Source organism: Sphaeramia orbicularis, chromosome 1 (assembly GCF_902148855.1).
Source record: "Sphaeramia orbicularis chromosome 1, fSphaOr1.1, whole genome shotgun sequence".
In the NCBI taxonomy this organism is placed as follows: Eukaryota; Metazoa; Chordata; class Actinopteri; order Kurtiformes; family Apogonidae; genus Sphaeramia; species Sphaeramia orbicularis.
This window is the reverse complement of record NC_043957.1, coordinates 15362929-15424536: the sequence shown is the minus strand read 5'-3', so window position 1 is coordinate 15424536 and position 61608 is coordinate 15362929. Positions and strand designations below refer to the sequence as shown.

The 61608-nt window shown below is 38.3% G+C and overlaps 1 pseudogene; it reads left to right on the top strand.

Moving 5' to 3' along the window:
• Positions 1-36188: 36188 nt before the first annotated feature.
• LOC115435713 (heterogeneous nuclear ribonucleoprotein L-like) lies at positions 36189-60851 on the top strand (annotated as a pseudogene).
• The last annotated feature ends 757 nt before the right edge of the window (positions 60852-61608 follow it).

Sequence of the window (61608 nt, the reverse complement as noted above, 5' to 3'; positions counted from 1 at the left end):
AAATACATAGAAATAATATGACATGTTCATTCATTCCTGATTAATAAATACAGAAACATTAATAAATGTTTACCTCAACAAAGCATCATGAAATGAAAAGAAGAGGCATCAACTGTAAAAAGACAAAAACGATGTAGTGACAGAAATGACGTTAAAGATGAAACAGGACAAAAATTATGGAAAAGAGTTAAAAACAGATTTTCAGAGACAGTTTTACAGTAGAAGTTTCACTGAAGATAAATGCAGATCTATTGGAATTTATGATGTATTTTTGTGAGTTTGGATCCAGAGGAGAGAACAGATGTATCTTTCGACACTCATTTAGGACAAACACAAAACAGAAAAGGAAACAGAGGGTATTCTGTCGGAAAACAGAGCCTGGTGGTCATCTACATATAACTCTAGGACATGGAGGTTATTCATCAAGATTCTTGTATCCTATTAGAATTCAAACTGTGCAATGGAAAAGTGACATTAGTGTAAGTGAACAGCATCAGAAGTCGACATCTTTGGTTATTTTGCTGTTTTTTTGTAGTCAGAAAGTCAGAAAACAGTTTAATTTATGTCTCAACGCTGCATCTGGATGGATTTTTTTAATTTCATCGGATTTCTTATAAAACTCTGTTCTGGATGAATTTGGTGAATGTGTATAAGTTCTTTTGCTTTTTTGGGGCAAATATGCAGAGTTCTGTGTAGAATGTGTCTGTACATAATCCTTGAATCACTGTGTATATTTGATTAATTTAATGGAAGATTTTCCTTCTTTTATTTATACGTTCAGAGCTGAATTTGGCACCTCCGTGAACTTCTCCTTGGAGATAAGGTTCAAGTTTTCTTGAAGGAATGGTTTACTTTTAGCCTTTTGGATTTGGGCATTTTTGTGCCTCAGTGAAATGTTTTGTACATTTTGGCTGTTGGATTATTTTTTGTACTTTATGTAAATGAAGGCTCTTTTTATATGTTGTGTTTCTGATGTAAAGTGTTAAAACCTGCACACGTTTGTAATAATTCCCTACTTGAAGACATTATGATGACAGGTCAGGTGACATGTTTCCTGTAGATGATTGGGCGATAAAACCATGTTTGATTTGAGTCGTTTTAGAGCAGAATTAGGAAATGATTTAATTGTTTATTTCTCGTTAGTATTTTTTTTTTTTGGACCTTGAGAAATAAAAGTCTGTTATGTCTTGGACTGGCGCAATTTCCTTTTTGGAACATTTCATATTTTCTTCACAAAATAAACAGGGGAACAAAACCAAAAACCAAATCATGGAATACAATGGTCAGTCCTTTCAGTGAAATCTGCGACAATTCTTGGACATTTTATCGACTTCAGCCTGATTAAACTAATCTTAAATGGCGTCTCTGCTGAAGCTAAAGTCGTCTTTGTTAATATTGATCATTATCGGCTGCAGACAGAAGCGTCTTTGTTGCAGATCTTCTATCACACCGTTTTGTGCAGACATGTGAGATCGTTCTCAACACCACAAATAAACAACACAAGACAATCTGCAGAAATGCTTTTCCTCAGTGTGGTTCCATCACAGGGAACTCTGTATTTATGTGCATTCTTGCGCAGTTACTCAAGCAGGCTGAGGGGAATCCACCAGAGGCCAATATGCCAACTGAGAAACCCTCTGTGGGAAACAGCAGGGGATTATGGGACGCCAACTCCAAGTTACTACAACAATGCCAAGTTTCAGTAACCCTCCAGTTACATAAGAAGATGAAAATACCTTTAGCTTTACTCAGTTCAGCATAAACTAACAGGGCCCAGCAGCTGCAGCTCTTCAGAAAGCTGATAAACTAATCAACAAAATAAACAAAGACAAATGAAATTAAAGCTGCAAGCAGCATTGGGCGGGACCTCTCACCGAGCGTTCCGCCTCCCCCGCGATCTGCCTCCCGTGACCGTCCACACCTCAGCTCCACTCACACCTCTCCGTCCCCATACCAGTTCCTACCCTTTAGTGTCCGTTCTCCTTACATCTGTACAGAACACCAGCGACTTTCTGCTGAAACCACCATCACCTTTAAATCAGACTTTTATTTGGAAACCCTACTGTGTGTATGTGCATTTGTTTTGTATGTGAGAGAAAGAATCAGTTTGAAAAATGAATTGAAATTGTATGAATAAGTGAGTATAAAAGTGATGATTTATCAGACTTAAGGCTATTATTTTGGAAAAACCCTATTGTGTGAGTATGTGTGTCTGTGAGAAAGAGTACTTTTGAATGAAGAAACATTGTACAAACAGTTGAGCGTTTGGTCATAAAAATGAAAAGAAGTTATGTAACAGACAGTATGTATGATTTTTAATAAGGGTTTTTTTTTTTTAAATGTACTGTGTGTACTTTGTACACTCAAAAAAACAGAACATTGGATTTAAATAATAAGATAACGTCAACCGGTCCCACAAAACTTTTTTATTTAAATTTAAAAAATACTAGATTACTAAATTTCAGCAAACCGTCTTAATTAAGTGCTACATCACACAGTTAGGTTGAATTTATTAAACATGTTGAATTTACTCAATATTGTTACGTTTAATTTAGTATACATCATTACATTGAATCAATTAAACACATTGAATTTACTATATATCATTTCATTGAATTTAATAAACATGTTGAATTTACTAAATGTCGTAATGTTAAATTTACTAAACATCATTATGTTGAATTTATTAAACACACTTGAGTTACTAAATATTGTTATGTTTAATTTATTAAATACCATTATGTCGCATTTATTAAACACACTTAAGTTACTAAATATTATTATGTTTAATTTACTAAATACCATTATGTCGAATTTATTAAGCACGCAGAATTTACTACATGCTGTTATGTTTAATTGCCTTCACATCATTATTGTAGGGTAGATGGTAATTTGACAGGAAATTATCTCGGTGTCAAATTTGAGCACAAGTTATGCTTTTTATTTGACAGGCAGGAAGACCCAAACTGAGGTGATGACAACAGGATAGCCATTGCTCTGCCAGTGGCTCTCACTCAGGGTGCAACTTTAAAAATTACAAAAATACAGAAAAAATAAACAAAAAGTCCAATAAGCATTGCCATACACATATTAAGTCAAAACTAGTACTAACACAACAACCCCGCTGAATTCTTGAGCATAAAAATAACACATTTACAACATAGTACCCACTACCCATAATGCACTGCGGCAAACATGCCAAACTTCATTTTTTAAGTGACTGCGTTGACTAAATTGTATTAAACAGTATTGAATATTCCCAAGACTTGTGTTATTATTTAAATGTAATGTAACTCTCTTGTTTTTTTCACTAAAAATGAATTTATTAAATATTTTCAACATAAATACATTGCATAAGGATTACTACATGGGTTTTCCATTTCTTTGAGTGTAATGTGTGCAAAATGTCCAATATCCACAATATTATGCAGTGAAAACATGTTTTAAAATGTGATGAAGGGAAGAAAAACAAAACAAAACCCATAAAAAAAACAAAAAAAAAAAAAAACAAAAAAAAAAAACAGCTATTTCCCTGTCTGGGGTTTGAACCCAGGACTCCTGTATAATAGAACACTGCTCTAACCCCTAGTAAATTGTCAGACAGCCACAAGATGGCAGTAGTGTGCTTTAAATAGGGATTTTGTCATTGTGAAAAGTGAAAGTACACATACTCTTCAAAAAATTGTGATTATTCCATAACCGTAGGTCGTTTCTGAAAAATTCTTTCACTTTTGGATTTTGCAGACTTGTGGGAATTTAATGAGGTATAACTTTTTTGTCCAAAGTCTGAAATGAATAAGCAGTAATTGCAGAAACGTAGAGTAACATTCAAAGGCAGATTGCCAACTTCCTGTTGGAGTTAGCTCATGAGTGTCAGTGTATGATTTGTCGGGCTCAATCAGACCAACATTTTGGCATTTGTTTCATGTTTCTGCGACTTTTCTACTGGCTGCTAGGGCAGATTTTGTGTGTTTTTTAGTAATTAGGTGGCACTATAGAGTCCATTTTGGTACCCAAAGGGTTAATTTTGATATTGAATCAAAGTGTTCACCAGCCATGACATACATGGTAAATTTGGTGAGTTTTGGAGCATGTTAAGGGGGTCAAATGGCAGTCTAAAGTGGAAAAAGTCTGAAAATAAACAAATTGTTATAAATCAATAACCATAAATCCTATCTCCAAAATTTTTGCATGTGAACGTTGTGGTGAGTCCCATGAACGCGTAGATATGTCACATGTGGGAAAAAACTGCAAAGTGAAAAATGACTTCCAAACATCGCAAATTTGCAGGCTTGTAAAAAAAAAAACTAAGACAGTTAAGACTAAGCTACGAGATCACTTTTGTGCGGAGGGTTCACTCTATCTTTTGGTGCTATTTAGAAGTCAACAGGACAAACGGTGTCATCTGAGTTAGTTTTGAAAATTTTATTTTGAAAGGCATATTGCGAACTTCCTGTTGGAGTTAGGTCATCACTGTCAGTGTATCATTTTTAGTGCTTCATCCAGCAAACATTTTGGCACTGGTTCCATGTCTCTATGACATTCCTACTGGCCACTAGGGCAGTTACCGTTTTTTTTTCACATAGGTGGCCCTAGAGAGCCCATTTTGGCACCTATGGGGTTTCTTTTTTCATTTTATAAAATTTTTCACCAGGCCTGACATGTGTGCCAAATTTGGTGAGTTTTGGAGCATGTTTAGGGGGTCAAAATCCAGTTTAAAGTGACGATAGTATAATAATAATAATTAAAGCTGCAAGCAGCATTGGGCGGGACCTCGCACCGGGCGATCCGCCTCCCCCACGATCCGCCACCCGTGACTGTCGACGCCTCAGCTCCACTCACACCTGTCCGTCCCCATACCAGTTCCCATCCTTTAGTGTCTGTCCTCCTTACATCTGTAAAGAACACCAGTGACCCTCTGCTGAAACCCCCATCACCTTTAAAATGAGACTTTTATTTTGGAAACCCTACTGTGTGTATGTGCATTTGTTTTTAATGTGAGAGAAAGAATCAGTTTGAAAAATGAATTGAAATTGTATGAATAAGTGAGTATAAAAGTGATGATTTACCACATTTAAGGCTTTTATTTTGGAAAAACCCTATTGTGTGAGGATGTGTGTCTGTGAGAAAGAGTACTTTTGAATGAAGAAACATTGTACAAACAGTTGAGTGTTTGGTCATAAAAATGAAAAGAAGTTATGTAATAGACATTTTGTATTATTCTTAATTTTGGTTTTATTTTGAAAAAATGTACTCCGTGTACTTTTGAATGTGTGCAAAATTTCCAATATCCACAATACAATGCAGTAAAACCTTTTTTAAAATAAAATAAAATAAAAAAAAAATTTTTGGATTACCTGGAACTTGAACCAGAGTCCTTCAGCTCTATAGGCAGCTACATGAACCACTGTACTACAGAGAGACATGTGAAAATGTGCACCAGCAAGATTTTTATAGGGATTTTGCCATTTGGAAAAGTGAAACTAAACATAGTCTTCAAAAAATCGCTATAATTCCATAACCGTAGGTCGTATCTGAAAAATTCTTTCACTTTTGGATTCTGCAGACTTGTGGGAATTCAATGAGGTCTAACTTTTATGTCAAAACTCTGAAATGAATAAGCAGTAATTGCAGAAACGTAGAGTAACTTTCAAAGGCAGATTGCCAACTTCCTGTTGGAGTTAGCTCATGAGTGTCAGTGTATGATTTGTCGGGCTCAATCAGACCAACATTTTGGCATTTGTTTCATGTTTCTGTGACATTCCTACTGGCTGCTAGGGCAGATTTTGTGTGTTTTTTAGTACATAGGTGGCGCTACAGAGTCCATTTTGGCACCCAAGGGGTTAATTTTTGATATTGTATGAAAGTGTTCACCAGCCATGACATACATGGCAAATTTGGTGAGTTTTGGAGCATGTTAAGGGGGTCAAATGGCAGTCTAAAGTGGAAAAAGTATGAAAATAAAAGAATTGTTATAAATCAACAACCGTACATCCTATCTCAAAAATTTTTGCATGTGAGCATTGTGCTGAGTCCCATGAACGTGTAGATATGTCACATGTCAGGAAAAACTGCAAAGTGAAAAATGAGTTCCAAACATCACAACTTTGCGGGCTTGTAAAAAAAAAACTAAGACAGTTCCGGAAAAAGTGAGAGATCACTTTTTTGAGGAGGTTTCACTCTATCTTTTGATGCTATTTAGAAGTCAATATGACAAACGGTGTCATCGGAGTTAGTTTTAGAAATTTTATTTTGAAAGGCATATTGCGAACTTCCTGTTGGAGTTAGGTCATAAGTGTCAGTAGATGATTTGTAGTGCTTCATCCAACAAGAATTTTGGCACTGGTTTCATGTCTGTACGACATTCCTAGTGGCCACTAGGGCTTTTCCCATTTTTTTCACATAGGTGGCGCTAGAGAGGCCATTTTGGCACCTATGGGGTTAATTTTTACATTTTATCAAATTTTTCGCCAGGCCTGAAATGTGTGCCAAATTTGGTGAGTTTTTGAGCATGTTTAGGGGGGCAAATTCCAGTTTAAAGCGTCACGGAAAAATAATAATAATAATAATAATAATAATAATATAAAAACGAACGAAAAACAATAGGGCCTTGCTTGCAGGCAAGGCCTCTCACTGTGTGAGAGGGCCTTACCTTTCGGCTCGGTCCCTAATAATAATATAAAAACGAACGAAAAACAATAGGGCCTTGCTTGCAGGCAAGGCCTCTCACTGTGTGAGAGGGCCTTACCTTTCGGCTCGGTCCCTAATAATAAAAAACGAACGAATAACAATAGGGCCTTGCTTGCAGGCAAGGCCTCTCACTGTGTGAGAGGGCCTTACCTTTCGGCTCGGTCCCTAATAATAAAAAACGAACGAATAACAATAGGGCCTTGCTTGCAGGCAAGGCCTCTCACTGTGTGAGAGGGCCTTACCTTTCGGCTCGGTCCCTAATAAAAAACGAACGAATAACAATAGGGCCTTGCTTGCAGGCAAGGCCTCTCACTGTGTGAGAGGGCCTTACCTTTCGGCTCGGTCCCTAATAAAAAACGAACGAATAACAATAGGGCCTTGCTTGCAGGCAAGGCCTCTCACTGTGTGAGAGGGCCTTACCTTTCGGCTCGGTCCCTAATAATAAAAAACGAACGAATAACAATAGGGCCTTTCTTGCAGGCAAGGCCTCTCACTGTGTGAGAGGGCCTTACCTGTCGGCTCGGTCCCTAATAAAAACGAACGAATAACAATAGGGCCTTGCTTGCAGGCAAGGCCTCTCACTGTGTGAGAGGGCCTTACCTTTCGGCTCGGTCCCTAATAATAAAAAACGAACGAATAACAATAGGGCCTTGCTTGCAGGCAAGGCCTCTCACTGTGTGAGAGGGCCTTACCTTTCGGCTCGGTCCCTAATAAAAACGAATGAAAAACAATAGGGCCTTCCTTGCAGGCAAGGCCTCTCACTGTGTGAGAGGGCCTTACCTTTCGGCTCGGTCCCTAATAATAAAAAACGAACGAATAACAATAGGGCCTTGCTTGCAGGCAAGGCCTCTCACTGTGTGAGAGGGCCTTACCTTTCGGCTCGGTCCCTAATAAAAACGAACGAAAAACAATAGGGCCTTGCTTGCAGGCAAGGCCTCTCACTGTGTGAGAGGGCCTTACCTTTCGGCTCGGTCCCTAATAATAAAAAACGAACGAATAACAATAGGGCCTTGCTTGCAGGCAAGGCCTCTCACTGTGTGAGAGGGCCTTACCTTTCGGCTCGGTCCCTAATAAAAAACGAACGAATAACAATAGGGCCTTGCTTGCAGGCAAGGCCTCTCACTGTGTGAGAGGGCCTTACCTTTCGGCTCGGTCCCTAATAATAAAAACGAACGAATAACAATAGGGCCTTGCTTGCAGGCAAGGCCTCTCACTGTGTGAGAGGGCCTTACCTTTCGGCTCGGTCCCTAATAAAAACGAACGAATAACAATAGGGCCTTGCTTGCAGGCAAGGCCTCTCACTGTGTGAGAGGGCCTTACCTTTCGGCTCGGTCCCTAATAATAAAAAACGAACGAATAACAATAGGGCCTTGCTTGCAGGCAAGGCCTCTCACTGTGTGAGAGGGCCTTACCTTTCGGCTCGGTCCCTAATAATAAAAAACAAACGAATAACAATAGGGCCTTGCTTGCAGGCAAGGCCTCTCACTGTGTGAGAGGGCCTTACCTTTCGGCTCGGTCCCTAATAAAAACGAACGAAAAACAATAGGGCCTTGCTTGCAGGCAAGGCCTCTCACTGTGTGAGAGGGCCTTACCTTTCGGCTCGGTCCCTAATAATATAAAAACAAACGAAAAACAATAGGGCCTTGCTTGCAGGCAAGGCCTCTCACTGTGTGAGAGGGCCTTACCTTTCGGCTCGGTCCCTAATAATATAAAAACAAACGAAAAACAATAGGGCCTTTGCCCTTCGGGCAAAGGCCCTCTCCCTCACTGTGTGAGAGAGAGGGCCTCTCCCCGTGGGCTCGGTCCCTAAAAACGAACGAAAAACAATAGCCCTGACGGGCAAAGGCCCTCTCCCTCACTGTGTGAGAGAGAGGGCCTCTCCCTGTCAGGGCTCGGTCCCTAATAATAAAAAACGAACGAAAAACAATAGGGCCTTCGGGCAAAGGCCCTCTCCCTCACTGTGTGAGAGAGAGGGCCTCTCCCCGTGGGCTCGGTCCATAATAATAATAACAAAACGAACGAAAAACAATAGCCTCTCCCTCACTGTGTGAGAGAGAGGGCCTCTCCCCGTGGGCTCGGTCCCTAAAAACGAACGAATAACAATAGGGCCTTGCTTGCAGGCAAGGCCTCTCACTGTGTGAGAGGGCCTTACCTTTCGGCTCGGTCCCTAATAATTAACAAAATGAACAAAACTAATCAACAAATTGAACAAAAATGACCAAAATAATCAACATAATGAAAAAAAAAAATTACAAAATAATCCACACAATTAACAAAAATTAGCAAATAATCCACAAAATAAACAAAATATTCCACAAAATGAACAAAAACCAAGAAATAATCAACAAAATGAACAAAAATGATCAAAATAATCAATATAATGAACAAAATTAACCAGATAATCCACAAAATTCACAAAAAAAATGCAAAATTATCTGTAAAATAAACAAAATATTCCATAAAATGAACAAAAAAAAAAATCAACAAACTGAACAAAAACAAGCAAAAATAACAAACAAAATGAACAAATTAAACACATGAATAAAATAATCAACAAAATGAGTAAAAATGACCAAAATAATCAACAAAATGATGACAAAGCTCATGAACGTCAGCTGATTCCACTGGATTGATAGAAATACAACAAAACAAAACAAAACAAATGACTTGTGTTTTATCTGCTGTGGAAGATGCTGACTGAACACATGTCTTTTATTCCCTGTTTGCGGTTAAATCTATGTAAAATTGAGTCCAGGTGTTGGACTGTGCATGGAGACGGGGACTAAAACACTAAACAGTGACAGTCAGTCAGTGTTGTGTCATTTACCGTCTGTGGATCCTTAGGGACAATCGGTTGCTGTTTCCATTCAGGAATTCAAAAAAAAAACAGACTGACTCAACCCAAGGCATCTGAACCCATCCAGTTCTGCTTCTGATCAGAACCAAAGATCTGCTCCAACTTCTTTAGTGTGAATGTTATGAGTTTGTCTCTAAAACTCAGGAGCATGTCTGTGTTCCCCAGTGCCTATGTAGCCCTGTGTAACCCCTAACCCTAACCACAACCCTAACCCTAAAACTCAGGAGCATATCTGTGTTCCCCAGTGCCTTTGTAGCCCTGTGTAACCCCTAACCCTAACCACAACCCTAACCCTAAAACTCAGGAGCATATCTGTGTTCCCCAGTGCCTTTGTAGCCCTGTGTAACCCCTAACCCTAACCACAACCCTAACCCTAAAACTCAGGAGCATATCTGTGTTCCCCAGTGCCTTTGTAGCCCTGTGTAACCCCTAACCCTAACCGTAACCCTAACCCTAATCTTAACCCTAACCCCAAGCCCTAACTGTAACCCTAACCCCAACCCTAACCCTAACTCTATGTAATCCCTAACCGTAACCCTAACCCCAAGCCCTAACCGTAACCCTAACCCTGACCCCAACCCTAACTCCAAGGCCTAGCCCCAGCCCCAACCCCAACCGCAACCCTAACCCTCAACCCCAGTTCTAACCCTAACCCCAGCTCTAACCCTAACCCTAACCTTAACCAAAGCTCTAACTCTAACCCTAGCCCTAACCCTAACCCTAACCCTAAACCCAAGCCCTAACCCTAGCCCTGGCCCTAACCCTAACTCTAACCCCAAGCCCTAACCCTAGCCCCAGTCTTTGGTCAAACTAGTGAAACACCACTGCATGCAATTGTTGTTTGTAGGCCTTCGTTCCTACATATGAAACTACATTCTGTCATGTATATTGGACTAGGGAACATAAGACTGACTCCTAAAACACAAAAAGGATGATCGTACTGAACATCCAAGAAACACAAAACATTTTTAACAAGAGGCACGTACAAAAATAAGACACATCTATGCAAAATGACGAGAAAGCAGTGACTTCAGCCACAAATCTCATGAACTGAAAACATAACACACACATAGACTTATTATAAAAGACTAAAAAAATCAGATGAATGAAGCCAAAAATATAATTAAACAATACAAAAATGTATAAAAGTGGCAATGCAATCCACTACAATCCTTTTCCAGACCATGAAAACCCCCAATGTCCACAGATTTGACTTCATAATGAGGGTCGCTTTCACTCATTGATCCAGAATAAACAAAGGAAATTTAAAAAACACAAGATCAATACTTACCTGGGACCAGCATTAGCCTGGTTAGAGTACGATGATGGAGATCAATGACTGTAACGGCCTCAGACAATGCCTGGAAATGAGAAAAACCACATCAGACCTGAGTCAGCCACAAAACCCAGGAGTTAATGAGAAATAAATTACTTACAAACCAACAGCTTTAAAAGCTCGTCATGTGGTGTGAATAATGGTGGCGTCTGCTCATTGGTCCACCAATAACGACTGACACGTTCAATCACAACATCTTAAAGGATCAAAGTTATTGTACTTTATTTACTGTGAGTGGGTCGTCCATTGTACTATGACTCCACCCTAATCCAGACTACTAACTCTATGCTTATTAATCTGTAGAGGTTGACATTACAGGGGAAGAAAAATGTGGGTGTAGGGTCAGAAACACTGGAGGTCAAAGGTAAACATTAGTTTAATAAAATATAAATAAAAACTATAATGAATACTACAAATATTAAAACACCCTTTAATCTTTTGTTTGTTAAGCAAAGTAACAGACATTGGAATGAACGAACGAACAAATAAATGAATGAACGAATGAGTGTATTTCTTCTGTGTTTAGCAGCATGGTAGTGCCCCCTGGATGGAAGGCACTCAAAATCAGGAAACAGGATGTGTAAAATGTAGTTTAACATACATAGAAACAATTTTTTTGCACATTTTTTAACCAAAGCAAAAGGAAAATTTTTTATTTTTTTACATTTCAATGATAGATAAAAAATTTGTGACTTCTGTTTTGAAATCTTGACTCAATTTTGGCAAATTATACTTAAACTACTATGTGACCCACTGGGAACCACAGGTTCTAGATGTGGTACTTTTCATGCTGGGGAGAGCTGACTTTTGGGAAAAGTTAGTCTGTATACGTTAGTCTATCTTATAAGTACTGACATAAAAATCATTTGGTAAATCACTCTTTAAAATTTGAATGACTATTAATATACACTCCTGATCAAAATTTTAAGACCAGTTAAAAAATTGCAGGAATTTACATTTTGCACTGTTGGATCTTAAGAAGGTTCTAAGTAAAGTTTCAAAATGCAATTTTTCAACTGGTCTTTAAATTTTGATCAGGTGTGTATTGATACCGATATCTAGGGACTGAAGTTAGTAGATGCTTTTAACTTCATTTCCCATCATGCACTTCAGGTACTGCACTTCGTGTCAGGTACTGCACTTCAGGTACTGCACTTCGTGTCAACTGTCATGGGCATAGTAATGTGATTGTAAGGCTGTTTTATTCCAAAATTCCAAAATTCCTAAAATCTCCCAAAGTCTGTTCTCTGCACATCCATCACCATCTGGTTTGGTTAATTCACCAAACAGGACAGGAACGGACTGAAACAGACAATCAGCACTGCAGAGAAAATCACTAGTGCTAAACTGCCCACCATTCAGGACTTATACATTTACGCATTTGGCAGATGCTTTTCTCCAAAGCGACTTACAGGGGAAAAACCAAAAATGAAAGAAAAATACAAGAATAGATTAAAAACATAAAACAGCTGTACAATTAAAACAGTGTCGTACAGAAGAATAAACAGCAAAATAATAGACTAAAATACAAAAATAGATTAAAAAGACATAAAAGTGGCTGTACACTTAAAAACAGTGAAATAAAAATACCAAGTAAAAACAACAGAATAGACATGATAATACATTTAAAATGAAATGTTTGAAAGTGCTAGGACACGAGGTGCCCTCTGAGGAGCTGGGTCTTCAAGAGCTTCTTGAAGACTCATTCAGAATCAGGAAACAGACAGGAAACATCTCTGCAGACCAGCCAGACATAAGAACAGTTTTTTCCCCCAGGCCATCAGTCTGATGAAAACTTCATCAGCCATCCAGTGTCAGTATCCCCTTGACTCCAATTCACCCACTCACAAAATTATATGTGCACTCTGTATAGAACTCTGACTAACTTGCACAATAATAATATATATATAAACATATATTTTTAATAGACCGGATCCCTGTACACATCTCTGTACATATTACAATATAAATCCACCATAAATCTCAACCCATTGCTGTCCTTGTCTCTAGTCAAATGTTTGTTCATATTAGGTCTAGGTTTAAGTGTGTTTGGGTTTATGTTGAAATGGTCCGTCATGAGCAAAGAAAACCTGAAGCCAAATTCCTTGTATGTGTTCACATACTTGGCCAATGAAGCTGATTGATTCTGAAAATACTGGTCCTATCAACTTGCCAAGATATTTAATGTGGAGAAGAGACTATTCCTCGACTGTAGGTACCAAATTGGCCAGTTAAAAACATCTGAATTTCTCAGAACTGTGCAGAAACACACACAGACACTCTGAGCCCTTCCAGTATTATGATATAGATAATTAAATATGGATATTTGCCTTTAATATCATTAGTTTGTTCTACATAGACATATTCTAACCTATTTACTTAGTTGACAGTCACTTTTTCTTCAATTTTCTCTGCTCTGATATAACAACCTTTGGTCTTTAATGAAGATTTACATAACCATTAAATTAAATATACAAAAATGCATGAGTTACATTGAAAAATGAAAAATACAGATGATAATATTCTACTAAATTGTGATGAATCACTTGGAAGAGGTTAAATGTAGAGAAAAATCCTTTAGAAGTTGCCACAAAAATAGTTCTAGGTCTTTAAGGGTTAAAGCTATACTGTACGATCTGGTCTTTTTACACTTTTCTTCTGTAATCTTAAAATACTCTGTGTGGCAAACTAAAATGTAAAAAAAATCCACCAGGTTTTGAAACTCAAAAATGTTTAATTCTCATATATTTCTGATAAAAGTCTGACCAATCATTTTATTCGATCCAAATAAAATGATTGGCTGAGCTTCCTGTATGTCATTTATCATCTGTTGCCGAGTCCTGCGTCAGTTACCGGTGCCTCTGACTCCACTGACCCGTTTCACTTGCGCTGCTCCTCCTGTTAAAGGGTGTGAATGGATAGGCCTCAAATGCACGGTGCTGAAGGGAAAAAACGGATTTATTAACAGAAACAACAACCGAAGGGGAACAAACAGAAAAACTTGATTGCAGCAGTCAGAGTCCAGTGAACGAAGGATGGTGATGAAATCCAGGGGCCTCATGTATAAAGTCTTGCGTGGATTTCACACTGAAACCTGGCGTGCGCCCAAATCCAGAAAATTCCCTACGCACAAAAAAAATCCAGATGAACAAAACTGAGCGTACGCCCAAATCCAAGCACATTTCCTTTGTACATCCCAGTCAGCATGGAATTGACTGCATAAGTTGGAGTACCAGACTCCTCCCTCTCTACGCCCCTATTTAAATATCCAAATTAGTATAAACAGGGCCTGCAGGTGGGATTCCCTCTGGGATTACAGTCTCTGCGAGATCAGATGATGTCAAGGTGCACACGAAGCTGAGGACGAAACAGGCGGAAGGAAAGAAGAGGATGAACTCGGCTCATTTGAGCAGAGTTGCTGCTATTTTGGATGAGACTGCTTTCACAGGGATGGTGGGAGCACATGTGGGTGACTTGGATCACCCCCAAGAAAAATATATATATAGTATTTGTGTAACTCACATATTTGTTCATTCTACAGGTCATACAATAGTCTGATCACAGCCAAACAAGATAAAGGTTTATGCATAATCATGTCAGGATATCAAAGAGGAAATCAAGGACTTTGACTCATATTTAATCACCCAATTTATTATTTCCTAAAGGACAATAAGACAGAAGATAGTGAGACGCCACGTTTTTATGCGTACGCAACCTTTGTACGAGGCCCCTGGTTAATGTAGGTGATGTGGTGCAGTGAAGAGAACGACCCAGCGCTGCACAACCACAGACAAGACCCTTAAATACCGCTCCTAATGAAACAGGAGCACAACAGGTGGACGACAGTCTGTCTGATTGCTGAGGGAGGGGTCCGCAGCCACGCTAGAGCAGACCGTGACACCTCCGCCTCTGCCTCCACATGCGTCAGGAGAGGAGGGGAGTGTCAGCAGTCAGGCAGGGGAAGCAGGCGGGACTTTGGAGGGAGGCGGGTTGTTCGTCTTCAAATTTTTCCTCAGTGCTGTGCAACATGCCAGATCTGTAGGTATAGCTTTAAGTGGGAAACTGATGATGTGAAAACCACATTAAAGCTCAGTGTTCAACCTGAAAATGAAGGAATATGATTGAAGGAATACATTATCATAAAACACTGCAAAAACTAGATTCCACAGGCACTGGATCATAAAGAGTTAAATGTACTGAACAATATCTGCACAAGAAAAAAGCAAATTTGTCAATAAATGTTCATTTGTTTATTGATCTGATCACATTTCCTCTGACCACAGCAGAGGTCATGTCCATCTGAAGGTTGACGTTCAGTGAATGAATTAATGTCAAACAGAGAAAACATGAGACACGTTACTGCAGGAAAGTGATTGATGGTTTATCGACGGATGGATTTCAATCAGTCTCGACTTGGGCCATTTTCCATCCATCTAATCGGTCAACAACGCCTGTTCAGAGAAGTTCAGTCCAGTCTTTCCTCCGTGGTTTTCTGTTTGAGCGCCGTCTCAGATCGAACGGCGGTCTTCATGGCCCTCTGCATCAGCCACGTGGTCAGGTGAATGGTGACAAAGGCACCGCCCGCCGCCCACAGCCAGTTCTTTCTGATCCAGCTCTGAGGCTTCATCCTGCAGCAGAACCAGAACCTGCATCAGAACGCAGGGCATGAACGCCGGGAACAATCCAACACCAGTCAGAACCCCACAGAATGGGGCCATCGAATTAAAGAATAAAGGACAAAATTTAAAAAAAATACAGATTTTGAACCAAACTAAGAAATAGTTTAAAACAGACTCAACATTTGTAAAATCAGTACAAAAGCCAGTAAAACTGAACTCAAAGATAATAAAGCCAAACTCAAAGATGCTGAATCCAACAGCAGGAGATTAAACCAGAGTAAAAGACACTAAAACAAACTAGAAGTTGATAAAATGAGTCTGAAACATTGTAAAACTAAACTATTTATGGTTAAACCAGACTTCAGAATGACTTAACTAGACTACTGTATATTAAAACCAACTATGTGATGATTTAAACAGACTAAAAGTTGGTAAAACTAGCATTAAAGACAGTAAAAGTTGTAATGCACATGTATAAATGATAATTTGAGACATAATATTGTTAAAATTGCGCTTATTTTTCTTAAGAAATTTCAGGTTGTTCATGTTATTCACATTTTTAAGGATAGTTTGTAAATGTAAACATTTTCATTAAGTAATGTTATGTTTTCACTCTATTACATAGTGAAAAATTTGTAGTTTTCATCATTTATTGAGTAATCATTTTTCTGGTCCAACCCATTTGAGATCATATCGGACTGAATGCGGCCCCTGAACTAAAATGAGTTAGACATCCTGGATCTATTCCAGCTGATTTTATTTTAATTTCTGCTCAAACACCTCCCTCTGGTGGTCATTAGGGGGACTGCAGACAGTGCTTTTCCTTGTACCTTGGTCTGTTTCACTTGCTCTTCGCAGGAGGAAGAGGAGGAGGAGCGACGTAAGCGACAATGCCTGGCTCAGGGATGTAGTCGTCCTGTCGGGTTTTGTGCTGTGGCAGGTTTGCCTTCAGGTTGTACCAGCCCCAGTGGATCAGACCCAGACTCGTTCCCATCACAATCAGGACTTTGTATTTATGCCAGATGCTCCCCAGACCCATGACTGAAGGTCTGAGACAAAAGGGACACATTCACACCCAGAAAGACAATCAAGGAAAAAGACACAACAACAACAACTTAATAAAACTATTCAATAATATTTCACCTGAAATTAGTGTCAGGTTTCATACCAAACTGGACATTCCATCAATAAATTCAGTTATTTTATTTATTTATTATTCCATCGGGTGTCACATGAATCATATCAGTAGATGCTCTGATCAGTTTCAGAAAACAGAAGAAGCTAAAGGTTAAATGTGAGGCTTCGTTTCTGTTTGACAGCTTTGTCTCAGATGTTTTCATTGACCTATTCCTCACAGGTTTTGGCTCCTGATCATGACTTTTATCATGAATTTAAAGGCTTTATTCATTTATTTATTTGTTAATGTTGATGTTTAATGTGGTGGTGAGTCAAATGGACCAGCATCACTAAGAGGTGATATAATATTTCAGCATAAATAAAGTCTAAAACCAGTTAAATCATCATCACATAACATGGAACGACTGAAGGTAAAGCTGGTTTTAATATAACACTAAACTCAACCTGGAGTCACATGACGTGGACAAATGGGGCCTAAAATAAAATACACAAAGTCTGATGGATAATGTGTAATTGGTCTTGTCATATAATCACTACACCAAACACATACATCCTTTACATCAATATTTTCAGAAGCTTCTAGAGACTGAACAATGGTGGAAGATAATAATAATGATAATAATAATAATAATAATAATAATAATAATAATAATAACTTAGAATAAATTCAAGCTGATTAATAAGCCAATATTACCCAATTATGAAATTCTATGTAGTTGAAAATGTACTTTTTTTTTTTTTTTTTAACTTTATTAAAAATTAAAAAACTGAACAAGTTCAGCTACTGATTTAACTTGAGACATGTGATTACACTGGTCTACAAGGAAAATGCTTCCAGAATAAAAGTAATGAAATTTTACCACATGAGAGTCACTGATAAAGAAAAATCAAGTCAAAAATGCTGGTTGGCTGAACTTTCCAAGATACAGCCTTGGGTCAAAATGTGAAATTCAAGAATTAACGAGAGAATGGATGTTACATGCCTGAGGGCATGTATATGGATAGGTGTGTGTGTGTTTCTCCTCCCCTTTTGTTTTCAGGTCAGGGATGGCCTGGTTGTCGGGGTGTGACCATAACTCTGGGTCCTCCTCCAGGGCTGCACCTGAAGGGGGCCGGCACAGGTGGAGGAAGGAGGAGCAGACCAATCCTGATCAGCCACAGCACCTATAAATTCACCCCTGCCTCTCTGTCTGGGGCTGCTCTTGTCTGGCCATGCTTGGTCAGAGCCATTTTGCTTTTGTGTTCTACCTGTGTTCTCCTTTGGTGAGTTGAGTTGAGTTGGGTTTAGTTAGGATGGGGTACCCTATACACTGCATTAAGTCTTGTTTTATGTTATATACACTAGATTAGTTGGTTGGTGCCACCCTCTGTATTTTTATTTTGGGACTAGTGAGGAGGTAGATGTTTTTTTTGTCCCACCAGTTTCTTTTGGTAGTGCAGGGGTCACCAGTTAGTTTGGTTTTGTTTTACTGAGTTTTTTGATTTACTTTGGTACCACCTTGTCCAACTGCACTCACCTGGAATACTTTGTTTCATTTTTTGTAAAAACTTTGTTAAAAGAAAGCAGCCGTGAATAAACTGGCTTTATTTTAAACTTTTTTTCGTTGTATGCTTTTGGAGACTGAAGAGGTGTGTGACACCCCTCCCTCTCCTGGACACCTTTATATTGGGGGGGGTGTAACAATGGATTTGACTCAAAAGGAATATTTGTCTCAGAGCTACAAGATCTACTTCAAAACACTGTCTGCACATTAGAATACATTCACTTTACAGGTTCTATTTAGTGGAAGATTTATAAAACTATTATATAAATGTACATAAACCAATATATATGTGTAATAACACTTAATCATATACCTTGAAAACATCAGCAAACCGGCACTTTTGTCATTTATTTTCCAATTAATCTTATTAAAATATGTAACATTTAGCACATTTAATCTCTGAAGCAAATCATTTCTGAAAAATTGTAGACCAGTGTTATTAAAACATGTGGTTTTAATAATCGTGATACTGAAGATTCTGCCTCTAGGTTTGTGTTCATCCTGTTTAAAACCACCAAGGATCATGTTTTATGTCAGATTTGTCTAATAAATAAGAACTAATTTTGCACTTGTTTCATTTGGACACTGTGGAAACCTGTGTTACATCAAAATAAAGACCAAAATCACAGACTACAGATGTTTTCATCTTCTAGGAATATTTGCCTGGTTTCTTCAAATTTCAAGTGGGACCAAAAATCAGCCGTTAAAATGTACAAAAGAAAGATTTTTTTATTAAACTTAAATGTAGTGGAGTTGTTGCAGATCTTTGATTATTGAGCAGGATTGAAGTTCATTTTGTTCAGAAACTATGGCAATAACTACATTAGAAATAGAAAATGCTCATCTGTTTGTCATTTCTAACTTGAATTATAAATTATTTTGAAGGTCTTTTTTTTTGTCTCTATATTTGATTATAAATTCATCAACACGGAGCTTCAGTATCAAGAATAAAACCTCTGAAACCTTGATGGTGTCAGATTTAGACTGTGTGTGATCTGTAAAGTGTCTCCCCCTACTTCTCCCCTTCTCCCCCAATCTCTCTCTATCACTCTCTCTTTAACCCCACTGGTCAAGGCAGACGGCCATCTTCCAGGAGTCTGGGTCTGCTCGAGGTTTCTGCCTGTTAAAGGGAAGTTTTTCCTCGCCACTGTCACCAGTCACACGCGTTTGCTCCTGGAGGATTCTACTGGGTTTCTGTAATTTGGCTTAGAGTCTGGTTTTGACCAACTCAATATGTAAAGTGTCATGAGGTAACTATTGTTATGATTTGGCGCTATATAAATAAAATTTGATTGATTGATTGATTGATTGATTGATAAAATGTCTGGTAAAAACACAAGAGGGTTCAAGAGGTTAATCTGAGTTAAATCAGATGCTTCAATTGTGAGTTTCCAACTTTTTAAAAACCATGTGAAGACAATCAGAACAAGCCAGATGAATTAGGACTTTTCCAGGAGCCTTGACGTTTTGAGGGGTGTCAATTTTTTCATGATCTGCCTTTGGCTCACTGTTGTTTTGCTTTATTTCATTAATATGTTCAGAACAATGTTTTCTCTTTTTTTCATGGCTTACTCAATAATAATGAATGAGCTGAGTACACGTTTGTGTTTGAAAGTTGATGGGTTTATGTTAAAATGACACCGCTATGGCGTGTTTTTCTCCTGTTTGTTTTATCATTATTTTTTTCTTTCTGTCCTGTTTATTTTGAAAAAACTAAACCCAGTGTGTAGAAATTATAATAAAGAAAAACTCTGTGCGAATTAAGAACTGACTTAACTCTCTTCCTCTCTCAATTTGTCTTGATTTGATCTTAATCAGAATTACTGGAAACAACTGACAAATAAAACCAAACTCAGTTTTACTGCTCCTTTTACTAGATGGGAGGAAAAAAAAAAAACAAAAAAAGAAAAAAAAAAAACCTGACTGTCTTTTCAGCCCAGGCCCCGTTACGTAACAACACATAAGAACTAAACGTACATTTCAGGATACGAGCCTGAAATATTACGCGATAAAGTTTCTGTTTTTGTCTTTAATTGACGTAAAATTCTCTTCTGTTTGATTAAACACCTCTGACAGTGAGAAGATAAAGGACCATAAACACTGACAGAAACACTGAGTTTGTCCATGTCAAACATATACCATATACACGAAACTCAGAAGAACGCGACGACAAAGTGAAAATTACAAAACTACATCTGAACAACTTGTGTTTTAAATGTTAATGAATCATTCTCACCTTCAGAAATCAGCTGTTTTCGCCGCTGCGGCCATATTGTTCCGGGGTCCTTCGGTCCAATAGGCGGCTGAACAGACGCCTGAAGCAGGTCTGGAATATCTTCAGGTTCACAATAAATCCGTTCAAAAACAAATAAATAAATAAATAAAACCCTTCCTTACATAGGTAACCATTAAACACGCTTGTGGAAGATAAATTTGCAATGCACAAAACGTGTTTTTTTCAGCCAGGCGATGCGTTCAAACCTGTCATTTACGTAAAGTGAGGAGAATGTCGCCCTCTGCTTTGTCTTTCAGGTGACGTCCTGAAACTACAGGAAAGCTATTTCGTAATCATTTGATAATGTGTATAATGAGTGCATATATATATATATATATATATATATATATATTTACAGGGTGGGGAAGCAAAATTTACAATATTTTGAGGCAGGGATTGAAAGACAGTGTATGACCAATTAGTTTATTGAAAGTCATGAGAATTTAAATCTTCAAATCATATTTTACTGCATTTCTAACGGTCTTGTTGTCTACCTCAAGTTCAATTGCCATGTTTCTCATGGATTTGGTTGGATCCTTTAGGATTTTGGATTTGAGAGCTTTAATAAAGGCTTTGGTACGTTTTTTGTTGCTTCCTCCACTTCCAGACTTTCTCGTAATAGTTTTGCTCATAGTCATTCTCTTCTTTACATTATAAACAGTCTTTATGGACCCTCCAACTATTTTTGAAACCTCCTTTGGTGTGACGAGTGCATTCAGCAAATCACACACTCTTTGACGTTTTCTTTCCTGATTACTCATATGGGCAAAAGTTTCTGAAAAGGTATGGATAATAGTGTTAGGTATGATTATGACATCAATATATGTTTGGTTTCAAAACAATTGACGTAGTGCCTGCTGAGAAAAAACAACTAAATGTTCATTGTAAATTTTGCTTCCCCACCCTATATATATATATATATATATATATATATATATATATATATATATATATATATATATACATACACACACACATATATATATACACACACACACATATATATACATATATATGTATATTTATATTAATAAAAATAATCAATCAACCAAAAAAATCTGTCAATTTAAATATTCTTCCTATAGATTTATAAAATATTAAATTTGCTGCTTGCCACGTTTTGACCTTATAGGGTTTAAAACCACAAGTAACCCTCCTTTTCTTTTTGTCGTGTTGAATAACTCAGATTGCACTCATTTAATTTTGTGGCTTTATCATGAAATCAGAATAAACAATATATTGAATCTGAGTTTACAATTTAACTTTACAGTAAATAAACCACCACTCTATGTAAATGATCCTTGTCAAAAATCCAACTAACTATTTAATATAGGAATGTGTTTATTCATCACTGTAGGCAATGTAATAAACAAGTCAGTGTACACATAAAGCAACTACCATTCTGATAAATTAAGAATCATTTATCAGTCTCAAAATAGAAATGTTTTATTTTGGCAGAATAAGCGATAACAAAAACTAAAGCAGCACTAAGTAAAATTTCAAATGAAATAGAAAGGTGAGTTAAAAAAAAAAAAAAAAAAAAAAAGGCCAGACATGAGCAATGGAATACCAGAAACTATTTCAGGCTAAGACCCAAAAGTCAAATATGGTCTTTCCTTCAGACACAAACTGGAATAGATAAACTGGCAGTGAACGACTTGTTAAATGGAGTGTCGTATAGATGGTTTGGCTAATATGTAGTGGAATACATGTATATATTATATAGTGTATTTCTATAAACTAATATAGTTGTGAGTTGTATAAAAAAAAAAAACATGAGATAATCATATATAATATAAGTCATAAGAAAAATTGTGTATAATTATGAATTATAGCCAATTGTATTTATATGTGTTTAAATTTAACACATATGTAATGGATTATGATGAATTATATATATATGATCATTATTATATTGCTTTATATAATTATATATACATGTTGTATTAATATAGATTCATAGTTTGTGTTTTGCATTGAAATAAAGGAGTGGATTAAATTAAGTTTACTTCTTCCCGCCTCTTCTCATGTGTAAATAACACTTAAATTGTATTAAGTATTATTTTCATATAATAGTATACATTTCTTTTTAGGTTTTATGTTGTTAATTTCCTTTCATTGATGATCGTATTAGTCTTTTAAGTCTGAAATAAAACATTGACTGATTGATTTAAACACCTTAAAAGACCATATAAAAGAACATATGAAAAAACAGAATTAAAACTGTGTTGAATGTATGAAGAATGTAATGTTTTGTCAATGAACAGACCAATAATAACCAGTTCCAACAAACACAGAAATGAACAGTTTTAAGTGATGACACAGATTTAACCTCAGAAACAAAAGCTTTAAAGACCTAAAAAGAAAAAAGAAAAAAAAAAAGGCTTTTCAGACCTGGTACCTTTACAGTGTATGAGGCTGTTGGACTTATCTGCCATTTGTTGAAAACGGGTTGAAAATTAATGAAACGTCACAAGTTGTAAAACCTCTAAATGTGTGATTTGTTAAATTGTCTCACAGTTGAAGAGAGATGATAGTAAATGGGAGTCTCATCCTCCTTTTTGAATCCTTTTGGTTAAGAAGCTTTACTGTCTGAAGCTGTGTTTCTGTTGTTCCTTTTGTCTGGTTCTTCCCAGAATGTTCATCATGTTTCGTCCAGTGGTTAAAGTCTCAGATTATTTTCCTTCAAAACGGGGACATTTTTAAAAAAAATATCACACAGCCAACCCCACTAAACCCACTGTAAACCTTCTGTGAAGTTCAGCAACAGAGGATAAGATAAGATAAGATAAGATAAGATAAGATAAGATAAGATAAGATAAGATAAGATAAGATAAGATAAGATAAGATAAGATAAGATAAGATAAGATAAGATAAGATATACTTTTTTGTCCCCGTGGGGAAATTTGCTGTGGACAATAGCGCAAGGGGGTTGCAACACCACACAGAAAACACAGTACAAACAAGAAGACATCTCAGTGCAGACACATAACAATAAATAACACTGCAGACACATGACAGCAGAAAATAACACCAACCACATACAAACATACGGTCTGGTCACAGTACAGGGAGGGTGGGACTTATTGTTAATTGCTGGGCCATTCCATCCTTGGCTCTTTCTTACCTTTGTTGGTAGGTGCTTGTTGTTGTTTACCATGTTGGTATGTGTCACTTCCATTACTACTGTTGGTGTGTAATTATTGCTGAAATATATTTTATTATAAGTTATGCAGACTATCAGTTAGATAGTTACTAAATGTAATATACATTAGCTTTCCTAATCTGTTTGCTATCAGATATTTACATTATTAGGACTCTAAATAGATGTTGCTATATCATTAAGGAACCAAAAGTAATTTGTTTTGTTGTATAAATGTGAAATGGGGGTGGGATTTAATAAATTTTCTTCTTCCCACTCCTTTTTGAGCAATACATATTGAATTTGTTTTGTTATTACTAGTGTACATTGCAATTGCTATATTGTCTTGATCACCTTTATTTATTAATGTATTTGCTCTGATATTAGTTCCTTGTACACATAAAAAAGTTTGTTTTTTCTTCTGCTCAAATCAAATGAATGAATGAATGAATACTATGACATGGTATACTGAGGCATGGGACAGTATACAGCACCAATAGATAAATAAATAAAAGTATTGTACAACCCTAAACCCATACCAAAATATGAAACATCCCAAGAATTTAAAGCCAGTGTGATTAAAGATGTTATCAATAAAAGATGAGACACTAATATCATTAAATAGGGATAAAATGTGATAAAATAAATAAATAGAAACCAGCCATTTTCACTGGTGGATCAATGTTGCAGAAGATGAAGGTGTTTCTACATTCACTGTGGAGCTTCTGAATGCCCAAATGGGTCATATTTGACGACCATGAAAAGATGACAAACTACATTTTATGCCAATTATTGACATGTATTGACAGGATTAGTGGATCAACAGGTATTAAATATTCTACATCAGTAGGTGGTTGCGGTCAGCAGTGGATGTTTAGCTCTCCAAGGGTGAAAGGTATTAAAGTCCTCTCAAAAAATCACTAAAAGAGTCTTGCCGTGTCATACAATTTCTGATTCCCCTTCTTTTGGAGGTCTATAGGAAAATGGTACTTTAGGTTCCTCTGACACTGGAAACACCCAAAATATCCCAAACTGACCCATCCGAACTGCTAGAAATGTGCCATTAGACTAGTATTTTTCAAACTTGGGGTTGGGACCCCATGTGGTATCTGGAATTTTAATAGGGTCACCTGAAATTTCTAGTAAGTGATAAAAATAAAAATAAAAACAAAAACTTACTAATAAAAAATATATGGTGACATGACAAACTGAAGTTGAAACTGAAGCTCTGTGGTACTGTTTATCTTCCAAATGTTCATTGTGGTTGGTTTTAGATGCTGCAGCTCTTTCATAATTTGAGTTATTGTTTTTTCAGTATTAATTGTCAGCCTTGTAAATCCAAGCTGGACAGACTGTACATATCCTGACCAAGGAAAATAAAATTCTCACTTTGTGCAGTAATCTACTCCTGGCTTTTCTGCCTCCGTCCATAATAATGTATATTATATGGAGTAAATGTCATCTAAAATTAATGTTTATTTGCAACATAGTATAGCAAACTTTTACATCATCAAAAACAAATTAATTTTAGTGAAAACAATGTCTTTGTTTTGAATGTCTGAGGTCGCCAGAAATTTGTGATGTTAAAATGGGGTCACGAGCCAAAAAAAGGTTGGAAACCACTGCTCTAGAGAAAAGTTCAGTATAATTGTACGGGCAGCCTACTGTTTGCAGCAGCATTTAGTGGCCATCAGTGGTGTTACACTACTGTGCTTGTTGAATTTATTAGCACAATGCAGTAACTTCAGCAGAACGAACCAGAGCTTCACACTAATAAACGACCAGGTTTAAACCCAGAAGAGTCATCGTTGTCCTTATTGGTCATTAATTAACTCTGTCATCCGACCTAGCCCAACATAGCCTTGATCTCGGTGTGTTTTTCTTATCAGGCAGCCGCCGGTCTTCCCACCTCTGATGCAGCAGATGACGCCTTCCCATCAACGACAACACGAACACAAATCTGTAATGAGGAAATAGAAGCTTTGTTCACAAATGATCATGATGAAACCACAGGATTGGAACACCGTAGGTTACAATGTTAAAACCTTTGAACAAAAACCAACAAATTACCAGAAGTAGATGGACTTTATCTGTTGTATTCTGTAATTTTTACCTCTGCCAAGGAGGTTATGTTTTTGCCAGGGTTTGTTTGTTTGTCTGTCCGTTAGTGTGCAACATAACTCAAAAAGTTATGGACAGATTTTGATGAAATTTTCAGGGTTTGTTGGAAATGGGATAAGGAAGAAATGATTAAATTTTGGTGGTGATCGGGGGTGGGGGGCCCACGGGGGGGGCCACTGATCAGCCTAGGCGGAGGTCTGCGCTCTCCGAGTGCTTCTAGTTCTTTCACTGTGTTTTCCTGAATGTTTAATCACTAACAGTGATTTTTTAAATAGAAAAATGTGAACAGCAGTGAAATCTGCTATTAGCCTCATTTTGTTCTGTTTTTATCATGAATGTTTAGTTCATTGTGTAAATAATATTTAATGTCATTCATTCTTTTATTTTACTCTTTTCAGCTTCAATAAATCAACACATTGAGTCATAAAACCTTAAAAACTAGAAGTATAAGTAATCAGGTTAGATTTGGTATTTACATTTATATTTTAATTTAGTTTGTTCATGTATTTGTGTGCATTTGGTTTTGTTTGTGTTTTTTTGCATTTGTTTGTGTTTGTTTGTATTTGTGTTTTTGTTGATGTATGTGTCTGTACAAGGGTTCTTGTAATCTGTTATTGATATACATCTGTATTTGTGTGTTAGTTTTGTTTGAATTTGTAACTACACTAAACCACAGAACTATTAGGATCCACCAATAGTCGACAAATCATTAATTTACTGGTTACTTCATCAGTAAAATAGATTATTAACAAAATTAAAGAATCTACAGTTGTGTGTAGAAGTCCAACATTGTGTTTCTTGTTTTAGCAAAGTTCTAATATCCACATGTATGCATTTGTCAGTGTGTGTATCAGATTCAAGTACAGCAGTAAAAACTAAAGTTTAAGAAAAAACTGCTTCTGCTGCTACTGATGTTTTATATTGGTAACAAACTGATCAAAAATAAGAAAAAAAAAAAGAACAATAAAACAACAACAAAATGAACATTATATTCAACATAATGAGAAAAATCACCCCCCCCCCCCAAACAAACAAACAAACAAACAAACAAACAAAATAATCAAGAAAATGAATTAAATAATCAACAAAATGGACAAAAGAGACAAACAAAATGAACAAAATAATCAAGAAAATGAACAAAACAAACTGAATAATCAAGAAACAAAAATGAACAAACAATCAACAAAATGAACAAAAATGAACCAAATGCTCAGGCTTGATTCAACATGTATCAGATCTTTCTAATTGTTTGTGCTGCTTCTTGTCACACTAAATAGCCACTTTAATATTTACAGCCCATTTAGTTCAGTTTTTTGTGTGTGTTTCAAGGCTGTGCTCACATTTCCTGTATTTTCTTGTTGAATGTGAAGAAAAGAGAATGAGAAATAAATATGATCTTTTTAACCTGAAAAACAACAAAAATAAAGGTGGATTAAGACTTTCACACAGCACTGTTGGACAGGAGGTGTGTGTTGAAGTTGGTGTGTAATGTGTGTGTCACTGTGTGTGTAATGTGTGTGTTATGTGTGTGTGTTACCACACGGGGGTCAGAGTGAGTCCTTGTCCAGACTCAGTCTCGTCTCAGACCTTCAGTCTTCACGTGTCTTCAACAAGGTAAGAACACGTCTTTTAATCCAATGAACATCACGTTAACAAGTCTGTGTCTGTGTGTCTATTTGTGTGTCTCTGTGTGTCTCTGTTTGTTTTGTGTTTCTGATGATTAACTCTGAGGGTGAACTGATTAAAGCCACATTCACTTGTTGGATTTTGCAGATCCATATTTGTCACACGTGGCCACATGTCCTCAACATGTTGGATTATGTAATATTTAATCTAAAAAATTACTGTTAGTTTGATTTATTGAAGCAGAATTACCAACAGCTTTATTGGCCAAGTTTGTTCAAACAAATAAGGAATTTAACTCTAACCTGACACTCAAACTTTAGCTCTCATGTGTTTCAGAATTAGTACATGTATAAAAATATAGAATAAAGAATAAGAAGTTTTACAAAATTGTACAAATTGTATGGCAACATACATTAAATAGAACAATAGTGTCCTAATCTCGTAGAATAAAACATTATCATTTATTCCCTATGGAAAAAAATTAAAATATGCAGTTATGGTAAAAGTACCATTAATGCACTGAATATTCTTGATAATACACCATGAAAGCACTATTGTTTTAATGGAGCTTTTGATGTGATCATTCTGTATTAAAATGACCTTTGGGATCTACCTATTTGACGGTTTAATACTTTACATGTCTGGTTTTACCATTGACAGCTCAGTAACACATCGCAATATGTTTATTTATTTATATTCAAGTCAACTTTATTTATAAAGCACTTTAAGACCAACCACCGTTGAAACCAAATGCTGTTCATCAATTATACTTGAACTACAAAACAAACAATATAAAACAATAAAAACCACTCACAACCATGTTTTACACTAACAGAGTATTTTTAGTCTTCCACTGATGCGTTTGACTCTGTTTACAATGTTTTATTGTATGTTTGTAGCAGGTTTGTAGAATCTTTCTGATGTGTTCAGTGTAAGATGCAGTGTGTGTTTGCGTAGTTTGTCCTGTTTTTGCCGTTGAACAGCGCCGGAGGAGCTCACTAAGGCGTCGACCTGCAGCCAAACATCTGCAGACGTAAACGGCGAGCGGCGCCAAGGGCTGCTTTTGGAGTTCACCTCTGCAGAACTTAATCACATTGTCTTTATTTCTGTGTTTTCCATGGATGGACAATAGGGCATCAGAGGGGGTCCATGGTCAATGTCCCCCGCCCACCAGCGCCACACCTCCCCATCTAATTGGTGCTTTGTCCGTCCACGTCTCGCCTCACTGGAGCCGTCGCAGCTCGTCGGCCGGAACTAATGTGACGTGTCATGTCCGCCCTCTGTCGGCGTCGGACGAAGACAAGCCCAGATCATTTACTTCAGGAAAAGTAACAGGGTTTGTAAAGTTAATGAAATCAGACAATGATTACAAAACTGAAATGAATCAGACCGTCAAGTAAAATCAGCTTCATTTTCCTCCACAGTTGTTGTTTGAGAGTCAATGGACCTCACGTAAGAAACTGTACACAGATGAATTTTCTCTTATTTTCCTACATATTCTCTTATTTTGTTTGTGCCCATGGATTTGTGGGATTCATCAATGTTTTCTTATTTGTGCTTTAACTCCAGGTAAGAGAAAATTATACAAGTGGTCGAGTGCATTTTACTAAAATAAGGGAAAAACATCACAGCCCCAGAAGGAACACACAAACACATAGTACAGTCTAATTCAGATTACAGTTGACGACACTGAAGAATTCACTGTGTAAATGAACAAATATGAGATAAACCATGTTTCTGTCGTTAAGTTCCTTGTGGTTTTAGAGTCAGTTCTAATATGAACCACTGTAAAGACAGAATGTGAGGTTGAATTGAAATGAAATTATTCTTCACTTCTGGATTTTCTTCAAGATTAGAGACCAATGGATCGTGTCACTACAACAGATTATTTTTTACAGTGTGTCATTGATTCTTTAACAGATTATTTTTTTTACAGTGTATTCCTGATAGTTCTATCGATATCCTTCCTCCTGTTCTTCAACGCCCTTTGGAGGCTGAAAATTTTTCACAACTCTCAGATACAGATGTCATGACCCCTTGTGTCCATGGTAACAAGGTGATGCTCACTATCCTTGTTGTGTCTGTGTTTTTATTTTCTTGTTTTTTTGTTTGTTTTTGTGTTTATTTTTCTTTGCATGTGTGTTTTTGGTTGTTTAAGTTTTGTCTGTGGGTGACACAGTGGTGCAGTGGAATGCACTCACACCTCACAGCAAGAAGGTCCTGGGTTCAATTCCAATACCAGTCAATGGGTGGGACCTTCCTCTGTGGAGTTAGCATGTTGTCTGAGTGGGTTCTCTCCAGGTACTCCCGCTTCCTCCCACCATCCAAAGACATGCTCTGATAGGTTAATTGGCTAATCTAAATGGCCAATAGGTATGATTGGTTCTTCGTCTATATGTCAACTCTGCGATGAACAGGTGACATGTCCAGGGTGTACCCCGCCTTCACCCGTAAGTAGCTGGGATATGCTCCAGTGACCCTAGTGAGGATAAAGCGGGTTCAGATGATGAATGACTTTTGTTTGTATTTTTGTTTGTTTGTCTTTATTTGTTTGTGTTGGTATTTGTTTGTGTTTTGTTAATTTGTATAAGTTTGTTTATTTGTGTTTCTTTTTTGTAATATGCATCTGTATTTTGTTTTGTTTGTTTCCAGTGGCGTCTGGTGAAATTATTTTTTGGTGGGGTGCAGTATGCCAGTCAGTTTTCAGATGCACTATAACCACAAATCCCCACTGAGATACATGAAAGTACAAGCACCACAATTTTAAAATTAATTTAATTAACATAAAAATACACATTTTGTGTTTTCTGTCATTTATTTTTTATATGTAAATTTCAGCCGTCTATCCTTCAAACATGCATATTTTTTCAGGGCTCTGTTGTTGAAGTCAGGCATGTCGCTGACAAGTGTCTTTTCTATTGATAATATGGACAATGCATTTAGACCAGCGGTGAAGGTGGTGCGAGCAGATCGTATGGCATTAAAAAACAAAAGATAAACTACAGATTAAATGACTTTTTTGTCACGCCACGTGGGTGCTCACTCAACAAACTAAAACATTTTTAAACTACACTTGAATGCAGATTATGCACGGTACTCACTGGTTATATTATGTAAAGCTCATATATATATATATATATATATATATATATATATATATATATATATATATATATATATATATATATATATATATATATATATGTATATATATATATATATATACACACACACACACACACACACACACACACATATATATATATATATATATATATATATATATATATATATATATATATATACATATATGTGTTCATGTTTTTGTAAAATTATTTTATGTGATTCCTGTCGTCTTATTGTTCACCTGAGACAGGTGGGGCGGCGCCTTAGCACCCTCTATTGACGAGACGACAGTTGTTTGTTTCTGATTGTTTGTGTTTTCGTGTGTTTGTATATTTGTATTTGTGTTTATTTTGTTTGTGTTTTTGTTTGTTTTTTGTTTGTGTTTACGTTTCCCGCTTGACATCGGGTCGACTTGTTAATCTCTGCAGGCAACTGTGATATCACCGGTCGCCTCACCTTTACCTGCAGAGACGATCCAGTCACTTGGGTTCATCTTTAATAAAGAGCATCCCAGTAGCGTCTCGGTGGCATCCCCCAGTGGCGGAAGGAGGACTCATCGGTACTTTTACATCTATGAGAAGATTAAATAAAACCAAGAGCTGTCAACAGAGGTGCGATGCAGGTTAATCTCAGCTGGCAACTGTGCGTGTGAATGCCTCACAGCGTTGGCCGAGGTTGACCTGAACGAACCACAATCACATTAACCGGATGAACCTGAAGGGGGCACCACACCAATCCCCCCCCCACACACACACACACACACACACACACACACACACACTCACACACACACACACACACACACACACACACACCTTTTGTCAATACGAAGTCTATGGTTATTCTTTCATACATTTAGTACATGTATACAGCTTTTTTTTGTCATTCAACTTTATGTCATATTTCTTTCAATTCTTTTTTTTTATTGCTTTTTTAAACATGTAAGTAAAGAGTTAATAGAAGAACTGACTGATTCTTTATAAATATAATAATAAAATCATGTGTGAGTCTAAACCTCTTTCCAAAAAATATTTAACAGAGTCTAATTACAATCAGATATAATTTTACTGTTGCATTCTGTGACTACTTTTAGTTTTGGTGGTAATTTTCTTTCCCTTTCATCACTATTCTCTTACATTATGAAACTGTGATAATAAATACATGTGTAAATACAAATGATACAAAATATGCTGTTTTGTATTTTGGGTTGAATTTGTCATTTCCTTCAATTTATGGAGAATTTTTAAAACAAAACTCTTCGCTCATTCAGTTTTTAAAGTTTATGTCATGAAAAGTTTAAACATGTTGACACATCATTTTACAATACAGTATAAAGTATAGAATAGTAGATCATATATACATACTAATGTAAAGGTCAATAAGTGAAGTCTGACTGAACAAAAACATAAGCTGTAATAACATAATAATAACGTAATAACATAATAATGTGTGTTTGCGTAGTAAGAAACGTGGGTTTTTGTTGTGTTTTTCTTTTCATTGCTTCTCCTGGAATTTTCATATCTAGATCCTAAATCCTGTTTCTATCAGATCTTTCTGATGTTGATGATACTGCATCAGGAATTGATTGGACACAAATGAGAAGCCATCAGCTCCTGATGCACAGCCTTCAGCATCGACATACTCTCCATGATCAGGACGTGGACCACAGCTCCGATCACATCAGACAATACTGACAACAACACACAAGCATCACTATGGCACCACATTAACGCTGGAGATCCATCTCAAAAATAAAACAGCACAATAGACTATTGTATCACCATCTCCCCACCATCTCAGAGAATCTTAAAGCCTTCAGATGTTCTTCATTTGATGTTACATGAGTCTAAATGGAAGAAACAGACCTCATAACAATTCTCACAACAAAGCACTTAGAACTGGGTTGAAAAATAAAATTTGGCATGTATACTGGTTCAGCAGAAAGATACAAGAGTCATTAAATATAGATCCCTAGAGGAGGGAGAGAGGGAGTAGGTGGCAGATAGACACCACTCTTTCCTTGACATTTTTCCTAAACCTAACCAAATCATTTTAATACTTAAACTAAACAAAGATACCATTGGTTTGGTTTTTCAAACCTACTGTGATGCAAAAATTACCTTGAAAAATTCTAAAATGAAACTGAATGTTTAATCCTAAAAGGAACAGTAGAAACAGTAGAAACAGTAGGAAACAGTAGGAAACAGTAGATTAGGTTTCCACAAAACAAATTTTAAAATAGGAACAATGGCCCTGTAGCTTACCGGCCAAATTAAAAGCTTTGGGAAATTTATCCAGATGCCATTTATTATCACTGAGTTCTGTGTATTTATTATATTACAGAAATAGCCCATGTTTTGGTCATATTCCAATCAGATCTGTAAAAAATTCAAATTCCAACTATATATCATTAATACTTACTGATTTATTGTATCAATCCACTTCCTATCTCTTATAATGGGAACATTTTTCAAAGTCGCACCAAATCCAGAATCAGATCCGGATCAAAATAATTTCAATACCTTGGGTTGACATCATGATAAAGAAGCTATATACCAAGTTTGAAGTCAATCAGAACTGTAGTTTGGGAGAAAAAGACGATTGAAATTTTTTCCCCATAAGAGCCCATGTTAAATTTTGCGTCAGTTCCAGATCAAGAAGAAGATCCTGATCAGCATGTGGACATTATGTTTTGGTCATCTCCCCATCAGGTCTGTAGTGTAGAAATTTTAAGTTCATATCATTTATATTTAGTGAGTTATTGCATCGATCCACTTCCTATCGCTTATACTGGGGACATTTTTCAAAGTTGCACCAAATCCAGAATCAGATCCAGATCCAAATAATTTCACTAACTTTTGCTGACATCATCATACAGAAGCTGTATACCAAGTTTGAAGTCAATTGGAATTGTAGTTTCGGAGAGGAAGACGATTGAAATTTTTGTAACGGACGACATATGACAACAGACGCCGACGACGCCAACGGACGCTGCATGTTGACAATAGCTTACGGCCTGTCGGCAGTAAGCTAAAAAGTATTACACCAAATTAACCCTGTAGAGCCTGAACCATGAAATCATTGACAGAAAATTCCAGTTCTTTGAAACTGTCATATCAGTCCCCGGACTTTTACTTGTTTTGTCTGTCTTGTGTGTCATTTCCTGTTTTATTTTGTTAAGTTTCCCTCATGTGTCATGTCTGGTGTCTTTACTTCCCTTCCCTGATTGTGTCCACCTGTGCTGATTACCTGACTCCTCCCTGATTGTCTCCACCTGTGTCCAATTGTCTTCCCGCCCTCTTGTGTATTTAAACCCTGTGTTTTCCCCTGTTTGTTGCCAGTTCGTTTTCCTCCTTTTTGGTGTGATTACTTACCAGCATTTTTGGATCCTGCCTGTTGTGACCCGTTTTGCCCCTTGACCACCGACTCTGCCTGTTCCTTGTCTGCCTGCTCGTCTGTCTTCGACCTGGTTTGTCCATCACACCTGAGTATTCGCCTGACCCCTGTCTGTTCATCCGCCTCGGTGCTCTATCCTGGTTTCGACCCCTGCCTGGACTATCGGTACGTGAGCCTGCCTATCCCTATGTACGTGTGCCTGTCCTCCCGTGTATGACCTGGTCTGTCCCCTGACTCTCCTTTGCTTTCTCCTAGTCGGGTTCCCCTCGTGTGCTCCCAACCTGGGCTGTAAAGTGGTTCACTTGGAATCTGAAGCCGAGACGATTCCCCAGCACAGTCCCGCTGAAGAATTATCCATTACTTTCCTGTGTGAACCAATTACTCTGACTGTATTTAATAAATCCCCTTTAACTGTATTCCTGTCTGAGGGTCTTGCATCTGGGTTCAGTTCACGTACCATCAGTCTTAACAGAAACTGGAGCCTTTATTGGTCCTTCTGAACAACCCCAAAACTACTTCTTTTTTTTTTTTTTTTTTTTTTTTTTTTTTTTTCAAACATCAATTTTCATGTATGAGTTTCAATTTTGTATCATATTTGATGCATTGGGTCTCAATGCTCAAATATTATTTTTTGAACAAACAAAAACAAAAGACTACAAGCACTTGGAGAGCGCAGACCTCCGCCAAGGCAGATCAGTGCCCCGGATTTGGATGAAAATTTCAGGAAATGTTGATACTGGCACCAGGAACAAATGATTAAATTTGGGTGGTGATCTGGGGTGGTGGCGGGGCCATGAGGGCCCACTGATCTGCCTTGGCGGAGGTCTGCGCACTCAAAGTGCTTTTTTAGAAAAGGCAGCGCAGACCTCTGCCAAGGCAGATCAGTGGGCCCCCGTGGCCCCACCACCAAAATTTAATTATTTGTTCCTTGTACCCAAACATCTTGCACACAAACAAACTAACTCTGACAAAAACATAACCTCCTTGGCAGAGGTAATAACACAAACATGTCTAACAAATTGTTAATCCCTTTTCAAAATTGTCAGCCTGCCTCTTTCCTCATTAATGACAATCTTGTAGTGTCACTGGAAAGGCCTCTGGTGAACGAATACCTACCCCCTGGTGGATTATCCATGTATTGCATGCATCTAATTCTATACATCAGGCTTTTCAAGAAAAAAAATATCACAGTGATCACGTAGAGGGCTTCAAAACTCATGTATCAAATATGATGTGTTTGGGGTTACAGGGTTAAGTTGAAGCTGATGTGACATCCGTCTTCCGTGTGACATGTGCAGACCTGGAGGTCAGACAACATCTCTATGTCCTCAGAGACTTTCAGCTTCCTCTCTAGGTGCTCAGGAACTTTCACACCTGCACCATCAGGAGCATGTTGTGTGGGAGCATCAGCACTTGGATGGGACACTGTACCAGGGATGACACTCTGGCCTTTAAAAGGCTTGTAGACCATTAGAATCTCCATCCCAACCTACAGGACAGTTATAGGTTAAGGGCTAAGGAGATCCTGAAACAGCCCCCTGGACCCACTGTCTTCTACCTTTTGCCATCAGGTCGGTGTTTTCACAGTCTGAGAAGTAAAACTGAGAGGGTGAAGAAAAGTTTTTACCCCCACACTGTAGGTCTGGTCAACACTGAGCCTTAGCAGGACTAATAATGTTCAGCTTCACTCCTCACTTCATCCTCCTCCTCCTCCTCCTCATCATCATTTCCCCCCCCTTTTTACTCTATATTTAAACACCTGCACTTCATTCTCCATTTTCAACAAAATTTTACTTTAATGCATTTGAAGGCAATCAATTATTTTATTAATTTTGCATCATTTCCACACTTTAACATAAATAGATAAAACAATAAGACAGAAGGCGAATCCCTGGGTCAATCCATCAGTGAAAATCATGACAAAACAATAAAAGATCTAAAAGATGAACAAGATTAAGGTTAAAACAAACAAATTAACTAAATGAGTAAAATGAAAGATGAAAAGGGATTTCTTTTGTGCTGATTTTCATTTCAATATGTGTTGTGGTTCTATCTATTGATTATCTATCATCTTATTAGTGATATTGATGTGGACTTGTCTCTATAATAGATATAAAATGTGAGTATTAACCCACCGTGAAATTATTCTTAGAGTTTTATGTATATATATTTTTTATCAATGTATTTATTGTTTGTGGTAGATTTCTATGTAATCTGAAATGTGACCACTAGATGTCACTGCAGGTCAATCACTGCACCTTTAGACGTCACCTGCAGGTGAATCCCTACGTCATGAGTGGAATTTTCCCGCCTCTCGGACAGAATGACAGACAGGGTTTTCCTTCTCTGGGTCTGATGGAGGACAGTACTCAACCCGGACCCAAACGGCCCCGAATAGAGGAGGAGTCCGTCCCAGAGCAGCCGGAGGACCGGGACCGAGACCGATGGAAACGGAGCGGAGGGAAGGTGGGTGTTCCGGGTCCAGACCAGTTTAGAGGATTAAACATTTAACATTAAAACAGAACAGGATGAAACAGGTTCATTTATACTGTTGTACAAAAATGAAAACAAAGATTTTATTCAACCATTTAATAATTATGTATTTTACGAAATGTAAAGTAGCCTATATATTAAATATATGTACAAAAAATGTTTACAGACAGGAAGGCAAAACTCAAAAATGTCATTCTTTCAAACATATATTTTACTGGATGAATGAATGACGTCTTTAGTTCTAACATGTAGAACAATGTAAATAAATACATATATTTATACATAAACACAAACAAAAAATACATGGATTTATATAATTTTCATAATATGCCCTAAATGGAGTTGCATGGAACAAAAAAGCTTCTTCATTACGACAACAAATTCAACCCATTACAATATAACTCAAACTATATCCATTTATATTCATACTACATGTATATACTTTTTTATCAGTCAGTATAATACTGATCATACTGTGTGTGTGTGTGTGTGTGTGTGTATATATATATATATATATATATATATATATATATATATATATATATATATATATGTGTGTGTGTGTATATGAGCAGGTAAAAATGGATAAAAAAGTTTATAAAATGGTTCAATAGATACTGGAGAACATGTTCTAATGTTCTCCCCATTCACTTTACCTGGATTCAACAAAAAGATAATGAAGTGAAATGGGTGTTTCCATCTGTTTGTAGTTTATCGACAGTTTGTTGTTGTTGTTGTTGCCTAAAGATTGACCACAATCAGAACGACGTCAAGATAATAATTCAGGGTTTTCTGACCCACTGAGAAACAAAGTCTGTCACATGATAAATATGAGTTTAATCCTGAAGACCCTAATGGTAAAATAAACTTTTATTATAACAAGATAATGATTTGCTAATGGTGACTGTGTGTAATGCACTGCATATTCGTCTGTAAAATACTGTAATGATCTATTTCCGTGAACAAAATTAAAGAAGATTCTGCTGATATTCTTGTTCACATTCAGTCCTTCATAACTTACTCAAAACCTGAAGAAAAAGGTGATTACAATAGGAAATACAACAAAGAATTGTCATAAAACTAGAATAATAAATGTAGTAAAGATCACTGAATCAACTGTCAAACACAAAAAGACCTAGAGCTATTTTTGTGGTCACTTCCACATGATTTTTTCCTCTATATTTAACCATTTATTATAATATTATCCTCTGTATTTTGCATTATTTTCGGAGAAAACTATGTATTTTCCTGTATTTAATTTACTGATCATGTAAATGTTCATTTAAGATCAGGGTAAATTCAAAGATTATTATATCAAAACAGAGAAAACTGAACAAAAAGTGACTTTTACAGTAAAATACATAATTAACTTAACATAAACCAACCACTACGAAGCCTCTGAACATCCAAATGGGTCATATCTGATGACCATGAAAAGATGACAAACTGGACTTTACACTAATTATTTACATGTATTGATAGGATTAGTGGATTAAACATTTTAGATCAGGAGATACTTTTGGTCAACGGTGGAGGTTTAGGTGTTTGAAGGTTAAGTGAGATTAGATTAAATCTCCAATTACAGATTATGTTAATACCAGGGTTAAATGGGATCCAAATTTCAGTTTGCGTCTCTGTTGTATGAATAGATCATAATCAGTTAAATAAATATCTTTATATCTCTTCCTGGAGGATGACCTTAGACCTTTGAGGGTCCTGACGAGGAGGACGAGGAAGAGGAGGAGGAGGAGGAGGAGGAGGAAGAGCTGAGTCTGTGGCTCAGATTCAGGACAGGAAGGAAGTAGCGAGTTGTCAAATGCACACTAAACTAAATAAAGGCTCACATCTACCAGCAGGCTGAGCCGAGATAACGATGGCGACCGCGGGATGCAGTAGGTGGGGAGTGGGGGGTTGAGGTTAGAACAGCTTCTTAAAAAGTCAGGGTCACTATGGTAACCACCAGCCTCAACAAGAGCGAAGACTAAGAAAACTAATTTCAGCTACTGCAATAAAAATAAAATCAGGAAATAATGAACAGAATAAATTCCATGATGTGGACTTTAACAAACCAGGGTTTTGTAAATCTGTGATCTCATCTTGAAAAATTCAAGTAAAATTCAGTTAAAACTAGTCCCTTTGTCTATAACTCAAACTGAAACCTGTCCATATGAAAACAGGCCTGTGTTTATTCCAGACTTAGGCAAGGCAAGGCAAATTTATTTATACTGCACCATTCATACACAATGCAATTCAAAGTGCTTTACGAAGGCATAAAATTACATTAAAATCATAGAGAATAAAACATTAAACAAGAGGAGAGTGTAGAAAAGATCAAAATAAAGAAGGAAATTAAAAGAGGAATAAGAGACAGTTAAAACTACAGCTAAAAACAGTCTTGACTAAAATTAAGAATTTAATGTTATATCAATCACTTTAACATTGTTGGTGCAGGTATTAGAACAGAAAAAGCTACTCTAGTCAAAGGCAGCTGTAAACAAATGAGTCTTTAACCTTGATTTAAAAGAACTGAGACATTATGGGAGGAGGAGCTGGGTATTGTCTTGACAGAGAGGGATTGGTTTACAATGTGCAACACAAACATCTACTAGCCCTTAAAGATAGAGGGAATTTGGGTGGAAAAGCCTGATTAGATTCTTTATTACACCACATATCACTTCTAAAGTAAAGGGACATCAACAATATCGTTGGAGACAGTGTGGGCACGAAAGTGCTAATCATGCTCATATTTTCTGGACATGTACAAAATTGAAGTCTCTCTGGTAAAGGCTTTTTGGAATGATTGAGGGCATTATGACTTTCGCAGCTCCTAAGAACCCAAGTTTTTTTTGCTGGGACTGCTACCTGGAGATGTATTAGAGAGAGAAGACAAATACATCTTTAAAATTCTTGTAATTGCTTCCAAAAAGGCCATTTTAAGAAACTGGCTCAAAACTGATGCAGGATCAGTGGCTAGTAATAATAGAGGAAATCTACTCTATGGAAAGATTGACTTATTACCTACGGCTCAAGGAACATATCTTCATAAAGCGCTGGAGATAATGGCTAGACTACAAACAAAACAATGCATAATTACTGCTACTATAGGTCATTTAAATATTTTGTGTTCAACCAGTGACCCCTAGTTTCTGTGTTGTATTGTCTGTTGATAAAAGAAATAAAAATAAAATAAAATAAAATAAAATAAAGAACTGAGAGTTTCAGCAGACCTGCAGTTTTCTGGTAGTTTGTTCCAGATGTGTGGAGCATAAAAACTAAAAGCTGCTTCTTGCTGTTTGGTTCTGACTCTGGGGACAGAGAGCAGACCTGGGCCAGAGGACCTGAGTGTTGTGGATGGGTCATACGGTTAAAGGAGGTCACTGATGTATTTGGGCCCTGAACCATTCAGAGCTTTATAAACTAACAAAAGTATTTTAAAGTCAATCCACTGAGAGACAGGAAGCCAGTGTAAAGATCTCAGAACTGGTGCAATGTGGTCAAGTTTGGTTTTCAACTGTGCTTATTTTCACTTAACCAGTGGATTCGATGAATATTTAAACCATAAGTTTCCCACAGCAGAAGCAGTAAAAAATACTGATTTCTACATCCAGAGACAAATGGTTTCCTGCAGAATTATGAGCAAAAACTAATCAGAGGAGCATCTATGAAATAAGATTAATATGAAACTGAAAAGATGAGATGAGATGTTTACAGCCCTGAGCAAAATGAACTAAAATGGAAAATAATGATCAATAATGGCTTTCATGAAGTTATTTCCTGTTTCCCTGAATCAAAATTTAACCATCAAATGCCAATCATATCGTTTTGAGTTGGTTTTGATTTGTGGATCTGATGATCACTCATGACATTATTCCTGCTTCAATGAAATACCATAACACTCTGATAAACGAGCCTTAAAGGGGTCATATTTTGCTAAACCCACTTTTATTAGTCTTTGGTACATTTACTTGAGTATTTGGACCCTAATAGTTCCAAAAGTTTGAATTGGAACCCTCCAGGTGCTGCAAAGCTATCTTTATATTCATTTTGGCAAAAAATTGAGTGGATTTCTAGAACCCATTTCAATTCCTTCTTAATTTGTTACGTTTTATAACTAGCTATGTTGCAACATTTGCACATATAAGGTCAAGACTTCCGTCGAACATTTCTCTGAGTACGACATAATGTTTGTCAGCAGCAGTGATTGTAGTAAAAACTGAAAATATGTCCAAACTTCGAGCCGATTGCCTAAAATGTTCAGTTGTTGGTTGTATTAATGAACACAAGTGGCTGAACGGGACAGAGCAGCACAGTGAACAACCTGGAGGGAGTGGGGTCATGCACATTTAAAGGGCCAGTGCTCAAAACAATCTTTATCATGTCCTTACTTAGACATAGGATTGAAGATGGACCTGTGGAGTTGAATTAATTTAAGAATTCAGACCCAAGCATAGCATTTACAGTTTATGTAGACCACAGGGAAATACTTTAAAATGCATAATTACATTTAAAAAAGCAAAATATCACTCCTTTAAAATGAATGTTGATGTAGGGGAAAGTTTCTTTATTTAATGACATGATCTTTTTGATCCTCAAAGTAGATCATATGATGGATTAATATCAATCTTCTGCGACCCAGACTGGATGTAACAGAGATAGAATGTCCCAAATGTGTCTCTGTGGAACACTGTCCTCATCGCCCTGTCACCGTCGGAGCTGATACAGATGGTTAAAGTGACCGTTTGTCCAACAGACGATGATGATGCTGATGTTATTTTGTGCCCGAGAAACAAGGAAATGCTCATGATGCTGAACTGTTCACACTAACTTTTAATATGTAACTTGAAACAACTACGAATTCAACACTGAGGAACAAAACAGGCCATAATCCAAAGTCCAGAAGATACAGGAGCGACTAGAGACAATCTGAGAAATACACATTCAGACAAAGGTAAGGTAGAAAAACAAAACGAAGACCAAAAGGAAGAGGAGAGAAACCAGAGATGAGAGCATTTCATCTTCTACTTCTAGGACGGTTTTGGAGGATCATGTTGACTGTGGTTTTGACACTCGAACGCTTCGACCTGTTTAGGGCTGAGTTTTCTCGTTTGCAGCAGCAAAACATCAAGGCTGCGGCTTTCAGTCTCTAACGCCCGCAGCAGGAAACGTGCTCTGATTGGCTGCACGTTGATCCCAAACACATTTGACCCTTACACCTGAATCACTGATCAGCACTGAGTTTCATCAAACACATCAGAACCAGCAACCAGTACTTGTAGTGCAAATACTGCATTAGTGTACTGTACTTAACATGAGTATTCATTTGACCTCATACTTGTCTTAACTTCTTTCATTTTAACACAATTATCTGTTCTTAATATTTGTTCTATCTTTAAAACAGGCTTTAGTTTTAATGCATTTGAGGCAAATTATCCAGTATTTTTATTTTACGTCATTGTGTTCAACCTAAGTGGATGAAACAATAATACACAGAAAAGACTTTCTCACACATGACGAAAATTACGCAACAGATGCATGACAAAGAGGATGGGCCTTTTGTTTGTTCTGAATGAAGTTCTGTTGACGTCATTTCTTCCACCGCTGTTTTCACTTATGTTGCAGCAGCGTTCAACCTCAGATCTGACAGTATCTCATATGTGCAAGGCTTTTTGCCATTCGTTGGCCTGTGACACACATACCCAGTAGATGAACACAGATGGTTTACATGATAACAGCGTGAAAACCACCACGCCTGTCACCTCCTTTTAGACTCAGACTCACAAACATCATCCCGATTGTCTAATAACATTGTTCAGTTCAGTGATGGAATTTTTACCTCTGCCAAGGAACAGCAGAGGTTATGTTTTCATCGGGGTTTGTCTGTCTGTCTGTTAGCAAGATAACTCAAAAAGTTGTGGACAGATTTTGATGAAATTTTCAGGAAATGTTGATAATGGCACAAGGAACAAATGATAAAATTTTGGTGGTGGGGGGACGACACACAATTGATCTGCCTTAGCGGAGGTCTGCGCTCTCCGAGTGCTTTTCTAGTTTTTCTCTGTTTATTTTGTTTACTTTGTTCAAGTATATTCTATACAAATGCCCCATACATACACACCAAGTGAATAGTCCAAATAGAAACAGGAACAAACCAACAAATAAACAAAACTAGAAAAGCAATCGCTCCATAACCTTTTGAGTTATCTTGCTAACAGACAAACACACAAACAAACAAACAGACAAACCCCAATGAAAACATAACCTCCTTGGTGGAGGTAACAACACCACAACATCTGAGATTTATGTAGAATTTATATTTCAAGTAATAAAGGCCTAAATTCCAAACCCATAATCATACACAGTAAAAGCCTCCACAATCCAACATAAATCTTTTCTTTACCATTTTCCAAATGACTCTTTTTCTAAGCAAAAGCATTTTGTCAGATGGTAATTTTTTTTAGCAAAATCTGATCTAATTAAAAGTCTACATTTTTACTATCTACAGTATATCAGGGGTGTTGATTGAGAAATGAGAATCCAACCGCTACCAGATGTAAATTCAATGTGGAATCAACTCCAGACCTTTAATCTGTTTCATTTGTCATAGAATAACCATTCTATGGAAAAGGAAACATCTAGACATTAAGCTAATTTAGTCAAATCAAATCAAATTTTATTTATATAGCGCCAAATCATAACAAAAGTTATCTTATGACACTTTACATATAGAGTTGGTCAAAACCAGACTCTGTGTCCATTTCCTTCTGAGTCTTTGAAAATGGAGGAAATGGGTAAAAATGGTTATAAATCTTGAATATTCAATGGGATGTTTTAGTTATAACCCTTGAATTAAAGCTGAAAGTCCACACATTGATGACATCTACATTGTTTTGTGAAGCCACTCTTACAGCTTCCATTGAAACAGGAAGTAGAGCAGTAGAATGATGTCCAGGATTGGATCAGCAGTTGGTAAACACGGTTGCAATCACGTTTTTAATCCCCTTACCTTTATGAAAACACCTGTGACCACGCAGAAATCTGTGTTCTGGAGTTTTATACAGGATGACAACACTGGTGTTTCCTTTCACACCAGTTGTATTATAATATGCTGCTGACAGACCAGTATGGACGCTGCAGGTTTAAATAAAGCTTTCTGTGAATTAACAAGTTAAAGATTTTAGATTTTATTACATTTTAGGAAGTGTTTTCTAGATGCAGGGATCTTCAATATGTTTAGTTTTCTTCATATTTCAAAATGTATAAATGAAAGTTTCACAATTCTCTCATACTTATTGAAAATAATCTAGAGTCATTATATCTTGCATTCAGTATTTTCTTATTGTCTTTTAGCCTCAGGATGCCGTGGACAGTTCTCATCAGATCCCCCCGTCTCTGGTGGTTCATGTCCGAGGACTCTGCGATGCTGTGGTGGAAGCCGACCTGGTAGAGGCACTCAGCAAGTTTGGAAACATCTGGTAACGCTCACGTTATAACGGTAGAAGATCAGAAGTTATGGATAAAGTTAATACTTAAAAATCTGAAGTAGTTCTAAACCAAAACATTAGAACCCCTCTCTTCACCTCCATGTCGTCTGCAGCTACGTTATGATGATGCCGTTTAAGCATCAGGCCTTGGTGGAGTTCAACAGCGTGGAGGGCGCCACCTGCTGCGTATCATGTGGAAACCGAGAGGGCGTGGTCATCGCTGAGCAACGGGCCTTCTTCAACTTCTCCACCAGCCAGAGGATCAGCAGACCAACCAACGCAGATGACCCGAGCAGTGGAAACAACGTGCTGCTGCTGTCCATCCAGAACCCATTGTACCCCATCACCACAGTAAGTCTGTACCCGTAAGTCTGTACCCCATCACCACAGTAAGTCTGTACCCGTAAGTCTGTACCCCATCACCACTGTAACTCTGTACCCCATCACCACCGTAAGTCTGTACCCGTAAGTCTGTGCCCCATCACCAACCTAAGTCTGTACCCCATCACCACCATAAGTCTGTACCCCATCACCACAGTAAGTCTGTACCCATCACCACTGAACGTCTGTACCCCATCACCACAGTAAGTCTGTACCTGTAAGTCTGTACCCCATCACCACTGTAAGTCTGTACCCCATCATCACCGTAAGTCTGTACCCCATCACCACCATAAGTCTGTACCCGTAAGTCTGTGCCCCATCACCAACGTAAGTCTGTACCCCGTCACCACCGTAAGTCTGTTCCCGTAAGTCTGTGCCCCATCACCAACCTAAGTCTGTACCCCATCACCACCATAAGTCTGTACCCATCATCACTGTAAGTCTATACCCATCACCACTGAACGTCTGTACCCCATCACCACCATAAGTCTGTACCCGTAAGTCTGTGCCCCATCACCAACGTAAGTCTGTACCCATAAGTCTGTGCCCCATCACCAACCTAAGTCTGTACCCCATCACCACCATAAGTCTGTACCCCATCACCACCGTAAGTCTGTACCCATCACCACTGAACGTCTGTACCCCATCACCACAGTAAGTCTGTACCCGTAAGTCTGTACCCCATCACCACCATAAGTCTGTACCCGTAAGTCTGTGCCCCATCACCAACCTAAGTCTGTACCCCATCACCACCATAAGTCTGTACCCCATCACCACCGTAAGTCTGTACCCATCACCACTAAACGTCTGTACCCCATCACCACAGTAAGTCTGTACCTGTAAGTCTGTACCCCATCACCACTGTAAGTCTGTACCCCATCATCACCGTAAGTCTGTACCCCATCACCACCATAAGTCTGTACCCGTAAGTCTGTGCCCCATCACCAACGTAAGTCTGTACCCAGTCACCACCGTAAGTCTGTTCCCGTAAGTCTGTACCCCGTCACCACCGTAAGTCTGTTCCCGTAAGTCTGTGCCCCATCACCAACCTAAGTCTGTACCCCATCACCACCATAAGTATGTACCCCATCACCACTGTAAGTCTGTACCCATCACCACTGAACGTCTGTACCCCATCACCACAGTAAGTCTGTACCTGTAAGTCTGTACCCCATCATCACTGTAAGTCTATACCCATCACCACTGAACGTCTGTACCCCATCACCACCATAAGTCTGTACCCGTAAGTCTGTGCCCCATCACCAACGTAAGTCTGTACCCCGTCACCACCGTAAGTCTGTTCCCGTAAGTCTGTACCCCATCACCACCGTAATTCTGCACCCATAAGTCTGTACCCCATCACCACTGTAAGTCTGTACCCCATCATCACCGTAAGTCTGTACCCATCACCACTGAACGTCTGTACCCCATCACCACTGTAAGTCTGTACCCGTAAGTCTGTACCCCATCACCTCTGTAAGTCTGTACCCCATCATCACCGTAAGTCTATACCCATCACCACTGAACGTCTGTACCCCATCACCACCATAAGTCTGTACCCGTAAGTCTGTGCCCCATCACCAACGTAAGTCTGTACCCCGTCACCACCGTAAGTCTGTTCCCGTAAGTCTGTACCCCATCACCACCGTAAGTCTGCACCCATAAGTCTGTACCCCATCACCACTGTAAGTCTGTACCCCATCATCACCGTAAGTCTGTACCCATCACCACTGAACGTCTGTACCCCATCACCACTGTAAGTCTGTACCCCATCATCACTGTAAGTCTATACCCATCACCACTGAACGTCTGTACCCCATCACCACCATAAGTCTGTACCCGTAAGTCTGTGCCCCATCACCAACGTAAGTCTGTACCCATAAGTCTGTGCCCCATCACCAACCTAAGTCTGTACCCCATCACCACCATAAGTCTGTACCCCATCACCACCGTAAGTCTGTACCCATCACCACTGAACGTCTGTACCCCATCACCACAGTAAGTCTGTACCCGTAAGTCTGTACCCCATCACCACCATAAGTCTGTACCCGTAAGTCTGTGCCCCATCACCAACCTAAGTCTGTACCCCATCACCACCATAAGTCTGTACCCCATCACCACCGTAAGTCTGTACCCATCACCACTAAACGTCTGTACCCCATCACCACAGTAAGTCTGTACCTGTAAGTCTGTACCCCATCACCACTGTAAGTCTGTACCCCATCATCACCGTAAGTCTGTACCCCATCACCACCATAAGTCTGTACCCGTAAGTCTGTGCCCCATCACCAACGTAAGTCTGTACCCCGTCACCACCGTAAGTCTGTTCCCGTAAGTCTGTACCCCGTCACCACCGTAAGTCTGTTCCCGTAAGTCTGTGCCCCATCACCAACCTAAGTCTGTACCCCATCACCACCATAAGTATGTACCCCATCACCACTGTAAGTCTGTACCCATCACCACTGAACGTCTGTACCCCATCACCACAGTAAGTCTGTACCTGTAAGTCTGTACCCCATCATCACTGTAAGTCTATACCCATCACCACTGAACGTCTGTACCCCATCACCACCATAAGTCTGTACCCGTAAGTCTGTGCCCCATCACCAACGTAAGTCTGTACCCCGTCACCACCGTAAGTCTGTTCCCGTAAGTCTGTACCCCATCACCACCGTAATTCTGCACCCATAAGTCTGTACCCCATCACCACTGTAAGTCTGTACCCATCACCACTGAACGTCTGTACCCATCACCACTGAACGTCTGTACCCCATCACCACTGTAAGTCTGTACCCGTAAGTCTGTACCCCATCACCTCTGTAAGTCTGTACCCCATCATCACCGTAAGTCTATACCCATCACCACTGAACGTCTGTACCCCATCACCACCATAAGTCTGTACCCGTAAGTCTGTGCCCCATCACCAACGTAAGTCTGTACCCCGTCACCACCGTAAGTCTGTTCCCGTAAGTCTGTACCCATCACCACCGTAAGTCTGCACCCATAAGTCTGTACCCCATCACCACTGTAAGTCTGTACCCCATCATCACCGTAAGTCTGTACCCATCACCACTGAACGTCTGTACCCCATCACCACTGTAAGTCTGTACCCCATCATCACCGTAAGTCTATACCCATCACCACTGAACGTCTGTACCCCATCACCACCATAAGTCTGTACCCGTAAGTCTGTGCCCCATCACCAACGTAAGTCTGTACCCCGTCACCATCGTAAGTCTGTACCCGTAAGTCTGTACCCCATCACCACCGTAAGTCTGTACCCCATCACCATTGTAGGTCTGTACCTGTAAGTCTGTACCCCATCACCGCTGCAAGTCTGTACCTGTAGGTCTATACCCTGTCACCACTGTAAGTCTGTACCTGTAAGTCTGTATGCCATCACCACTGTATGTCTGCACCTGTAAGTCTGTACCCCATCACCACTGTAAGTCTCTACCTGTAAGTCTGTACCTCATCACCACCGTAAGTCTTTACCTGTAAGTCTGTACCTCATCACCACTGTAAGTCTGTACCCCGTCACCACCGTAAGTCTGTACCTGTAAGTCTGTACCCCATCACCACCGTAAGTCTGTACCCATAAGTCTGTACCCCATCACCACCACAAGTCTGTACCCATAAGTCTGTACCCCATCACCACCGTAAGTCTGTACCCATCGCCACCATAAGTCTGTACCCCATCACCACCATAAGTCTGTACCCGTAAGTCTCTATCCCATTGCCACCATAAGTCTGTACCCTATCGCAACCTGAAGTCTGTACCTGTGAGTCTGTACCCCATCACCACCGTAAGTTTGTGCCTGTAAGTCTGTACCCCATCACCACTGTAAGTCTTTACCTGTAAGTCTGTACCTCATCACCACTGTAAGTCTGTACCCTGTCACCACCGTAAGTCTGTACCTGTAAGTCTGTACCCCATCACCACCGTAAGTCTGTACCCATAAGTCTGTACCCCATCACCACCGTAAGTCAGTACACCATCGCCACCATAAGTCTGTACCCCATCACTAGAGTAAGACTGTATCCATGACTTCCTCCCTGTCTCTCCTTCGCAGGATGTTCTCCACGCTGTCTGTAACCCTGTTGGAAACGTCCTTCGCATCGTCATCTTCAAACACAACGGTGTCCAAGCCATGGTGGAATATCCTTTAATTATTAACAGATCAGTGGAGGTTGGATGTATTCAGACCTGTAAAACCTTCTACATCTGTAGTCAGAATCTGCCAACACCTGTTCATGTTTAGGTTTGTATTGGTGATTTCTCTTCTGATTCATCCTTAATGACCGTCAACATTCAAGTCAGTAACAGATGCTCAAAAGGTGAAGCTGGCCCTGAACGGAGCCGACATCTACGCCGGCTGCTGTACTCTGAAGATTGAATATGCCCGGGTAAAACCACACTCACAATCCACCTCTACAAATACACACTGTGACACACACTGCTTCCCGCCCATGCATACACACCCAGAGGTGTTGTGCTCTGTCACCCCCTGCAGCCCAGCAAACTGAACGTCACCCGCAACACCTCCACCAGCTGGGACTACACCCAACCCTTCCCCATGCACAGAGGTAGGACAACCTTTAACCTCTGCACATGCACCCCCTGAACAAAACACAATCTGCTGTTTATTCCCATATACAATTTATGAAGTTCAACACAAAAACACCTTCAGTTCAAAGCATTTTATTTCCTGAACTCCCAAGAATTCAGCCTCGATGACACAGGTTTGTCAGAATAATCTGCAGCCACCGGAAGGTGGAGGTTTCAGACACTGCAGACGACAACACCCATTGTGACACTGACCCATCTGTTTGTGTTCCAGACCGAGCGAAGGGGAGGCAGCGTCAGGGCATCCTGGGAGACCGGCCATCCGACGGATATGGTACAACCTGCCTGACCCACAAAACAACCTACTGTTGAATGCTTTCATGCATGTTTTACAGTTATTTCAATGAAAACCACTATATTTGCAATAATTAATTAAAATAGTGTTCATAGTAATATATAGCACTGAAATCATTACCTGATAATTAATGCTTTTGCTACTTTAATACATTATCAAGTCACTATCAGGTCTCAAATCCATTGTGTTTATGAACATGTTCATGCAAAATCTGATATTTACCATTAAACTACATTCAAACTATCAAAATAAGAACTGAATCCTACTGGACATGTCTCTGTTTCTCAATAATTCATGCATGAAAGGGTTCATTTTTCGCAACCTTTTACTGTCCACACATTTTTATGTGTAGAAACCTTTTTATTACTAACATTTGTAGAAGCCAATAACGTAATAATGACCCATAACGTAATAAATTTGCCATTTATAAAATGTAATAGGCCAATAACGTAATAACTGACCAATAACATAATAAAAGTCCTGAACCGATAACGTAATAACTTTTGACTCATAACGTAATAACTTATTACGTTATCGATAGGTTATTACGTTATTGGCCTGATAAAAAAAAAATCTTTGAAAATGTAATAACTGAGCCAATAACGTAATAATATATTAATATCACTGTATTTAAGTTTCATTTATTACATATAACTGTGAACCCCCCCCCCCCATGTATTTGTCTATTTAACTTGATGGTTAAAATGATCTCTAGTCCTGTCTGCTGCTCCTTTGCCTTTCAGACTATCTCCAATGAAATGAAGCATACATGTTTACAAACATAGACAATGGTATGATATGAAATATGTATGACATTTGTGACATGTAGCTCACTCTTGAAGATAGTATTTTTTTTTCACTGTTGACCCTGTAAAGCCTGAACCATTAAATCACTGACAGAAAATTCCAGTTCTTTAAAACTGAAGCCTTTATTGGTCCTTCTGAACAACGAAAAAAAAAAAAAATTTCAAATACTAGTTTTCATGTATGAGTTTCAGTTTGTATCATATTTGATACATTGTGTCTCAGTGCTCAAATATTATTATTTTTGAACAAACAAAAACATAATATAACACAAACATATCTAACAAATTGGTAATTCCAAACAAACATAAGAACATTTTCCAGTGCTATTATCATGCAGCAATGAGAAATCCACCAGTGGAACTGGCAGTGGAAGTCTGGAAGATGTAAGATTTCAGTTTTCTTGACTAATTTTGTGGTTCACAAACTTTTTATTTTGCATGGTGGGAGGCCTGAAAACAGTTCCTGTCCTTGTTCAAACATGAGATGCACTCAGCATTTCTTACTGTACCACATGCGGAGCTTATAATTATGTCATTATAATCATAACATAATCATTTTCAATGCTCCTTCAACACTATTTTTTTTGCCATCTAAAAACACACATACACACACAAAAACAGGTTAATGTGTATTTTTTTCTCTAAATTGGTCAGTTTTTAGTGAAAAATCAGTAAGAAAAGGAGTTACTAGCAATGGTACCATGGCAACACCCACCTAGTCATCTATCATCATGATACAGTAAGTTGAATCTGGGTGCTTCTATGAAACTGGTCCTAAAAACAGGACAGAGGGGCTCTAAAAATTCAAATCAGATGTAGACTAATGTTATGAAGCAAGTTTGGAAGCACTTTGGGTGTATTTAAAAAAATATTTATCAAGATAAATAAATTATTTTTCAGATAAGATACATTTTTATTTGATGGGTACATACAAAAATCCATGTCACCCAGTAAAAAGGACACGAAAATTATATGCTACTATTTTTTGAATATCTTTTTATTTTCTTACATGTACATTTTGAAGAATCGAAGTAAATATGCAAGGCAGAGTGTTTCATAAAATGACCACTGTTGCAAAATGACTCGTGATTTACATGTGTTTAAATGGGCAGGTTCCGCATATAACATGAATGGACACGATGGGTTCCACAAGAAACATGGAATGAGACTGAGATTCATGAAAAACCTGTATGTGTGGATTAGAAAAACCACTAGGATCAACACATTTAACACGATGTCTTTATTTATAGTCTATAGAAGACCATTTACAGCCATGTTTTCAGATCAAAATGACACTAGGTAGCTTTTTATGTCCCAATTTGGGTCTCAGTAATTTATTAAAAGTTCTTTAATTTTGGGATTTTTTTGCATTTATCTGAGGTCATTTTTAGGTCCATCCTGGGGGAAATATGTTTATATTTCTCTTTTATTATTGGGCTTAAAAAGCTGGAAAAGTGCCAGATACCGAAATAAACCCAGTTTCATAGAAGCACCCATATCAAAATTTTTTGCACTAAATGTACCAAATTATGCAATTTAAACATTTATATAGTTTAACTGAAAAATAAAGAAGACTGTATGTTGCTTGATGATATGTATAATGCATGAAATGCAATAAAATTACAGTTGACTGATTTAGAGTTATATGACCTCATATACCTGCTGTATCAAATTTGATACTCCCTTTTTCATCACAGTTTTACTAAAACATAGATTATGAAATATTAAGTAATTTCACTTTGCATCAGCCCAATAACTCTTCCTATTGATGTTTCAGTAAAAAAAGAAAAGTAATGTTTTCTGACCTTAACCTTTTCAAAACTGGCAAAGTTCTTCTTCAAAAACCACCTGTGCCTCCTTCCTCATTAATAAACAGTGTTGTAGTGTCACTGGAAAGGCCTCTGGTGAGCGAATTCCTCCCCCCTGGTGGATTATCTGTGTATAGCATGTATCTAATTGCATACATCAGGTTTTTCAAGAAAAAAAAATATCACACTGATCATGTAGAGGGCTTCAAAAACTCATGTCTCAAATATAATACATTTGGTGTTATATGGTTAAGAATTGTTTGATTTCCCATAACTGACCACTAGATGGCAGTGGTGTGACATTGACTCTCTTCAGTTGTCCAAATTTCCTTGCTTCCTTTCTAGTACACATGTTGTGGAAAGGTAATCAGTAATCAATTTTCTTTGGTGAACAGTTCATTTTATTGAAATTCTTGCATATACCACATACAATCTTATATATTTAGTGCAGGAGGACATAACATTATTGACAGTGTATTCAAAGTTAGCTGACTATACCTAGCTAACTGCTGGCTAGTTATTATCATTAATAACTATTACAATTTGATAATATCAGGGGGTATAAACCTTTTTAAGGGTTTGTCCCATATTTGATCTATTCAATTTATCCATTCTGTTCCACAAAATTTACCAGATGCACGCACACACACGCTCGAATGCACGCATACACATACATACACACTTTTCTTTAAAAATGTTTATACCCCCTGATATTATCAAACTGTAATAGTTAATAATGTTATAACTAGCCAGCAATTAGCTAAGTATAGTCAGTTAACTTTGAATACACTCTCAATAATGTTATCCTCTTGTACTAAATATATAAGATTGTATGTGGTATATGCAAGAATTTCAACAAAATGAACTGTTTACTAAAGAAAATTGATCACTGATTACCTTTCATCGTGTGTCCTAGAAAGGAAGCAAGGAAGTTTGGACAACTGAAGAAAGTTAGTGTCACACCATTGCCCTCTAGTGGTCAATTATAGGAAATCAAAAAAATCCTTAACAGTGAAAAAAAATTACTATCTTCAAGAGTGAGTACTTGTCAACATATCATGCATGTTTCATTCCATACCATTGTCTATGTTTGTAAACATGTGCTTCCATTTCGTTTGGAGATACAGTAGCTTGAAAGGCTAAGAAGCAGACAGGACTAGAGATCATTTTAACCATCAAGTTAAATCAACAAATACATGGTGGTGGTGGTGGTGGTGGTGGTGGGGGGGGGCAGAGAGGAAGAGGTGGAGAGGGAGGGGGATTTTTTCACAGTTATATGCATTAAATGAAACTTAAATACAGTAATGTTAATATATTATTACGTTATTGGCTTAGTTATTACATTTTCAAAGAATTTTTTTAGCAGGCTAATAACGTAATAACCTACCGATAACGTAATAAGTTATTACGTTATTGGTCAAAAGTTATTACGTTATCGGTTCAGGACTTTTATTACGTTATCAGTTAGTTATTATGTTATTGGCCTATTACATTTTTAAAAATGGCAAATTTATTATGTTATGGGTTGTTATTACGGTATTGGCTTCTACAACATTCTTTTTGTTATTTTCACAGCATAACATGGAAACAGTTACATGTACTGAACATACATGACCCACCACCCTGGCTCCAGTTGTTGGTTGGGGATCAAGTTGGTGACTTATAACCTATTTTAATTCAGTTTATAGAAACAAAAACAGAACATTTCTGTTGCATGTGTCACTGCGGAGGCCACGTCTCCAGACTTTTCCATCACATCAAATCTGTTCAGTTATGTGTTAAATGAATTGGTTCCAGATCTTTTTCTCTAAATTTTCTCCAAAGGGAGAGTTGTACAAAGATCAGACAACCCTCTGCTTACCCTTCTGAGGTTTTTACATGAGATGGCTATTACTCTTTTTACCAATAATGAGCTTAAATCCACAAAGATTTGTTGATTCCTTTTAATCTTCAAGCAGTCAGTGTATAAACCTAATATAAACAGTTGTAGGACTGAGGATAGTGGAATCTGTAAAATGTTTGGATGCATTGTTTCACTTCTTGCCAGAATTTTTGTGTTTCAGCATATTGCCAAATACAATGGAGTGTGCCTTTGTCCTTCTCATATTTGATCTAGATATTGGGTATTTCTGGAGTTAACCAGTTGTATCGCATTAACCTCAAGCAGGTATTAGTAGTTCTCGATTCCTCTAACTTCTCCACAGATGTCTCTCTAAACCAGAGGTGTCAAACTCTGATCCTTGAGGCCCAGTGTCCTGCATGTTTTAGACATTTCCCTCTTTCAGCACATCCGGTTCAATTAATGATCAGCTCAGCATCATGCTCTGCAGAAGCCTGACAATGATGTAATGGCTTCCAGGAGTGATGGAAGAAGGAAATATCTAAAACATGCAGGATACTGGCCCTCGAGGACCAGAGTTTGACACCCCTGCTCAAAACATTTTGGAAACTAAACCCCTCTCTGAACCAAGGTTATTATCGTTAACAAAAAATAATGAAATGACAAAACCTAGAATTGAAAAAATTTTCGTTAACTGAAATAAATAAAAACTATAATTTAAAGAATAAAACGATAACTAACTGAAACTGTATTGTGTACTTATAAAACTAACTAAAACGTATAAAAATTATGGATAAAATTCCCTTTGTTTTCGTTTTTGTCAATGTCGGATTGATATGAAATAGATTTATTTCACCCCAGCAGTTTTAGCTGTTGGCACCATACAACACTTTACGGTGTGTCACTTGCTTTAGAGTTGTCTTCTGGTCCCCACTGTACCTGGAAACATGGAGACTGAAGCAGCAGAGTCCTGTATGGGATTTATGTGAATACGACAGCGAAGAAGAGAAAAGATATGAAAAAACTAAAACTAATACTAAAACTAAACTAAAGCTAAGCATTTCAAAAAAGACAAAAACTAATAAAAAGTAGCAAACCTGCTCTAAAAACTAATTAAAACTAACTGAATTAGAGAAAAAACAAGTCAAAACTAAATAAAACTAAACTATAATGAAAAATCCAAAACTATTATAACCTTGCTCTGAACAGTTCATGGTCATTAGTTTCTCTATCATGTAAAAACATTTGATGTAATGTAGATGCAGCAACTTTGAATCAGATGCTTAACTTAAGGATCTGCAGCTTTATTTTCACACAGCTTACATACAGAAGTAACTCTACTTGACCCCAGATGACAGAAGGCAAAATCTGTTATATTAGAACCTAAATTAATTCTCTAGGAACTGAGATAGAGCCTAAAAACACAACACCAGTGCTGCTTAGACTTTTACCAGAAATTGAGCTGTGTTTATGGGTGTGACTAACTCTGATCTATAGGACACACAGCAGATACTATCCACATCTACGCACAGATAAAATGGAAACTAAAATATTCTAATAAAAATAAAACATATGGCAACTAATTAGTTTTATTTATTCATTTACTGAATCTTATTTTAGCAGGAAGTCCCCTGATATTGAATCTCTTGTGGAAGTAGTCTGCATTTGAATAATGTCTCTTCAGTCCAAAGTACTTAAAATGTTATTTTTTTTTAGTAACAAGGTTTAAACAGTTTTTTTTTCCAATAATAAAATCCCAGCAGAGCCTCAGTTTCTTCAGCAGATGAGACACATGTGAAAATGACAGTTATTATCCAACCAGATACCCAGATATTTATTTGATGGTAGTTTTCAGTTGTTTTTCCTCATGTAGTTTGTTTTCCAGGATGGTTGATGTTGATCACACAAGCTCTGGTGAAAGTCGTACATTTTTGAGAATGTTGACAAAGGTTTAATAAATGGATGTAGCTACAAAATCAAAGAAACAGCCACTGATACAACACACGCCTGGTTTATTTAACAATGGTACATAATACAGCTCTAACAGTTATAACTTCATCATCCAATCAATCACGTTTTACATGTTCAGGATTAAACTTCCTGTTTGTTGTATTGTCGACCTTTACATCTGGTTTGTCTGCTGAGGTTTGTGTGTCTTTGTGTGTCTTTAAACCTGTGTGTCTTGTGTTGTTTTGTGTCCACAGGTCCACACTGCCCCCTGCTGCCTCTACCTATGAACAGCAGCTACAGGAGGAGCAGTGAGGAGGTGCAGCACCTCTCTAACACTTCCACCTCCTCCTCCTCCTCCTTTCGTAACCCCACCCCCTCCAGCTCCGTCGCTATAGTGAGCGGCCTGCATCCAGCTAAGATGAATTGCAGCCGCATCTTCAATCTCTTCTGTCTCTACGGCAACGTGGAGAAGGTTTGTGGCCTTAGTGGACTTTTGGGTGTTTGTGTTAGTTGTTGTTATTGTAGTCGTTGACGTGGTGGGTGGTATCCTTAGGTGAAGTTCATGAGGAGTGTTCCTGGCACGGCGCTGGTGGAGATGGGGGATGGGTTCGCTGTGGACCGAGTTGTCACTCACCTCAATGGCATCAAAGTGTTCGGCAAGAACCTCAATGTTTGGTGAGAGTCAGAGGATGGACATGGTCTGTACCTGGTCTTCACCTTTTACACCAACTTCACTTTGTTTTGTTGTTTTTGTGTTATATCCTGTTTTTCACCTGTTTCTGTTTGTGTCTTGTTATGTGATTTTCACCAATCGATCAATCTGTTTGTTTGATTGGGCCTCATTCAAGAAAATATATACAAACTAATATTCTCCTATTTTGTTCATATTCGAAGATTTGTGGGATTCACCAATGTTTTCTTAGTTTTGTTCTTACTCCATTTAAGAAAATATTATACAAGTGGTCTAGTGCATTTAACCAAAACAAGAGAAAAACCTGTCCAGAAGGAACACAGGAACAGATAATACATTCTAATTGACATTACTTTATGTTTTAGAGGGATTTCTATGATTGGTTATTAAATTTGTGGTTAAAAAAAGCTTGTTCCTCAATTGAAGTGGAGCCTCTGACTGGACACCTTTATATGAGAAATAATAAAATCTAAAATAAATCTTTAAACTAAAAGTCACCTTTGAGCAACAGTAAAAATAAATATTTTTCACTTTAGCTTTTTACCCCTTAGAACTGTTCTTGTCATGATCGCCATAAATGCATAAAAAGGGGGGGTTCAATGAGTGCTTTCAGATTTTATTGGAAAGGGGGGAAAAACTATGTCCCTTCATGAAAACATACATTACATACAATTTAAAATTCTGTTTATAATAGTCGATCAGTTTTCATTCAGACTCTGATGAAGAAATTGTCGATATGTGTTGGTCTGTTTGTCTTCACTTATACACGAATATATATATTTTCTCTGTCAGATGTGGAACCATAGTTTTCCTCTCACTCTACAACAACAACAACTTTAATGGTTCCGCCTTATTTAGTTCTTTTACCTGTGAAACTATCGAACACCTGTCATATTATTTTTTATATTAAACCATTTTGCTCTGATCTGTAGCTGGTTGTCACTTTCACATCACGTTTGTGTTTTCCTGTAATGTCAGAACTGACTCTGAAACATCGCATTTCCTTGGTTTGACTCAGTTTCGCAGCTGATTAAGTTGTCCTTTTTTCTTTCTGCACTTTTTCGGTTCATTTCCGAAATCACTTACCAAGTTAACTGTTTGCACACGGCACAACACTGCCCATTTATGGTGTTTAGTGGGTGTGGTTACATGGCTTAATTGGCCGCACCCCTCCATTTATGATCAGATGAGATTTGGCATTCATCACACCTAGATAAGAGCAGATCTGGACGGAAGAACATTTGGTGAATCCGGAGTTCATTCCCTTATATTTTCTCTTTAAAATTTGAAAACATAAGAGACATTTAACAGAATGGTTTTTATGTGAGGCTCATTATTCTGATTGATGAGGTTGAAGTCAGTGTGGATGTTGTGGAGATGCGTAGTGTTGTAAAATAATGTTGGTGTTGTGTGATTGGCTGCTCATCACACCACCGAATCGATTGTTTCTGGTCGTTCTGCGCTCAGCGTATCCAAACAGCTCGCTGTCATCCCTGGTCATGCCACCGAACTCGATGACGGCAGCAGCAGCTACAAGGACTTCACTCTGACCAGAAACAATCGATTCGGTGGTGTGATGAGCATCAGGAACATCATCCAGCCACCCACCGCCATCCTGCACTTCTACAATGTCCCGCCCACTTTCAGCGAAAAGCAGCTGCACCAGGTGAGGCCACACCTTCACCCAGACGACCCACGTTAGATATCGGATGCCCTGAACTGCACTGAGGTTGACCACTGTTAAACACTCTTATGACACTGTCAGTGGATGTGGGCGGAGTTTATTATGACACTTTTAGAGGATGTGGGCAGGGTCTTTTATGATGCCTATAGAGGATGTGGGTGGGGTTTATTATGACACTTTTAGAGGATGTGGGCGGGGTCTATTATGAGACTTTTAGAAGATGTGGGCGGGGTCTATTATGATGCCTTTAGGGGATGTGGGTGGGGTTTATTAAGACACTATTAGAGGATGTGGGTGGGGTCTATTATGAGACTTTTTAGAAGATGTGGGCAGATTCATTATGATGCCTTTAGAGGATGTGGGGTGGGGTTTATTATGATACTTTTAGACGATGTGGGCGGGGTCTATTATGATGCCTTTGGAGGATGTGGGTGTGTTTATTATGATACTTTTAGAGGATGTGGGCGGGGTCTATTATGATGTCTTTAGAGGATGTGGGTGGGGTTTATTTTTACACTTTTAGGGGATGTGGGCGGGGTCTATTATGATGCCTTTAGAGGATGTGGGTGGGGTTTATTATGACACTTTTAGAGGATGTGGGTGGGGTCTATTACAAGGCTTTTAGAGGATGTGGGCAGGGTTTTTTTTCAATTATTTTTCTTCTACAGAATTTTAGTCCTTGTGTTCTCTAATTACTACTAATTTACTAAAAACTGCTATAAAATCATTCCACTTCAACATTTTTCATAAATCACTTGTCCAGAGGATGTAGAATGAATTTCCTCTGTGCCTGTGTCCCTTTCTCCTCTGTCTCAGCTCTGTCTCCAACACAGCGTCCCGTCCCTTCAGCAAGTCCAAACTGTTCGATGCCAAACGTGAGTTGAACCAATCACAGAGCAGACAGTGAATGACAAGTTAATGTAACACACCCTCATCAATCACCTGGTCTACTCCTTTTCCTCCTCTTCGTCCTCGTGTCCGTCCTCTTCATTCTCCTCTCCTTTATCCTCCTCTTCTTTCTCTCTGTACTCTCTTCCTCCTCCTCTTCATCTTCCTCTTTATCCTCCTCTCCATCTCTTCCTCCTCCTCTTCGTCCTCTTTGTCCTCTCCATCCTCTTCCTCCTCTCTGTCTTCCTCTTTATCCTTTCCATCCTCCTCTTCATCTACCTCTCTGTCCTCTTTGTCCTCCTCTTTGTCCTCTTTGTCCTCTGCTTCCTCTTCCTCCTCTCTGTCCTCCTCTTCATCTACCTCTTTGTCCTCTTCATCCTCTTTGTCCTCCTCTTCAACCTCTTTGTCCTCTCCTTCCTCCTCTCCATCCTCCTCTTTTCCTTTCTGTCCTCCTCTTCATCTACCTCTACGTTCTCTCTGTCCTCTTCCTCCTCCTCTTCGTTATCTTCTTATCCTCCTCTTCATCCTCATCCTCTTCCTCATTCTCTCACCCTCTTTGTCTTTCTCATCCTCTTGCTCCTCCTCTTCATCCTTCCTGTCCTCCTCTTTGTCCTTCTTTCCATCCTCTTTGTCTTCCTCGTCTCTTGCTCCTCCTCTTCATCCTGTCTGTCCTCCACTTTGTCCTCCTTCTTCCTTCTCCTCTTCGTTGTCTCTACCCTCCTCTTTGTCCTCCTCTTCGTCCTTCTCTCCATCCTCTTCCTCCTCCTCCTCTTTATCCACCATTTTGTCCTCCTCTGCTTCCTCTTTGTCATCCTCTTCCTCTTCGTCTTCCTCCTCGTCTTTGCCCTCTCTGTCCTCGTCATCCTCCTCTTTGTCCTCCCCATCCTCCTCTTCCTCCTCCTTGTCTACTCTGACCTCTTTTCCCTCCTCTTTGTCCCCCTCTTCCACTTTGCCTTCATCCTCTCTGTCCTCTCCCTCCTCATCTTCCTCTTCATTGTTGTCTCCGTCCTCCTCTTCCTTCTCCTTGTCCCCCTCTCCATCCTCTTTTCCCTCCCTTTGTCCTTCTCTTCGTCTTTGTCCTCTCTGTCCTCTTCATCCTCCTCATTGTCCTCTCCATCCTCCTCTTCCTCCTCATCTTCCTCCTCTTTGTCCTCTCCATCCTCCTCTTCATCCTCCAGCTGGCTCCAAGACACTGTCTGGACTTCTTCAGTTTGATGGTAAATCTGAGGCCGTGGAGGTCGTGACCGTCCTCAACCATCACCAGATCAGGACCGATGGTAAGCAGACTGAAGTACACCACCCACGTGGCAAAGCATCATGGGAGTTGGAATTTTTAAGGTTTACAGATGTGTTTGACCATGAGTGGACGTTAACATCTCTGACCAGGTTGTTTGTTTCTTGTCTACAGACAGTCCACGCCTGTTCACCATCAAACTCTGCTTCTCCACGTCGTCTCATCTGTGACCTGGAACACCAGCGCCCCCTTCAGGACAGACCATTTCTTAAGGGGTTTGGGTCTTCTGAGACAAGTTTGGATCATGTGGATCATGTAGAACAGAACATCCCATCCGGACCTTTGAAAACACATCTAGAAAAAGTGGTTAGAGGACTTCTTCTCCTCTAAATGCTTTTTTCTTCTCCTTCATTTCCTCTGAATGAAAAGCTTCATTAAATCACACATGAAAAGATGAATGAAGTTAAATTTCAGAGACAAACTGACTTCTGATACATATAGATTCAGAGACGGTTTATTTAATGTCGGTTTGATTTTCACACTTTTATTTTTTGAGTTACTTGAAATTCAAAGTCTAATGACAAAGTGAGCGTTAAGACAAACTCTTTAAAATCATGTATTTTTTTCATTTAGTTTAATTTGTTGAAATGACAGCAGTAACGTTTTTATCTAATTCTCTTCTGTATCATTTATTGAAAATTAAACAGATTAATGGAAACTAACAACATAGGTGGATTTGTTCTGGGTAAATACATCTGGGGTCTTTTTGGGAGTTTTCAAGGTCAATAAAACTGTTTTTCAGAGGTTGTTCTGAGTTCTTATTCATCAAGACCTGATAGAGCCAGAAGAAGAAACATCTGGGATTTGCGATGAATGAGGACTCTATGGAAACCAAAAAAAAGACCATCCAGTTTGGTACCAGTAACTGGTCCAGAGGCCAGGGTCTGTCCTGGTCTGGGTCAAAGGTCATTGAGGTTTTAGATCAACATATGCAGGTTTTTCTACCAGATCTGTAAAACCACATGGTGCTCACATTCCAAAGACCTGGTGATGAAGTGGAGGGTTCTGGTCCTGAACTGGTCTGATATGGTCTACACTGGTCCCACAATAGAGAGTATGAGGAGCATCCTGAATGAGACCTGGTTCTGTTGAACACCTGAAGATGAATTTACAGAAGAATGAGACTAAATAAACCTGAAACTCATCACATGGATTCTTCAGACCATGAATGATTGGAAAGTCAAAATAAAATGGAAAATGTGAAGTATCAGTACTTTTGCTTCAGTAAATGCTGACAGTACATCCTCCACTGCTGCTGAAATCACCCCTGTTGTCAGTTACACAGGCCTGTTGTGTTATGCTGAAGGTGGATCCAGCACGACCAGACGTTCATCAGATAAGAGTCGACATACCAACGTCAGGTGTGCGAAGATGGGCTGGCACTCTGATCTGACAGCTGCACACAATGTATAAACAAGGTCAGAGGTCGAACACACAGGAAGTCTGCAAACCCTCAGAGTGAGAAAACAGCTTCCTCTGTTTTCAACCAAAAACACACATT